The 60,948-nt window shown below is 32.6% G+C and overlaps 10 protein-coding genes across 13 annotated transcripts in view; 5 read left to right on the top strand and 5 right to left on the bottom strand.

The window, feature by feature from the left end:
* Nucleotides 1–2,230: 2,230 nt before the first annotated feature.
* LOC107026649 lies at nucleotides 2,231–9,086 on the bottom strand. Its single transcript, XM_015227696.2, has 11 exons — nucleotides 8,980–9,086; nucleotides 7,940–8,015; nucleotides 7,547–7,654; nucleotides 7,046–7,162; nucleotides 6,240–6,596; nucleotides 4,991–5,313; nucleotides 3,980–4,079; nucleotides 3,831–3,890; nucleotides 3,621–3,707; nucleotides 3,095–3,235; nucleotides 2,231–2,793 (listed from the first exon to the last, which is right to left on the bottom strand). The coding sequence occupies exons 1-11, from the start codon at nucleotides 9,084–9,086 to the stop codon at nucleotides 2,464–2,466; spliced, it is 1,806 nt and encodes a 601-aa protein (XP_015083182.1). The 3' UTR covers nucleotides 2,231–2,463.
* Nucleotides 9,087–13,489: 4,403 nt separating this feature from the next.
* LOC107026924 (GEM-like protein 5) lies at nucleotides 13,490–15,196 on the top strand. The gene is made up of 3 exons (XM_015228055.2): nucleotides 13,490–13,972; nucleotides 14,044–14,318; nucleotides 14,819–15,196. The coding sequence occupies exons 1-3, from the start codon at nucleotides 13,630–13,632 to the stop codon at nucleotides 15,035–15,037; spliced, it is 837 nt and encodes a 278-aa protein (XP_015083541.1). The 5' UTR covers nucleotides 13,490–13,629; the 3' UTR covers nucleotides 15,038–15,196.
* Nucleotides 15,197–21,876: 6,680 nt separating this feature from the next.
* LOC107026980 (VAN3-binding protein) lies at nucleotides 21,877–25,818 on the top strand. 2 transcript variants are annotated; one of them, XM_015228131.2, is made up of 7 exons: nucleotides 21,877–22,205; nucleotides 22,773–23,064; nucleotides 23,737–24,118; nucleotides 24,624–24,803; nucleotides 24,923–24,972; nucleotides 25,061–25,118; nucleotides 25,349–25,818. In XM_015228131.2, exons 2-7 carry the CDS (start codon nucleotides 22,798–22,800, stop codon nucleotides 25,582–25,584), a joined length of 1,173 nt encoding a protein of 390 aa, XP_015083617.1. In that variant the 5' UTR covers nucleotides 21,877–22,205; nucleotides 22,773–22,797; the 3' UTR covers nucleotides 25,585–25,818. The 2 variants fall into 2 exon arrangements, with proteins under 2 accessions (XP_015083617.1, XP_015083618.1); XM_015228132.2 differs by lacking the exon at nucleotides 21,877–22,205 and having other exon boundaries at nucleotides 22,444–23,064.
* Nucleotides 25,819–26,232: 414 nt separating this feature from the next.
* LOC107026897 (formyltetrahydrofolate deformylase 2, mitochondrial-like) lies at nucleotides 26,233–30,406 on the bottom strand. The gene is made up of 8 exons (XM_015228008.2): nucleotides 30,110–30,406; nucleotides 29,894–30,006; nucleotides 28,953–29,103; nucleotides 28,809–28,882; nucleotides 28,569–28,728; nucleotides 28,128–28,226; nucleotides 27,949–28,035; nucleotides 26,233–26,964 (listed from the first exon to the last, which is right to left on the bottom strand). The coding sequence occupies exons 1-8, from the start codon at nucleotides 30,389–30,391 to the stop codon at nucleotides 26,812–26,814; spliced, it is 1,119 nt and encodes a 372-aa protein (XP_015083494.1). The 5' UTR covers nucleotides 30,392–30,406; the 3' UTR covers nucleotides 26,233–26,811.
* Nucleotides 30,407–33,613: 3,207 nt separating this feature from the next.
* On the bottom strand, nucleotides 33,614–35,087 carry LOC107027941. 2 transcript variants are annotated; one of them, XM_015228995.2, is made up of 3 exons: nucleotides 34,981–35,087; nucleotides 34,696–34,845; nucleotides 33,614–34,036 (listed from the first exon to the last, which is right to left on the bottom strand). In XM_015228995.2, exons 1-2 carry the CDS (start codon nucleotides 34,984–34,986, stop codon nucleotides 34,696–34,698), a joined length of 156 nt encoding a protein of 51 aa, XP_015084481.1. In that variant the 5' UTR covers nucleotides 34,987–35,087; the 3' UTR covers nucleotides 33,614–34,036. The 2 variants fall into 2 exon arrangements, with proteins under 2 accessions (XP_015084481.1, XP_015084482.1); XM_015228996.2 differs by having other exon boundaries at nucleotides 34,700–34,845.
* Nucleotides 35,088–36,078: 991 nt separating this feature from the next.
* LOC107028984 (FHA domain-containing protein At4g14490-like) lies at nucleotides 36,079–39,926 on the top strand. Of its 2 annotated transcripts, none has more exons than XM_027919209.1 (2): nucleotides 36,079–37,760; nucleotides 39,203–39,926. In XM_027919209.1, exon 1 carries the CDS (start codon nucleotides 36,230–36,232, stop codon nucleotides 37,742–37,744), a length of 1,515 nt encoding a protein of 504 aa, XP_027775010.1. In that variant the 5' UTR covers nucleotides 36,079–36,229; the 3' UTR covers nucleotides 37,745–37,760; nucleotides 39,203–39,926. The 2 variants fall into 2 exon arrangements, with proteins under 2 accessions (XP_027775010.1, XP_015085737.1); XM_015230251.2 differs by having other exon boundaries at nucleotides 36,080–37,773; nucleotides 39,203–39,898.
* A 233-nt stretch (nucleotides 39,927–40,159) lies between these two features.
* LOC107028985 (inositol 2-dehydrogenase/D-chiro-inositol 3-dehydrogenase) lies at nucleotides 40,160–43,051 on the bottom strand. The gene is made up of 7 exons (XM_015230252.2): nucleotides 42,812–43,051; nucleotides 41,823–41,993; nucleotides 41,353–41,517; nucleotides 41,113–41,277; nucleotides 40,874–41,008; nucleotides 40,690–40,787; nucleotides 40,160–40,602 (listed from the first exon to the last, which is right to left on the bottom strand). Exons 1-7 carry the CDS (start codon nucleotides 42,986–42,988, stop codon nucleotides 40,386–40,388), a joined length of 1,128 nt encoding a protein of 375 aa, XP_015085738.1. The 5' UTR covers nucleotides 42,989–43,051; the 3' UTR covers nucleotides 40,160–40,385.
* A 3,908-nt stretch (nucleotides 43,052–46,959) lies between these two features.
* Nucleotides 46,960–50,967, top strand: LOC107027298 (probable glycosyltransferase At5g03795). Its single transcript, XM_015228475.2, has 6 exons — nucleotides 46,960–47,072; nucleotides 47,874–48,466; nucleotides 48,554–48,684; nucleotides 48,785–49,133; nucleotides 49,669–50,442; nucleotides 50,532–50,967. The coding sequence occupies exons 2-5, from the start codon at nucleotides 48,044–48,046 to the stop codon at nucleotides 50,356–50,358; spliced, it is 1,593 nt and encodes a 530-aa protein (XP_015083961.1). The 5' UTR covers nucleotides 46,960–47,072; nucleotides 47,874–48,043; the 3' UTR covers nucleotides 50,359–50,442; nucleotides 50,532–50,967.
* Nucleotides 50,968–51,327: 360 nt separating this feature from the next.
* Nucleotides 51,328–56,472, bottom strand: LOC107026942. The gene is made up of 5 exons (XM_015228083.2): nucleotides 56,036–56,472; nucleotides 54,166–55,373; nucleotides 53,253–53,399; nucleotides 52,504–52,620; nucleotides 51,328–52,418 (listed from the first exon to the last, which is right to left on the bottom strand). Exons 1-5 carry the CDS (start codon nucleotides 56,328–56,330, stop codon nucleotides 51,816–51,818), a joined length of 2,370 nt encoding a protein of 789 aa, XP_015083569.1. The 5' UTR covers nucleotides 56,331–56,472; the 3' UTR covers nucleotides 51,328–51,815.
* Nucleotides 56,473–59,248: 2,776 nt separating this feature from the next.
* Nucleotides 59,249–60,948, top strand: part of LOC107028933 (U4/U6 small nuclear ribonucleoprotein Prp31 homolog) — a 4,242-nt gene continuing 2,542 nt past the window's right edge. Inside the window, exons 1-4 of the mRNA XM_015230182.2 lie at nucleotides 59,249–59,405; nucleotides 59,494–59,559; nucleotides 60,142–60,273; nucleotides 60,687–60,948. The exon at nucleotides 60,687–60,948 is cut by the window's right edge and continues 631 nt beyond it. Of these exons, the coding sequence (XP_015085668.1) occupies nucleotides 59,403–59,405; nucleotides 59,494–59,559; nucleotides 60,142–60,273; nucleotides 60,687–60,948 (463 nt within the window). The 5' untranslated portion in view covers nucleotides 59,249–59,402. The remainder of the gene's footprint in view (nucleotides 59,406–59,493; nucleotides 59,560–60,141; nucleotides 60,274–60,686) is intronic.

Raw genomic sequence — 60,948 nt, 5'->3', positions numbered from 1 at the left:
TATGAATAAGTAAAAAGTCAAACACATAACTAATTGTTTATTTAGTTATGAAATGATTAAAATGGACAATGTATTAATTTAAAAATCAGTTACTTATTTGGTAGATCATTTAGTGTATAGGTTGTAGAGATAAATTCAATGATGAAATATAAGATCATCGATTCTTTTAAGTATAAAATTTATGTTCAGATTCTAGAATGGAAATTGAACAAAGTTATTGGTGTCACAATAGCATAAGATTAAATATAACTTCTCTTGATAATGAAATGGATCACTCGAGACATTTATTATTCAGTGCAACTGAAGTGGCTCTAGAAGTTGATTTTCGAATGATTATACAAGTTTTTGTTAGACTAATATTGATTGATTCGATGGTAGGCCGTAGTTATGCATGTGTTTGCTATGTGTCTGGTCATTCGCTACGATATATTTTTACATATATATGTGCATACTATTCATTGATAATATAACAAGAATTCAACAACTATATAGCTAATTTAATCTCAAAAACGGAGTTCAAAAAGACTCAGTAATATGTATGGTCGGTCTTGATGAAAAAAAAATTATTTAATTTATTATTTTTTATAGGATTTGTCAAGACAAGCACGAACAAGTAAGTATAAATAAACAATATTTAAATTTATGATTTTAAGCTTGCTATGTCGAATACTTTTGAAATTAAAAAATTACTAAATCTTTTTAAAAACTCATTTTTTGTACTAATCATGAAAGAACATAAATAAACAAATAAAAACGCAGGAAGTAAAAAAGAACACGACATATATATATATATATTTTACTTTTTCTATATTAGGTGATGGACCATTGATGCTAGACTAAAAATTAATTTGCACTTTCAATGAACAATGACGATTAAAGTGTATTTTTAATAAATAGTTTCGATACGAAATTCATATATGTTAATTAAACATAAAAATAAAAATCAAATTATTTTAAATATATTTTTTAATCCAGACTAATAAAACAAAATTGAAGAAGGAAAATGTATCTAACACATAAATATCACTTTCTTTCATTTTTTTTTTATTTTTGGCAAAAAGAAGTATTAATAATCTTACCAAGATTAAAATTCTTTTAGGTCCATACAATTAATGCTTAACAACTAACATAAGAGCACACAAACTCTAGACTCTAGAGATATCGATAGTTTGTTGAACTCCATAAATTGCGTGAGAATATGATATTTCAAAAGACTAGTAATACAATTTATCTTGGATTAGGTAGTTTATTAATGCTATAAAATGGTGAATCGTCCCCCATTCTTCCGTGGACTGCGCAGATCCCACAAGCAAATCGATTTATATTAATATACGAAATGAATCATAGATAAAAAAAAAATTAAGAGTGTATTTAGTTAGCTAATTAAAACTAGTGAATAGGCAACAAATGTTGAAAAACACTTTAAAAGTGTTCGAAATTGATTTTATGATTTTAGCTTAAAAGACCTTTTGTTGCATACCAACACACACGAGAACAAGTCAAAAAGTATTTATAAACTAGTTTGATCAATGTATATTCATCCACTATTAACGCTTCGGTGACTTCACCCAACAAGGGAGTGAGTCACTCCAAGTAGAAAACGATAGTGAATTCCGAACATGTCTATATGCTCAACCAAACTAGCCTCAAAAAGTGATCAAAAATCAAAGCCCTTCCTTTCAGTTCAAGCCAGTGAAGCCGCCGCTGTTGGTATGCCCTGAGTTTTTTATCATAATGTTTTCTATTGACTAATCATTTTTCTTGTAGGAAAAAAGTTTAGAGCTGTATAAATAGAGGCATGTTCCTTCTAATTTAATCAGCATTCACAATGTAGTTTTAAGGGCTTTGAGAGTTTTGGTTAGGTAGAGAATTTGTGGGTCACAAGCTTGATAAGTTATCACTTGTGTGAACCTCCTCCCATGTATTCTGAGTGAATTAGCTGAGATTGTTCCTCTCAGTATTTTTTACTCTCATATTTATAGTGGATTGCTCATCTCATTTGTGGATGTAGGTCGATTAACCGAACCACGTTAAACCATTGTGTCTTTTGGTGTATTTCTCGTTTGTCTTCTTACTCTGGTCTTTCAATGTTTGCTTTGCTAGTTTCCGTATTACACATGCTTATTTACGATCCTAACAGCCTCTATATTTCATCGTGATCACATACTAGCACACATCATAATCAAAAGGCCGTAAAGTACATAACACCTATGCATCAGTACAGGTTAGAAACTAGACAGAACAATGCAGTAGCAGTAGCATAAGGTGTATCAGTTCACCTAATATTTACACATAACTTTGTACTTCACAAAATAAAAGTTGGACACCTAAGTAAATTGAAGTCAATATACATTCACTTAATAACAGATCAACTCAGAATTCTACAAATTGAAGGAATGAACAACCATTTCCTTGAAAATTAGTTAAGCCAATCTAGCTCACCCTTTACATCATTCAGGACTACTATGCCCACCATGGCTTCTCTGTAAAATCTTTCGAAATTACATATTGGAATCTTGAAGAGTAAGGTAGCCAGTCGATTATCTGAGACGTCTTTTTATTAGTTCTTCTGTCAATACATTTCTGTATGGAATCACGAAGCTTCTTTTCAACGTTTTCCATGACCCAACCAAGAAGATCATCGGATGGAATACTAGCTTCCTTCGCGTATTTTTCAAGCACCTTAGGCAAAGATACTCTTTTCGACTTCTTTACTATGATATTAGCCTGTAGAAACTCTTTCTTTGCTGCTTCTAGCTCCTCTTGAATGTTCGAGGCAGTGTACACTTTCAGCTAGAAAAGAAGAAAGAAAGAAAGAAACCGAAGAAACTGTTAGATGTTTGGCTTTCTAACTAGCTGGCCACTTTCGGAGATATGATCCAAGAACAGTACTCGATAATTAGGATGTTCGTAGATGTTAGGCAATACAATTAGTGATCTGTTTCACTTCAAATCTTCCAATAAGTCCTCAAAATGAAATATTGTTGCTTTATTTACCAATCTAAGGGGAAAATGTAACTACTTACTAAGAGATCGAAAGAAGCCCCCGTGCATCTATACAAGAAAAATGCAATGAGGAAACATAACAACTCACCATGGGATCGGACACAGCGCCAGTACAAAGAGCAAAGCAAACAAGGGGCTGGAACTGTTGGAGGGAAAATTTTGAACTGATGAGTTGCCTTTCTTCTCCTGATCTTTTCCATAATGCAGTTGACAGAATGGTCTCCAACCACTGTAGTTGGAAGAAAAATATATTTTATCAACTGAAAGATCAAAATCTTGATAAGAATGAGAAATCACCAACTTTTGTTGACGAAATTATTGATGAATTTACTACACTTTATAGCTAGTACATATATTTGATTAAGTACTTGAGCTTTTTCTCTCTTTGACGAAGCGCATATTGGAAAATATTAATATACCAGACGACTGTAACATTGAGAAGCAACTTAAGAGATGGTCAGAGCAAGAATGTAGCACAGAGAATTATTTTTTGCACAATTAGTTATATATGATGAGCAAAAAGATGGAGGATCCAAAGTCATTTATAATTATGTTAACCCTGATATTTCCTTAACTGCAAAAGTTTAGTTACTCTAGATCAGAAAAGTGAATACCCGTCCTATCCGTGGTGTACGCAAGCCAAAAATTGACTGTTCGATGGCATTTGCACTTATGACCTGTCCACCAACATTGTAAGCAGCCTGCACTATACAGAGAAGCAAATGGTGATTCAAATACTCAAAAATACATGCATGAACAAAAATAACTAAATCTGGTATAAACAAAAGAATAGAATCAAAATGATACGAAGTAACTTAGACTACCTTGTGTAACAGCGCCAACCTTCTAAGAGAGTTTTGTGGTATACCATATGCCAAATATGCCTAAATAAGATGAGAAGAATGAGATGTAAAGAAAACATAATAAACAAATTGAAACGAACAAAACGATACAAAGTAAGAGCCATCTTTACATGCATAACTAAGGAATTGTACAAGTTGATCCAAAATGCCATTTTGTTATTGGTTTCCATCTGACTGAGATTCACTCTTTCCAGTTGCTCCACCAAAACTCTGAAATTTCAAAACCAAACTACACGTTAGACCGGAGATTCCAACACAACTAGTTTTGTGCTTTATAGGTATCTTTGTTAAAGAGAGACAAATTTGCATATGTAGCATACATTGCAACAGAAAAAGAAGAAAAATGATATCAAAAGCTTGAGACTGTTAGCAGACTATGAATCTTCCATCTATATTATTTCTATTGAGTTCGAGTTGATGCTCCAAAGTCTTTCGAAGTTTGTATCTTGCATCCACAAATATTAGAGAAGTTGTACTAGCACTGGAAAAGAACCTAACCTCTGGTCAGGATATAGCAGTTCAGTTTAGTACTTTTAAATATGGACATATCCACAAGACCACAACATTCATGCCTTAAAAGCTTATCCAGTAGGGTCAAGACTCCTTAATATCTAAAAGAGATGGTGGTTGACAAAATGATCCAGAGTAAACATAATGCTATTGGCTGGTAAAGAAAAATGCAGAATTTTTGAGCTTTTCCAAGTATTCGCTGATAACCGTGTCAGGTTAAATGATATTAGCCAGCATTTAAGAATTCCTATGATCCAGTGATTAGCTTTCCTGAGAGTGCTTATTCTGTTTCTACATAGATTCATCTACAAATGCAATGGTTGCTAGTGAACTGATTTGTAGTTATTTACACTTCTATTATTAAAAGAAACGAGCGCTACATATATGCAATGCGTGCCAATATTAACCGAACTTTCCCTTTTCCAGGCTATAATTTTGGAGCATAACATAATTCTGACTCGGTGGTGGCTTCAGGACAAACAAAATCATTAAAGTGGGAGAAACAACCATCATGTAATTCAAGGAAGACTACATACAGAAGTGGAAGTGGACTTAAGACTAACTAAACTTATGCAGCTTAAGCTGCTTTTTATGCTATCAAAGAAATGCACCTGTAGTTACTGATGGCGTAAGATGCACGAGAGACGTTATTCTTGTCTGTCGCAATCCAAGATATTTCAATTGTTGATTTGCAAAACCAATCTCTTTCCTCTTTAATATCATGCTGTGGAATTATGACATTAGTAGATGACCTTGATGACAAAGGTGACCGCTTTTGTTCAGTACTTGTCGATTCTGTAATCCGGAGCCAACAGTATATTGCAGCCATGCACCTTACCATTTCCTCAGACAATTTACTGGGACACTGGTAGAGATGATCTTTAAGAGTTCGTGCCAGAGGAGATTTCTCCGTTGATGTTACCTGCCCTTGCTCCTGCAACAATTCATAGAAAATAACATGAGTTGATACACTGCATCATTACCAACCGCACTTTATAGCCTTGAATGTTGCTATGGAAGAAAATAGTTATTTTGAAACTAGCATGTTTCAAACTTCACCAAACCGTTGTGACCTCATTCCACGCATGTAAAACCCAAAGCATTCAAAGAGCCAAAGGGAGTTGATGTCAAATTTGGTGAACATATAAATGTACCACTAGCAGACAGGAAGAATAAGCTGATATGAACTATTTTTCACAAACTACTATTCTATTAAAGTCAAAATGTTGCTTATTGAGCAACAACAGAAGAGAAAAGTATTGCATAGTAAGCAGCACACACAATTAAAGTTATAAGGGAAGTTGTGAATACACACCACAATTGCAGACAATGCCTAATACTTTGAACAAAAGAAAGACACAATTACATTAAGTCAATGGTAGCAAAATATCAGAAGCAAAGAAACAAAAGTTAAAAGTGGTTAGCCCTTTAAACTTTCAGTTTCTTAGTAGAAAAAAACAAGATTTCTCGGATTCATTTTTTTCACCATTTGGGTCCTTGTCTATGTTGCTCGGACTCTTCAAAAATGTCAACGGTGCGTCTCGGTTTCTCCCAAAGTAGTGTATATTTGGAGAATCCAACACTGGTGCGACATCAGAGTCCGTGCAACTTGGGTTCTCACTGGACTAGGGCTTCAGTGGAACTTTTCATACTCTTGGGATTCAAGAGTTTTGGAATGTAAGGAGATAGTAAAAAGAGACAATAAAAAGGTTAACCATCATTTAATTCTTAAATCTCTAAGAGAATCATGTCTTTGGAGTCTTTCGGAAGAAGATGCTATTATTTGGAATAACACACTCTTATTAGAAAGGATTATAAAAGGAATAATCCAATACGCAGAGAAAGAATTAGAAAGCTTACTTTAGTATGCTCTGAACTACTTTTCTGAATGTGTACATTAGCTTTGCTGTTATAAAATGAAGCATGTGTTGATTTCGACTGCAACAAGTTTCTTTTTCCCAAGTCATTTATGGCAGCAAGAGCTTGGAATGTCCGCAAAGGGAATTTTTTGGATGAGCAAAAGGCACTTGATATTATACTTGGATGTTTTCTTGACTCAGCTTTATTATGTGCTGGAGAAGTCATGACCGAACTTTGCTCAGAAGAAGGCCGGCTAATGCATTCTTCAAAAACACTCCTGTACAAAGAAAGGACCTGCTGCTCGCGGTTTGCAACTTCTTCTTCAAGTAATTCAATTTCAGCTATCAACTCTTTTGTCTGAAATGAGAAGACAACCAATATTAACCTTAACTAAGTTCAGCAGAGTCAAGGTTGGGTGTTGAAAATGAGCGGAGGACGAGCAATATTCTATGTTGTCAACCTTATAGACAATTTGAGACCGATAGAGTGAAACCTCATCAGTTTCAATTGCATCAATATTCTTTTAATAGGTAACATACTCCAATCAGTTGTGTTATCAGGCGCGATTGATTTTCTTATTCAGAAAAAAAAACCCATAAGAAATAACCATTGTAAATTCTCAAGTTAAAGAAAGAATCAGAGGTTTAGACAAAGTATATATACGAAGCATATTCAAGAATTTTATGGGAAAACACAACAGATTTCAGGAGTAAAAACCATGAACTCGTGCTCCATTTCTTATATTTTTCCAAACAACTCAGAGGTCTAAAGAGATAGAGTACAAATAGTTAGTTGTCAAAGGGTACCTGAGCAGCAAAATGCCTATGTCCAGGAGACAACGTGCTAGAAGCTCTTCCCATTGCCCTCTCAAGTACCATACGCATTGATTTTTCTTGCTGCAAACGCATTTGTAACTGTTCGATCTGTGCATATTGGTTAAGTAAAAGAGTATTTGTCAACTGGATAAATAATATTTTTGAGTAGTTACTTCTGACTTCCAACTTCTGAGATACAAATTAGCTCTCAATTAAGGTGTAGTAGGAGAAACACGATTATATTGAAGTACTCGTGAATCTGTATACTATGGAATATTGGCTTCATTCCTATTTATATATGTCTATATAAATTTTCCGATATGGAAAACAAAGTTCATTTTTTTACCTGAATTCAAGATTGGTGTTATATTAAGATCCTGCTTACATTGCTGACTTAGCAAAGCATTCAAAGATGGATTCGGAAAACATTTTTTTTTTAATGGAATTAACTGCATATCGTAATGTATTATAGACATTGAGTGACTCACTTACATCTTTTTCCAAGGAGGCTCTGTGTTCTGGAACTTCCTCTTTGCTAATAGTTTTGGAGAATTCATTTAACGGACTTGCTTTACAACTCCTTGTTGAAGGTGGCAACACCTGCATATTCATATATCAGCTCATGTCATTTACTTATCTAACCAAACTTCGTCATTTCTCAATATATGCGAATGCTACATTCAGAACAGCCAGCCTTGTGAAGATGTAAATCCAAATCAAAAGATCATCAAATTTCGGAGTAGATTTATCAGATGATCACTCAACTAATAGTTATATCTTGAAAACTCCTTATGAAATTTGAAATCAATAAGAAGGATGACTTTCTGAGATAATAACTATAAGTTGAGTTCAGTATACGAAGTAAGAAAAATATAAAGCTCTTACAGGCGGTTCATTCAATTCCTTTTTTATGGATTGCCTGTCTCCGCCTTTTGATAGAGCAGCGATTTTTTCGGAAGCACTGAGACAAAAGCATAACCAACTTAGAAGGCTATACCACACAACTCAATTATAGCTCATGAACATTAAAAGTAGCAATTAAACTACACAAGATTCCCTAGGAATGCTTACAAGGCCAAGTCAACATATCAAATGTGTTCACGCTCAAGTTAAAGTTCTAATCACGGAGAAAATCAATAAGTTGAGGAATCGGGGAATTCTGCTCTAATCTGGAATCCAAGAACTGAAGAAATTCAGAAGATCTTACGAATTGCAAGTCTTTGAACTCGTAAAAAGCATATTCCAAGAGAACAATACAGTTGTTGAATATATCATTGTAGATTTGGTCTTTTACATGTTGTAATCACAAAGATTTAGTCTTTTAGACAAGACATCATTGTTTTTTCTCAAGTAGCAATGTTCCACCAAATTTCATATCTCATTAGCTATTGCTATATCTAAACGAGTGTCAGAGACATGATTTTCATCAAAGACGATTCAACATCTACTATACATACATAAAAACAAAATTTCAATTTGTATATACAATGTAACTTACAAGCTAAGGGAGTTCAAGTGAACCCCTTCCACATAGCTCTGCTAGTGACTAAGCGAAGATTTTCACTAAAAAGGTTCAAGATATGAAAAAGTAAACACACCAACGGAAAGTCAAATTCACTATAGAAACATAAAAGTAACTTTAAACATGTATAAATAGTGCAATTTTCAACCCCTTTGCCCTACCTAACTCCGCTCCTGAGCTCTACCCATGATCTAAACCATAGTTAACCATCTAATAAGCTAACTAATACACAAAACCAGACAAAACACACATGAGAATAAACAAAAAGGGCATTCAACACACCAAAAATATTTACATCTCCAAATTCGATATACATAAATTATACATTACTTAAACACAACTACAAATACATATTATACATCCGCCGTCTATTCTAAAGTAAAAAAAACCCCAAAAATCAAACCTTTTACATCTCCTATGCTGAGAATAACCATATGCACATTTCCAAGAACTTCCATTTTGTTTCTTCCCAACTCTTCTCTGATTTTCATCTTTTACTAAACCATTCATTGTTTCTTTAATCACTAAGAAGAAAAAAAAGACTATGATATCTCACATTATATTATTGAATGCACTACAAACTCATAACATGTAGAAAAAAAACATATTATACAAAATCAAGAAAAAATTTAAAATAAAAATTCTCTTAGCATGGTCTATGATGAATGGACTACAAGAAGAATAAATGAAGGAATGAGAGCAGGGTCAAATATCAATGATTTATTTGATGGGGTTTTTCAAAGAAATTAATTGGACCATATTAAATTAACAATCTTGAATAAATTGAAACACACACATATAGAAAAAAAAGACATACTATATAGTAGTAGTAATTACCAGAAAAAGATGGGACCAACGTTAGCTGCAAAGAATTGAATTGCTTAACTTTAGTGTAGTTGAAAACATTGAATGATATTGTATTTAATTTCACCTGTCACTCTTTTGCATTTATGTTGTTGATTTTGGTCAGAACTTTTTGTTGAAAAAAAAAGGAATTGGTCAGAATTTTAACGGAAAAAACAGGGGTGGTAAAAAAATATGGCAAAAAGGTCAAAAAAACATGGCTTGGCCGATCCTCGAAAGTCCTCGTGTTGCATCCTTCTGGTTTAGAATAGTTTCATTTATTTGATGATTTATTTTTTTATTAAACTGTATTCAGAGGTAGCTTGACAGTGTTAAAAAAAAGACATGTGTTTTAGATCCCAAATTTAAAGGGCCTCATTTTTATAATAATAGGTTATAATTTATTATTTTTAATAAATATTGAATACGAAAAAGTAAACATTTCATGAAAAATGAAGGTATTATTAGAAGAAATTTGACATATCTTATGAAAAATAATTTAAAATAAGAATTGTTATATTATGAAGTGAAAATTAAAAAAAATAAATTATATAAAAGTTATTAACAATTTAAATTTAAGATTCCGTTTAATTTTAATTTTAAGCTACTAATACACTTGAGCCGCTTCTGACCGAACGGGTGATGGAAATGCTTAGGATGGACTTGACAAGCTGCGATAATGTGTTATTTCCACTTATTAAATAAAAAATATCTTCAACTTTTATTTTCGGTCTGTAAATCCCATTTGTGGATAAGTAAATAATATGGAATTGATGAATCATTTACTAAAACAAGTGACTTCATCTAATTAGTTCATGTAAATTTTTCCATATAAATTGTCTTAAAAATAATATATATAAAATCCTATCAAAATTTATATAATTTATTCTAAAAAGGGAAAAAGGATAAATATATCTTCGAACTATCGTAAATGGTATACGAATACGCTTTGTCATATTTTAGGGACATTGATGCCTCTACCGTCAAAAAATTAGAACATATATACCCTTTATACTAACGGACATACACGTGTCATAATCTTATCCATCGACCCGATATCAGATCAATGGATAAGATTGTGTCACTTGTCCCTATTTAGTCTTCCGTTAGACTGAAGGGCATATATACTGTAGTTTTTGTACGGCAGGAGCACCAATGTCCCTAAAGTATGGCGAAGGATATCTACATACCATTTATGATAGTTCGGGATATATATATCCTTTTTCCCTATAAAAAAAATAAAATATGATAAGTATAAAGTACTCCATTTAGTTGTTCACTTTAGAAAAGACACACATATTAAGATAACAATAATTAACATTTAAAGTTACAATTCTACCCTTATTAAATATGATTCAAAAAGGATGTTTTAAAACTTAAAATTTTTTAAGAAGTTTAAATAAGGGGTATAATAGAATCTTTTTTTGTCATTTCATAATTTGTCAAAATAAACAAGTAAATAGAAATATCTAAAAGAAGAAATATGAACAAGTAAATAGGGACAAAGGAAATATCTTGGAACTACGAAGATAGTAGCTTTCAAAATGTTGGGCTACATATAGCATGTATGCACCCAAAAATATATGGGTCGCACCACCAAGCATATAGATGTTTGGCAATATTTATTAGCGGCGGAGTCATATATATTTGAAAATTTGTATTATGTATTGAGTAAATTTACATTTTCTTATATCACATATTAATATTTTTGAATTTTTATGTAATTTTACTTTTGAATATTTTGATATTTCTTGGTCCCAGTTAGAATTTTGCCACTGAATAGCAGAGATAAATTTCACGAGGAGATTATCGGGTTCATGTGAACTCATGCTTCTCTCATGACACCGTAAATAGTAGTGATATATTTTTTACAAAATATTTAAATATAGATATGTGAATTCATAATTAAAAGATCATATTGGGTGATCATGATAATAAAGTTAGAAATTTGAATTTTTTTATTTATCTAATTTTATTTTCCTTTCGAAAATTGATTAACACATCTCTAAATAATTTGGATAGATAAAAATAATTTAAACATATAATTTTTAAATTTTAATAATAAAAATCTAAATTTTAAATTAATTAATTTTAAATTTTAAATCTACTTTTTCGTAATAATTCAGTATTACTGGATGTGCAATAAGACATTTTTTTACTAATTTAATCAAACTATGCATCGAGATCTATCATTTAAAACAACCAGTTTAAAAATTTGGAGTTTGTACCACATTTTGGTCAATTGCTTTGTTGACTTTGCTTCTTGCTTTCACACTTGATATTGGGTATTTACTTTGAAGTTTCCGATAATAATATAATTTAACTCCATGTTTACATTTATTTATTTATTGTTTTTATTTACTTATTTGTGTTAATAAATCAAAAGAAAATATTTTTTTGCTATTAAATTCTCATTGATACTTGTTTAAGTTTAATTTATTTTTTTAATCATAATTAATAAAAATAAAATTATAATAACTTAATTTATTTTTTTTAAATCATAATTAATAAAAATAAAATTATAATTTTATTATAATAATTATTATTATGTTGTAATTTTTAAATTGAACAATTAAACAGTAACCGATGGATTAGAAGATAGTGTGATTGACTTTTTCTTTCTTTTCCTTTTGGTTTTTTAACCTCCATCCCTCAAAACCTCATTTCCCAATGATTATAGTTTTGCTCACCTTACCTTGTAAGATTTGTAAGAAGTTTTTTAAGGAGTAAATTTGTAAAATTATCTTTTTATTTATGATTTTTAAATATCATGTAAAATGATATGGAGTAATTTTTACTGTGTGCATACGTGATCATCTCATTAAAAATAATTGTTTCATATTATTTTCTTCGTTTTATATTAGTCGATCATTTTTCATTTTATATGATGCTTAAGAAATCATTAATACGAAGTTAAGTTTACTAATTCACCACTTAAAAATTTTTTTGGAAATTTTAAATATCAATGTGATCAATTTCAAAAGAATTAAAATAACAAGGGTAATATAGGAAAAATTTAATTAATGTTTTTTTTATTTAATTAGGCGATCAACTAATACGGAATAATTATTTTTAGTATACTGATTAACTAATATGAGATGAAGAAATTCGTATTGTATTTTCAGATAGAAAGCAACAAAAATATTATCTTTTTTTTTTAAAAACAACTAAAAATTATGATTATTTTAAAAAAAAGGACTCTTTCATAAAAAATTATTTGTTCATACAAAAAAAAATATAACTATTATGAAAAATCTTCTTTCAAGTTTTCTATATACAAAATTGTTCTTAAAAGTGGCGTATTAAATTACTTACATGTTTCAAGCTTTATCCTATCCTAATAAAAAATACTTTATCATTTCATTGCTTCAAAAATTTGATTTCTCTATTATTTCTTTTCTAACACAATTACCAATAAAAAGCTAACATTAAATAAAAAGTACAAATTTATTAGAGAAATAATCTCTCTCAAAACGAAATATTCTTGACGAGTACATCATATTATAAATCAAATATATATATAGATAAAATAAATAAATATGACATGATCGAGTACAAATTACAGTGTCCATTTCTCACTAAAAAATCATTTAGTTCGAAGTCTTTTGGTACGAAGAATAAAATAAAAAAAATATTTTTTATGAGTAATTATTTTATGCTTCAACGTGCTTTTCAGTTTTATCTTAATTTATATTTATACGCTTCAAGATATACAAATAGATATTAAAATTTATATTAAATTAAACAAATAAAATATATGAATTTTATGTGATAATGTAGGATATCATATAAGATGCAGATGTATGTATCTATTTTTTAAATTTATACAAACTTAAAAATTTACTTGTGTTTAATCAAAAAATTAAGAATATAAATATAAATTAATATTAAATTAAAAAACATATTTATAAATTATATCATTATTATATCTCACTTCTTTTTTTTATACGAATTCTATTATTTGGGTAGAACATAGAATTTCCTGGATATTTCTGACTTTCTTCTGGAAACTACAAAACAATTCAACTATATTTTTGACCAAAATTTTCTACGTATAATCTTATTAACGAAGCAAAAGAAATTGAAAACGCGTACACGTTCTACATAATCATCATCTATAAATTATTATAATTCCAATAACTATATCTCTAAGACAAAATTCACTCAAAATTCAACTACTCAAAGCAATTTACAATCAATTTCTCGAATCATGACAGGCACAGGAGACGAAAATCAACCCAAATTTCAACAATCAGAGTCTCAAATACCTTGTGTTTCTTCATCATCTTCAGATCCACAAGCACCAGAAATGGATCCCAAAAAATGGGGTACCCATATTATGGGTCCGCCTGCAGTTCCAACTTGTCATCCAGACAATCAGAAAGCTGCTTCATGGAGAGCTGAGGATCAAAGAGAAGAGTTTCAGCCACAGCCTTATGTTGTTTATTCCCCAATTGATAAGCCTAGCAATAACCCACTTGATTCGGTTGTTAATGTGTTCAATTCATGGAGTAACAGAGCTGAGAACATCGCGCGCAACATTTGGTATAATCGTAAGTCACTCAACTAATAGTTAGTATAATCCGCGAGCAATCAAAATCATTACTAATGATTTCTGTTGCAGTGAAAGCTGGACCATCAGTTACAGAAGCGGCATGGGGAAAACTTAATTTGACAGCCAAGGCGTTGACAGAGGGTGGATTTGAGCCTCTTTACAAGCAGATATTTGGAGCAGATCCTAATGAACAGCTGAAAAAGACGTTTGCTTGTTATCTTTCTACTGCGACTGGGCCTGTTGCTGGTACACTCTATCTCTCAACTACTAAAGTCGCTTTTTGCAGCGATCGGCCATTATCATTCAAAGCTCCATCTGGTCAGGAGGCCTGGAGCTACTACAAGGTATAACACAATCCAAACAATTACACTCATCGTTTTAATTTCTTTGTCTGATTTTGATTTGACACGAAAAAATTAAGAGCAATATGCTAGCTATAAGGGCTTAATTATATTTCGCTTCAATAAAGTGCAAATTGGTTTCGATTGATAATTGAATATTTCTCATTGCGTCTTGTGGATATTCAATGTTAGAAGTGACACAGAGATTTTGGAGGTGTCATATTAGAGTCTTTAGCTGATATAATATATGGTACAGACGAGTTGAGATGTTTAGATGTGCCTATAGACGAGCAGGTGTGTATTTCAGGGTTCATCCACACCCCTCCACTAAAAGATATTAGTACTAGCTGCTATACATATATAAAATTATGTTTAGATAGTATGTTTACTTCTTTAGATTTTGAACTTTTATTAAAATTTTTAGCTTTGCCGCTGTAGATGAGTTGCGATGTTTAGATGCGCCTATTAGAAGTTAGAGTATTTATTTATCACTTTGTGTACAGGTAGCAGTACCGTTGGGAAATATTGGGACTATAAACCCAATAGTGATGAAAGAGTCTCCACCAGAGAGGTACATTCAGATTGTTACCATCGATGGTCATGATTTCTGGTTCATGGGGTTTGTGAATTTTGATAAAGCAAAACATCATCTTCTTGAAACTTTGTCAATTTTTAGAGCCCAACCCCCTCATCTCAATCTGCAACAACCAGCTGCTTACTAGAAGCATTGCCTGTACTCTGTTTTTTTTGTCTTTCCTGTTTGTTCCTATATATATTTGTATTTCTTTTATTGTATCATATTCGGGAGTGTGGTTTGTTTTGATGTAAATAAAAACTCTTTGCGTTTTAATTTATTTGTCTGGTTTTGACTTGATATAGAATCTACGATTGGGAAGATTTTGAGACTTCAAGGTAAAAAATAAAGAAATCGCCCAGTAACAACTTTACTAAATGTGATGGTTTGCTTTATTTGCATGCTTTACTCCTATAAGTCTATGAGATCTTAGAATCAATGATGTAAGTTGGGATGATTAATGCAGGGGGAAGTTGTTCATTTTGTTTAGGGAGTTGTACCGAGTCTTATTAATAAGAAGATTATAATTATTAAATAAATAAATTGAAATAGAGGAGTAATAAATAATTTCTTTTTAATGTACAAGTGTATATTTCTGTCAAAAATTTTAGTTTGAGTCTTGAAAATGAAAAATCTTTCGATAGGAAGATTATATCTCTTTATTGTGTCTTGCATACGCGAGAATTGGAGAGTAGGGAATAGCGATTATTACTATTTTTTTAAATGAAAGGAAATTTTAGAGAATATGATAAAATAAATTGTGTGCTTAAATTATTATTTTTTTCAAATATATTTGGCTGCTCGCCCATTTAGTAATGGGTCAATGAATCCAGCTTAGATCATCTGGGCCTGCTGTGGTTATTGGAGAGTTCTCACAGAACTGGATCTATTGGGTTGGGCCTCTAATTGGTGGTGGATTAATTGGGCTTATTTATGGTAAAATATGTTTATTGGATCCTCTCATGATCCACTTTGTCTCTCTGAACTCTGAAGATTATGCTTAAGAGGCATTTTTAAAATAAAAATAAAATAAAATGTGGATGTTCAATTTTTTTTCTCAATATTTTCTCCCTTTGTTTCATTTTACTAAATTTGAAACATCAATTTTGTGGAAAATTAGCAATTCACTCTAATAACCTAAAAATTACTTCATTCAATTTATTTGTTTTACTTTTCTTTTTTGTCTGTTCAAAGATGAATATCTTTTTTCTTTTTGATAATTCTTTAAGTTTAACTGTCCACGTGACATATCTAAGAGTATACGTTTAAAAGTGATTTTTTCTTATTTTTCTTTTTGTGTCAAATTCAAATCGAATAAACAAATTGAAATAAAGAAAATAATAACAAAAAAACCCCAGAAAGAAAATTTACATAACAAAATAATATGAAAGACAATTTATTTAGGGCTAGAGTAGTAGATAAACAAATTATCTAATTTGTGATGTTCTAAATTGTTTGGTACCATTTCTATTTATATTATAGGCATAATACATAAATATGGTTTTTAACTTGGCTTCGAATCACATTTATGTCCTTCAATTTTGGCTGTGCACAAGTAGACATTTAAACTTGTATAAAATTGAACAAATAGACACACATGTCCTACATGTCATCCTACATATCATTTATTGTCCTACGTGGTGTCCTACGCGTATTGTACCATGTAGAATTAATATGTTTATTTATTTAAAAGTTGGATAATTAGTTTGTGAATTATGAAAGTTGAAAGTCAAAGTTAAATTTGAAGCCAAGTTCGAATCCATTATATGTATTAAGCCTATATTATAAATACAACTTTTATGAATTTTAAACTCATTGAAGTATTCACACTTAATATAGTATGATGTTTAGCAGGGTTATAAAGGTTCAAGGTTTATTTAAACTTTTTTCGTTGTAAAATTATATTATTTATATATAATGAATTTTTTTTTATGTATATCATAAATACTGAACCTCCTTCAACTTATTCGCGTGTTCTACTTTTTCATATTTAATTTTAAGCTTCGTTGATTAAAATTTTAACTTACACTACTAGTATGTCCTATACTTGCGATGTTATGTAGAAAAGTTACTTGTGTATTCGTCTTTAGTTAAAGAATTTAATCTTTTTTTTTCAATTTAAAAGCAACTTTATCACATTGTTGGAAAAGTTAAAGCTCAAACAATTCAAGCTAGATTTATATTATATAAATTCATAGTCTAATTCCCCCCCTTTTAAATTTCATAAATTTGTATGTTTAATGATTCGTAATTACGTATGATATGCACAAAGTATCTGATTTGACAATTAATTATATATGATTACGCATGTTAAATGTATATATCTTTAAGCCACTTTGTGTCATTCATTTTAGTGTGACGATTCTTTTCAATGGCTCCACAGAATTGGAAGTTTTTTCACCTTAAAATACTTTCAAAATTATAAATAAAAAAATTTCAATCAAATCATACCTAAATGCATTTCATTTGGCTTTGATTAGCAATCAGTCTAGGGGTGATGGAGGTTATTTACTGAAATCCTTTTTAAAAAAATTATATTGTATATATAATTTTTTTTAATGTACATTCGATTTTTATTTATCGAACATCCTTAGTGAAAGTTCAAGAAAAACCAATTCTTCATATTTTATATTTTATTTATCAATTTTCCGAGACTATAATTGAGGGTGTGTTTCGTACACAGAGGAAAATATTTTTCAAGTTCTTTTTTTTTTTTTAATTTTATGTTTGGTTGGTTAACGTTTCTCTAAGAAAATTAGTTCCTTAAAAGTTAAAAGAGGAAAGGATTAAAATTTTCCAATAGACCACTATATTTTGGAGAAAAAAATGGTATGGCCGTTACCTTAAGCGATCATAAGTACTTTCAAAAGTTAACAGTTCAAATATTTAATAACGTGAAAGTCACATGGGACTAGCTCCTCCACGTCAACATTGCCAACTAGGATTCCCACTGTATTATGAATCATAATTTTGACTCGATTCATTATCCAAACCCTAACCGAACCCGTTCTTGCCAAGTGCTAATCCTTTGCTCATGATTCATTATCGGCTAAAATTAAAAGACAAATATATATTTTTTCACATAAGTGTTTTCAGTATTCAATTGAACAAGTTATATAAGTGACATTCGATATATACTATCCCCTCACAATTCCATATCATATAGATAACACACATACTAATCAAATATCAAAATATAAATTAGAAAATCACTTATACTCAAAAAATATATTTTAACACACCCTAGAATAACATTATAATAAATCATAAAAAGCCATATCTCCTTAGGGCCATATATAAAGAAAAAGAGGGTAAAAAAAATAATATTGACGCGTGAGTAAAAAGCAAATGAAATTATGAAAAGGTATCTTTTTTCATAAGAGTGTGCAAAAAGCAAAATCTTAAAACTCTTTTTACTAAAATCACATTGGCTTTTAAAAACATTGCATTTTACCTTTCCACTTTGTAATAGATAAGCTTTTCCAAAATGAATGTAAAGATTAATATTCCCTTCAAAAATTGATTGGACTACTTATATATTATATTCCCCACTAACAATAAAGCCTTTTGTTTGAAAATTTTACACTTGCTTTTTCACAAGTCAATGACAATGAGGGGGGCAAATATAAATCCTTGTTGAATTATCCTACCAATAATTCAATTAATTAGAAGAAATATCATAGTTTTCCTTAATTTCTTCAGGATCAAAATAAAGGTTTTTCTCATCGCATATCAGTGTAATATTTATGTTATAAAATATGATTTTCAGTCATTTCCTCAAACTAAATCACTGAAAAAATGTACGGTGAGAAACAGATTCTCGTTATTTTTTTCACCAGTTCAATCTGTGTTTGATGTTTTTCAGGCTTCTTTTGAAATTGTTTGTCTTTCTTTACCACCAAGCTGAAATTTGAGTTATATATGAATATCAAATTATTGTTACATTATATATATACCTTTTCATTTACGAAAAAAATTATCATGTACATAAAATATCTTTAACAATTATGTGGTATATGCAATGGAGAATATCAAGCGATTATCTAGTAAACAGAGTCATATTTAAAATTTGAAGTTTATCAATTCATGTAAAATAAAAATTACTGAATTAACATACGATAGATTCACTTCTATTAGTATATATATGTAAAATAGTAATTATAATAACTAACCTACCATCACCTGTTAAGCTACACTAATAATATAACAAATTATTATACTTGTCATTTTATATATACTTTATATTGAGTATTGAGTGTGTATACATATATATATGCCTAGCTAATTAATGCTACTTAAAATTGGAGACCTACCACCACATGTTAAAACAACACGAACAATATAACAAACTATTATACTTGTCATTTCATATATGCTTTATATTGAGTATTGAGTGTATATACAATATGCCTAGCTAATTAGTGTTACTTAAAATTGGATCAATTATGATGTGAGCTGGTTTAGTGGCTCAATTCTACTTTAATTTCCCCATTAACCATTGGTTAGGCATGAGTCTAAAAGTAATATTCTCAAGTGTTTTGACATATATCATGATTTCATATGTCAATGGAAATAATAATGAGAGTAAAATGGAAGCATAGTGTGGCTATTAATTTTCCTAAAGTTGTAAAACAATGATTATATATTCACTCTTGTCTATAGGCACGTGAAATGATAATAAAAAAAAAGCACCTAAATATGGGAGCAAAATCATTGTGCTCGCATGGGATTCCAAGTAAAAATTCATTATATTCACTATACTAGTGCTATTTATGTAGAGGTTAAATTTCATACGTATATCGAAATTAATAATTAATTATCGAGTTGTATTTATCTATTGTAACAAAACGTAACATTATGGTCTCGCAAGTTAGATTTGGGAACGATGGTATCTTTATACTTTTACCGTGTAAAGGTATAAATAGGTTGTTTAACTTTCAGTTGTAGTACTAAATTATGTCAAGAAATAAGTGTGTAAAGCAACTATAGTAGCGATAAAGTCGTGCTGAAAAAAATGAAGAAGAGAACAGTAGCGATAATAAACAGTAATACGATAATTGAAGCAAAGAAAACAACAAATATATTAGAATCGAAGAATACATTAGTAGTTAAACAGTAATAATATTAATACTGAAACGTGAACTAGATAATACTTGATATGTTATACTCCTTCCATTTCACAAAGAATGACCTAGTTTGAATTGACACGGAGTTTAAAGATATAAAGAAGATTTTTGAATCTTATGGTCCTAGTTAGGTCAAATGTACAAAATTGTCATTGGATTTTGATGCCTTAAACATACCACATGCAAAACTGAAATTAAAATGTTATTAAAAGAAGAATGAGATAATTTTTTCTAAAATAAACTAAAAAGAAAAGAAGATCATTCTTTTAAACGATGAAAGCTTAATAGATAACTTGTTTTATTTCTAACATCATAAAATGCCATCTGAGTTCCACTTTATAAGTCAGCTTTTTGAGTTATATAATTTTATATGTAAGATAATAACATGTCAAAGTCTGATCACTTGCACTTGAAGATTTTTTGCTGTTCATTATCCTACAAACCCTATCTTTTTAGTTACCACCACTTTGCTATATGATTAGTCTTTTTAAACAATTATACAGATTATTATTAAAGAGTCAAAAATTTGACAAAAAATATATAGATTTCGTTCTCAAATTATTTTAAGAATGTACATAAATGTACGATTTTCTCATAAAAAATATGAATGCACCACCCTTTTTCGTTCATGTCTCAACAAAAGAGCGGAGATAAGATTAAATACAAAAAGAACTTTAAAAAAAAAGTTAAAATGTCTGTCACAAAAATTAAACTCGAATTAACATAACTTAAAACAAATAAAAGTGTTGGTCCCTACATAGCAATTTATCTTCCCAAATCCAAGGTTTACAAATGCAATTTATTATAACACGGTTTTACAAAACATTGTAATATATAATATATTGTATACTCCCAAAGTTGACAACCACCGAAAGTTATAATAGATTTGATCCCCACTATCCTTTGTTGGTAGAAAAAGAATTTTATCTTTTATATTTTTATATTATAAATAAGAAAAAAAAATATACATTATCTTATCAACTAACGTATAACTACAGGTAACACCCCCATAATTAAGGAAGTGAAATTAGTAAGCTAAAAAATCATATGTAATAAAGGGATCTAATAAAAAATTGAGGCCGGAGCTATGATATATGTAAACTCAATAACTTTTATTCAGATATGTATTAAAAAATTCACTAGTAATTATCTCTACATATTTGATTGTGAATTTAATTATTATTAAAATTTGAGTTTATCGTAAGAATTCATAAAGTTTAAATTCTGACTTCACCTATGATTCCTATTTTGGCTTATATTAGGCGTTGTATATGTATGGGGAAAACCACTTAATAAGTAAAAATAATAGATTTCAAACTCGAATGTCCAAATCCATAAAATCCAAATTTCGAATAAGGGAAAAGGACAAACAAATATATCCCCAAACTATTGTAAATGAATGCAGATACCCTCCATTATATTTTTGGGACATTGGTGTACCCACCATCCAAAAAATAAAGCATATATATATATATATATATATATATATATCCTTTGCTCTAAGGGACACGTGACACAATCTTATCCATTGATCCGATATTTAATAAATGTCGGATTGGTGGATAAGATTATTATTATAAAAGGTATATATGCTCTAGTTTTTGGACGACAGACGCACTAATGTCCTGAAAATATGACAGAGGTATTTACATACCATTTACGATTGCTAAAACATATATATTTATACTTTATGTCTCTCAATATTTTAAATCCTATAATAGATTAAATGCATCAATTGTATCGAAATTTGTTACATTGTCCAGGTATATAAGTTATAAATAGTAGTTGGAATACATTATTATTTATGCACACTGTATAGCTCGTGTGCTTGTGTATAAATTAATCCAACTTTTTGTAACAACTGTTTTAACGTTAGGAAACAAACGTCCGTTCAATCTGGACAATGTTTTCTTTGATTTAGTCAATTTAATCTTATTTTATTATATAGTTTTTAATTAACGAATATTGTGTTGGAATACGTAAATAACACAATTTTTTTATTGTTTATTTTTTTTTATGTCCTCATGAGACCAAGTGTGCCTATGTTAGTTATCATGTACCTCTGTTGTTTGCTTTGTTGTCTCTCCTATATATAAACTCAATCTACTACTAAAGCTGAGACCAAAGTTTTTTATGTTCTTTTTTCTTCTAATATTAGTGAGTGTATACAATCCTCACATTTGTTAAAAGGTAAGTCATTTTCTTCCCTTTCTTCGCTTCGCGAAAATTAGAGGCGGATTCAATATAAGTTATTTGTCAAGAAAATATAATGGTTGGTTGGTTGTTTACGGCCTAGCTGGACCAAATGTCTTTTGCAAGTGTTACTTTTACGTTCTTTCATTATTTTTTTTATTTTTTACAGAGGAAAGAATCAAGTTTTCTGTGGTGATATCAAAATATATATATATATATTTGTATGTATTTAGTGATCGATCCGTTGGATTCTTCCTTCCCTATTTACTAACACTAGTACATACTTATTAATCTTGAAAATCAAAAATTTCATCAAAACAACACTCTCCAATTTTGATGATAGTATCATTAATTTTTTTTTACATGGGAAAAAAAAAATATTTTTCACCAAAAATGACTTCTGTCGTATTAAACACACTCATAAAAGTCAACACGGTCAAAATAGTGTTTTTTCACTCACGTGTACGGAGTGATTTGATCTGAAAGTAATGTGTTCGGTTGAATCTGCTATACTTCACTTAGTAGCCTTACACTCTTTTTTTTTTTTGGTTAATTAATTAACAGGAAAAGTTATCTAAACAGAGTTGTTATGGAGGAAAACTATCTTTTGGGATGGAAGAAGAGTAATGATTCAGATAATTGGCTTATGAGTGTTGAAGAAGATGAAGAAATGGATGTAGAGTTGCCTTCTGTTCATCAACCACAAACACCAATGGAACCAATGGATTTTTTGTCAAGATCATGGAGTCTATCTGCTTCTGAATTATCAAAAGCTCTTGCTAAAAATCAGAAACACTATAGTTTTGAAAGGAAATTTAGTGTGATTAATGAATCACTTTCTCCACCTCCACAACTAGTAAGTCTTTAGCTTATGTTTTTTTTTTCCTTCCAAGATATGGTATTATTGTGTTGAAATAACAAAAAAATAAAGTTCTTTGTTTACAAGTTTTTGAATTTCTTGAGTCTTGAGCTTGGTGATGACATTAGAATTGTTGGAGGCTTTTTAAATTTTTGAAGTCAAGAATAAAAAGGGGCAGTCTGGTGTACGAAGCATCCTGTTTTTTGGCTTGGGAAGGGCCAACCCTCGAGATGTGTAGTCTACCCTGACACAAATATTAGTGGTTGCTTCCATGACTCAAATCGGTGACCTATAAGTCATATGAAGACAACTTTAGCGTTGCTCCAAAGCTTCCTTTCTTTTGAATTCAACAATATTATGCTCTCGTTTGATCATTGATTTTGAAGTTGAAACTTAAAAATTTGAGTTTTTGAAATATGAATTTGTGTTTGGATATGCATCTTACTTGAAAGAAATTTGAAGTTTTGTGAGTGAAGTCTCAGAAAATCCAAAACTTGCTCAGACCTGTTTTTGGGAACTTGAAAGTATTTGAAGCTCAGATTATCATTTTTCTCTTAATTTTTTGTAATAAAATATGGTTAAGTTTCTATCCACAACATTCCAATTTAAAGGAGTTGAAAAAAAATTCAACCTGTCAATTCTTTTTCTGAGTGATGGATTTTCTTGCAGCCAGAAACCAAGATGTTGAATTCACAAAACGGGCGAAAGGCCGGAGGGATTGGAAGGTGGTTCCATCATAAGGATTCTAACAATAGCTCAGTGAAGAAGAAAGAAAAGGCACGCCTAGAAAACGCGCATATGCACACTGTCCTATCCATAGCAGGACTAGCTGCAGCATTGGCTGCTGCTGCAGCAGCAGAGAACTCAAACGGTTCGAGTTCAAAGATGAGCATGGCTTTAGCATCAGCTACTGAACTCTTGGCCTCCCATTGCCTTGAAATGGCTGAATCAGCCGGGGCGGATCATGATCGTGTAGCCTCAGTTGTTAGATCAGCTGTAGACATACATAGTGCTAGTGATCTTGTCACACTAACAGCTGCAGCTGCTACAGGTACTTATTTAGTCACTTACTGTCAAATAACGTCGTTGTATGAATATCTTTTGGCTGCTATAGCAAAATGTTGTTAAAGAGAACGGATATAATATAACATAACATGAAAATCGGTTCCAAAGAACACTTGGGTGTTATTGCGAAATGTTATTATAGAGAGATCTGACTGTACTATGTTAAAGATTTATATATCAGTAGAAACTATAGAAAACTTCTAGTGCTACAGATACTAATAAGGCGTTTGGCATAGGATTTGGGAGTCTGGTTTCAAGTTTTGACTTCAAATCAGTGATTTGAAATCATGTCCAAACGGCCCTAAGTTTTTATAATATTGAAATGAGACGGGCTTAATGAGTGACATGAACAATAAGGATTCATATAGTCGGCCCCAACTTGTTTGGAACTGAAACGTAGTTGATATTGTGACAATATGCTCTTGCAAATGTGTTTGAGATACTTATCATACCTGATTATTAACAGTACCTATTTTGCTTTGAATGAAAAGCTTTGAGAGGAGAAGCAGCTCTTAAGTCAAGATTACCAAAAGAAGCAAAGAGGAATGCATCAATAAGTCCATGTGACAGAAGCATGGTGGAAGCTCAAAGTTTTGCTGCTGTTTTCCCTAATGACATGGATGAACATGATTCTCCGTTTGCGGGTGAATTGCTGCATCTCACAAGAAAAGGTGAATACAGATTTATATGCAAGAACTATTTTTAGTATACCTTTTGTTATTATACAATATGTTCAACTATTTTCTTCTGTTGCTGATTCTACTTGCTGTTGTTTATTCTGGATTCTTAGGTATGCAACGATGGAAACGCGTTTCTGTTTATATAAACAAAAAATCTCAGGTCTGTCAATAGCCCTTTCAAGATATTGAGATGCCATAAAATTCAGAAACAAAAGTGGAAGTACTAACTACTGTGGATCAATTTACAGGTTGTGATCAAGTTGAAGAGTAAACATGTTGGTGGAGCTTTCTCTAAGAATAACAAATGTAAGCTCTCTATAACAACGTCATTCGTTCAGATTTTTTTTTGGACTGCTATAGCGAGATGCTATTTTAGAGAATATATAAATAAGAAAGTCGGTTGCCAAGAAGACTCGTGTGTTATAGTGAAATGAACAAGATGATTGTTATAGAGAAGTCTGACTGTATGTATTTATGCTCCAATTTCAAGAAAACTCGTGTTGCATCTCCTTCTAACGCCATTCATTGTGCAACAGGTGTAGTATATGAAGTATGTGATGAAAGTGAACCATGGCTATTCAACAAAGAGATTGAAAGCCTAGATTTGTACCTTAGAGTAAAGACAGCTCAGGGTCTTCTAGAGTTCAAGTGCAAGAGCAAAAGCCATAAACAAAAATGGATTGATGGAATTCAGAAGCTTCTAGATAAAACCAGTTTATATGAAGACACTGAAGGATCAATGACAATGTTGAGAATCAACAAAAGCTTTTAGACTAACTTAGTTTTTCACTTTTTCTGTTATTTTAATGTATAAAAATGTTTGAGGTAGTTCTTGGTTTGTCTGTCTTATGATACTTCAGATGTAAGTTGTACTTACTAATTGGAGTTAGTATCTAATATATTGGCAGTGAGACAGGTCTTGTTTGTAAGAATTTTGTAAATTCACCTAAAAACTCATTATTCCAAACTTAATAGAATTTTGCAAGAAAGAACTCATTCTCCTGGACTTTTTCTTGTTTATATTCAATTTCCCACTTCATCTAGTTGAATAATAATATTATGGTTCGAGAGAAAGTAGCAGTTGCTACTCGAATACTACAGTGGAAGTGTGTTGAATCAAGAACATACAGTAAAAGACGCTTTATTCTGTCTCCACTTATGAAAGGGCAAGTTGACACAATAGGCATTGTGATGCGAAGAGCTTTACTTGGAGAAACTAAAGGAACATGTATCACACGTATAAAATCTAAAGAGCTCTACATGAATATTATACCATAAAGGGAAATCAAGAATCTAGCTTTTCCTCACATTATATTAATGGAGCAAACTCTATCAATTTGTTATCATAATTATATAAAAAGGAGCAAAGAGACAATGAATGAGGGATGAAATGGCTTAAAACATGAGAAGGACAACCATCTGAGGTGTAATTTACATCAAACTTAAAAACAAGGTGAAAATTTGACCCTAAAAGGAATTTGAATTTCATCACCATAGGGTCATACAATAACATAATTCAAATGGCATGCACTAAAACATAGTTCGAGCCCTGAAAATGGAAAAATCCCTAATAGCACGGAAATTTGAATTAATCGAGACAGTGGGCATCAGATACCACCAGATGATTAGTACCCAAAAACATAATTCAAATGACAAAATGTTTAAAAGTTCTATAACCATTGAAAGCAGCTTTGAGGCACTTTTGATATCAAAGAACAGAATTTGGAACTTGTACAAATATCTGTTGCATGTGATAAGGTGGAAACAGATATCAAGACAGTGTCTTAAATCTTCGAATTTTAAAACATGAATTCAGATGAAACCTCTTTATTTCTCTTTCCCTCTTCCAGATGCAACACCTTCTCTGTCTTTACTTCTCGGAATGGCCTGTGTGGAAGTTTTACTTGGATAACTGAGTGATAACGATGATATCGATGATCACCCGAATGATGGACAGAATGGAAAGAGATTGATGCAGCTATCACAGCTTCCTTTTCAATCAGGACCTAAAAACAACAGTCTTGTTCGCCTCATATGGAAAAATACGCAGTTCACAATATGATTTGATTGCTTTTGCAAGACACCTTTTCTCAACATCCTCAGACTTTTGTATAAATGTCCGCAAATTATCTCTATGAGAAACCCTTTCAACCTGAAAGATCAAAAGCTTGCAACAATAAAATCCGGGAGTGCAAATTCTCGATGATAATCAGAACCTACTAGAAAAATAGCCAGTCTCCCAAAGATACTTCAAGGATAGTTATTGTACATTTGAAGAATAAATTAGAAGCTTGAAACAATAAATACAAGGTGAGATGGTAAAACTTGCATGAAGAAGGAAACAATCAAGTACATGTAAGAAAATATAAAATAACACGGAGAAACAAAAACCGGAGGAAAAAAGCCATGCATGAACAAGAGAGGAAAAGCAAAGGATTAAAATAACAAGAATAGAATCAATCAACAGCAATGACATGTTGTTTGGGCCTGAGGCCTAGTTCTTGTTGGTGTTGACAGGACTAACAGTTGCCTTCAGATCACAATTTAACCAAGTAAAACCACTAAGTTATGCATAATATCGTTGCACGAGATAGGAAATCATTTCTTTGTGTAAATTAAATACCATATATTTTACAATGCATACTTGTGTCTTGGTGCCCCTATCAAAACAGCTTTTGACATAGGGCTTCTAAACCTTGTCAGTGCAATTGTATTGGAAATTAAAGAATTCATAAATGTCCACATTTAACTTGGGAATGTGAACTGAGGTGCAATTCTTTGGTAAATGATAGCTTATAATATTTGGTGGAAAGTATAGAAAGGTGAAAGCAAGGGAAAGCTGGTCCAGTAAAACAAGCCTACTGGAAAACCATTTCTTATGTCAAACTAAATATTTGTACATACAACCTCACAAACTACAAGAATATGTCAATTCTTTTGCAGAATACTTCTATCAGAGAATGTTGGAAGGAAGCAGAGTACCTTTAGCTTCACAAGTAAAAGTACTGAAAAGGTAATAAAGATTAAAATCATCACCACTTTTAAGGAATATTACCAAGCAGTTCAATTTATAAAACAAACACAAGACGCTTTAAAAATGACATAAATACCATGATTCAAACATGAAAACTATTACCAGTTGCTCAATGATTGGTCCCGAATCTAGTTCTTCACTAACGAAGTGAGTTGTCGCCCCAATCAACTTAACGCCAGCATCAAAAGCCTACCAACAGATAAATACATCTTATCAAGCTATAATTTCGTAGAAAGAAACAGGAAAATGGCCACTTGAAGAAATGGAGACAGGAAAGGAACCTGCTTAGATGGATTACTACCCTTGAACGATGGCAACAAGCCATGGTGAATATTAATGATATCTTTCTTATAGCTTTTTAAGAAGTCCCCAGATAATACCTGCATAAAATCACTGCAGATTTGTATTATACAGACGCAACTTAAGGGTCCAAGTACTAGGTCTAGTGGTGCATGTAATAAAAAAATCAGATAACAAAAAATATTTAGACCATAAAAAAAGCAATCTAGAACATGCTGCATGATAAACAGTTGTTTCTCTGTAAGAGAGGTGCATGTCATGGCAAATCAGACAAAGGACTACTTAAAATCAATTTGTTTGGACAATAGAAAAATGATCCAGAACATATTTTATGACAAAGAACTTTCCTATTTGACCAGATCAACATTTATTTCAATGTAAGAGAAAACAAGATTAACAGTTATGTCTCGTGCGTTGATTACCTGCATGTATCTGGCAAGAACCAAAAAGTCAGTATCCCCAACTATATCCAAGATTTCTTTTTCTCTTTTATTCTCCTTAGTCATTGGCAAATAATAGTATGGAATCCCATGCCTCTCAAGAAACCGGATCACATGAGTGTTTGGACCTCGTTCATGGTTGCTGATGGAAAAGCATATGAAACCATAAAAAATCCTTACAATGACATTGAATCACTACAATGAAGAAATTTCATACTTTACCTTATTACAGAAGTTATGTGAATAGGAAACCGCCCATCCTGCCAACCATGCAGCAAGTCCACAAGACAGTGCTCCTGCACCAAAATTGTTTAATTCAACTTGATTACAGTTTAAACAGGCTCTGAGAAGTTTTAAAATCAATACCTGCTTTGAAGCTAGAATTGAAATCTTATATTTGGGATCAATATCAGGCACCCGAACGACAGACTTCATCGCGTTGAACTTTTTAGCTAGATTAGAGAAGTCTGCATCCATTTGCTCTCTTGGCCATTTAGCAGGGTCAAAGAGAAACTCGCTGTAATTTGCATCAATAATTAGTTTCTCTAATTGTTGTACTTACTGGAAGACAAAAAAAGGAAAACAAAGGTGGAGACAACTGATTAATTACATCAGAACAGAAAATATATGTTCATAATATTGTTGGAAAACGAGCAATTGCCTCGTAAATCAAAGGAGTAAAACAATTATCAATGCAATTTATATGCTCCTTCCCCATTTTGCTTCCTTGTCAATTAGTACCAAATTTTTATGGTTGGAGGAGGAGGAGAATTTTTAACACTGGGCAATATCTTCCTTGTCTTAAAGGCACGATATATTATTTTTCAACTTACCAAAAGAAGGAATGACTTAAAAAAGCACATCAACCATTCCATCTGGTACTTGCTACTGCCTACCAGCACGGGTACCAGATAAATCTCCCCACAACAGCTTAGGCAGATGCGAACGAATCACCTAACATTATTTGTCTCTACTGAGATGATCTCCAAGGATTTCAACCACTTCATTAACCAATAGACCACATCGTAGATGCAGGGGCAGTAGGTTTCAACTCTTTGGCACTTCAGTTTTTTTATGCTCTAAAGGAAACTTAGTTTCTCTTATGAAATAAATGTCAATCACTAAAACAGATTCTATGAACAAATTACGAGATATCAGTCGATTAATTATGCATCAACTCCTAACAAATTGAGCTCAGCTACACGAATCTCCTATATCCTTCCATTCTACTCGAATTCATTTCATCCAAATGTACACGCAACCTGGCCCTTAGACCACAATTATGAAATGCAGAGAAAAACTATAACCTTCTGGAGTAAAAGACATGATTGTCGTCTGGAACAAAAATATCAGCACTGAGAATATTTCCTTCCCTTGATGCTATGCAATCCGATAGTTTTGCAAGGATTCCAACCACATCCTATTCATAAAAAAATTGAAGTCGCATTTCATTTTCCATAAACGAAATTAAAAACTCATAACTCGATCTCAAAGATTCATTCAAATGTACAAAATTGACTTACTGGGCAATGAAATTGATGAATGCCATGAATCAAGGAGCTTGGGGTGGGTTGAGCAATGGACCCATAATGATTTTGTGTAATTTTGAAGGACCTATTCGCAAATTGAGAAACTTGAGAACGTGAGCTTGGGGAAATTACTCTACGGAGGAAGTTCATCTTCCTCTCCCCCAACTGCTTTCGGTGTTTTACCTCCTTTTTGTTTTTGGTTTTCCAACCAAATCTCTCTGCCTTCAAAACTAAAACATATATATTCTGCAACTTATCACTTTTCTCTTTTGGCATAAAAGCGTGGTGAGTTTAAAAATAAACACTCGTGAATTTTTTATCAAATTATTCTTAAATTTTGGTGTGAATTTATTAATTTAATTTTCAAATTATTAACAGTTTTAAATTGTCAATAATTTTGAGATGAACTAATAATGTGTGTCAAGTTCAAACTTGTCTTAATTTTTAACCCACGCTTATTGCAATAGATGATATATACATTGGTTTCTGAATTATAAAATGTGATTTTCTAAATTACAAATTAAATATTATTTAATTTTATACATTAGGAGTAATTTACTTCCTAACTCGTATAACTTATGCAAAAAACAAGTTATGAACAAATTGTCTTTTTATATAAAGAGAGTGGAGATCCTCCTTTGCCATTTGCAACTAGTAGGATAAGTTAGTCCTCCAACCACAAAGTCCAAATAACTTTAGTGCCTTCGTTAATGGAAGATCACTTTTCTGTAATCAAATGTGTTTATTTGTTGGGAGAGTCTAGAAAATGCCAAATAAAATGATCAGTTTTCACATAACCAAAACTTCTTGGATTTTGCATACTTGTATATGGTGGATACCAAGTTCAAGTTTGCAGCAGCCCTGCTAGCAACTTTTTACTTATCTAGTTGCTCCATCAGGGAGTTCAGATTCACGTAAAGGCTAAAGAAGGCGCTTAACCTTACGTTCATGTAATTATATACTCATAATAAGCAAGGGATGAGCAACAGACATGTTGTATCCATCAGTACTCTCTTTTTCAAGCTTACCTTTCTGGTAAAAAAGAGCAGCAAATGCATATCAACAAGTAAAGGCATGACACAAGCACTGAAGCACATCGACATTATAGCAGTAAGCTTCAACAGATTAAGTCATGATAAACTAGATTGGTTTCAACTTTCGTAGTCACTTCATTGAAGATTGAACACATCACAAGGAACTCGTTTCTTTCAAGGAATACACAACATCGTCCCCTCGAATTGAAAAATCTTGAGTTCTTTTGATACCATCGGGTGGAGAAACTGATTCAACCACCACCACGTGCTTCATTGTCTTTGCAATCTGAAGTGGTTGCCTATGTCCCTCATGTTGGTGGGTTCATGTGAGGACCTGATAAATGTTGATTTCACAAGGGAAGTTCTACACTGAAAATCCCTCCAAGAAAGCTTAAAAGTTACTAACTACAACCAATCAGCAGGCAGAAGTGTCCCTGAACAAACATAATCGAATACTAGGGAAGATTCTTTACCATTTAAAGCAAAAAGCATGTAGAGGTGCTGCATTTCTTGTATCTCTCAAGAAATAGTAATTTGATTACCAAAGAGCAAATTTAAGCAACCAACATAATGAACTAGTTACGAAGGTTATGAACTTCTTTCTTACGGACACTACAGTTTTACCAGTTCAAAATACAACATTTTGTTCACCAAGCACAATTTCCCAGCAACTATATTCATAACAATAACTCAAATGTTTTGGTAAATCATAAATTTTTGGGAAACTGAATCCAATTACAATATCATCACAATCACACGGGGAAATGAGGATCTATAAGCACAGCTAACAATCCGTCTAGAAATCAAAATATATACAATTGCATGAGGAACGAGGAAAAGATCAGCAATAGCAGTAAATTAGCTACGAGACAAATGTTGTAAGTCCTATTTGTTAGAAATCAACAGAATCACAAGAGGACACACACCACTTATCAATAAAGCTCAGTGAATAAGCAATCAAGCATATGCCATAAACCTCATTTAGTCAATAGTGCATTGCCCAGGACACAGATCACAGTGCCTAATGAAGTCTACTGTTAAAAAAAAAGGATCAAGATACTACAGATGCCAAGTTATGAAAAAGAGACGACATGGAAAAATTAACTGCAATTTGTCAGTACCATGTCGAGTCTAATCAAGATACTCTTGCTTATCTAGTTAGTAGTTACTCCATTAGTGAGTTCAAATTCATGTGTGGGCTATAAGAAGCACTAAATGTAAATATGTAATACACAAGACATGAACAATAGACATGTCCTATCCACCACTTGTTTTTTCAAGCCAAATATGTTTACCTTCTTGACAAATATGAACAAATTATTACCTATCAACATGTTACAACATGACACCAGCACAGAAGAACATCTATACTATAGCAATTAGCTTCATCAGATTAAGCCTGGAGAAAGTAATTGGTTTCATGCCTACAATCTTCAGTTCTTTTGATACCATAGGGCGGAGAAACTGACTTACCCACCATCATGTGCTTAGTTGTAATCGCAGGATCAGAGGTGGTTGGCTAAGTCACAATGTTGGCGGGCTCATATAGGGGCAGAATAAAAAGTGATTTTTCTAGAGAAGATGTTCAATACCTACAAAAAATCCTGAGGAATTGCAAGTAAAACCAATCAGAAGGAGAGGTGCCCCTGGAACATAATCACTTGGGAATAAACTGTAGAAGGCTGCATCTAGCCATCTCTTGTATTGAAGATAGCAATTTAAGCAACAATGTAATGAACTCGTTTGTTTGCTTTTCTATAAAGGAAAGTAATGAACTAGTTTATCAGAATTATGAACTTCTATCCTAAGGAAACTACAGTTCAATAGAAGTTTTCAGCTCATTTACGAAACTACAACATTTCATTAACAGTTTCACTAAGTACAATGTCAACCATACTTCTTCCTAGCAATTGTATCCAAAAGACTTGGTAATCTATTGCGACTACTCAAGGTTGGTGGTAAAAGAAAAAGTTCTGTGGAGCAAACCCAATTGCAGTAACGTGGAAGGTAAGGAAGGATAGGAACCTGTCAACACAGCTAATAACCCTTCTTGAAGCTAAAAAACATCACAATAACACGATGAACGAAAATATTAGCAAAGCTAAGTAAATTGGCTGTGAGACATAGCTGTAAATCCAATTCATAGAAATCATCAGAATCACGAGAGTCACGATCCACTTATCAGTAAAGCGAAGTGAATCTGAAATCGACTCTACGCCATAAGTCCCATTAATTAACGCATTTCCCAAGATGCAGATCACGCTGCCAAATGAAGTCCTCTGCTAAAACAATCAAGAAAACACAGATGCTAAATATTGAAAAAGAGACGAGACATGAAAAAATTAACTGTAATTTGTCAGTACCACATTAATTCTAATTAATCCACATCCCACAACATGGGCATGTCTGCATCATCTTGATCATACAGCCACATCAAGAAAAATAATAATTCTCATGAAATATATCAGTGCAAGCCTATACCGTACTATTTGATCAACAAATATACTTCTACATAAAAGCACAACAAGAGTCAACGGATTGCTGACAACATAGCTTGCATTCTAGGCAAAGAAATTCAAGAAAAAAAAAATCAATCATATATGAAATAATAATAATAATACAGCGGTAGTGGGTTTTCTTTCTATTCGACTTGTGATTACCAAGCTAAACTATATCCTTGAGAGGAGAGCATGGTCTAATCTCTGGGAAAGAAAAATCCTAAAGTTTAGTAAAAATTAACAATATAGTTCAAGAACTCTCAATCCAAATAAGAAAGTTAATGCATTTACGACAATTGTTGAGTTGCCACCTCTGCTCTTCTCCTTGTTTCTCTTTAACAAAAGTTCATTCTGAGTATGCCTCCATAATCTATATAAGAACCTTATTCCTGAAAATAAAAACCATAATTTCATCTAAGCAAAACCCAATTGAAACACCATATAATCCAAACAAACACCATTAAAGAACAAATATTTCCCTCACATTGATTAAACCAATCGTTTCAATCAATCAATTAACTCTACGTCCATTGCAAGCTAATCAGCTAGATCATATAAATTCTCTAAATTCAGGTCCATCTAACTTTCAGATTATAGACTTTTTGTCTTTTTTTTTTCTTTTTTTTTAATGAATGTGGTGTCTGGGCCAGCTTTAGCTAGCCTTGACTAATCCTGCCACCTCCCACCGGCAACACCAACACTAGAACAGATGGGAAGAATTGCCTTGAGCTTTTGACTCTAAGCTGAGATCTCATGATTCTCAACCACTTCATTGACCACTAGATCCCACCTTGGGTACTTCTCTAAAACATAGAGAATTTAAGTGCACACACCGTATAATGTTATTCATCTATATACAAGTTCCATTTATGTGCTTAATTAAAACACTTAAAACAATGAGAATTAGAAACTTAGATTAAAAACAACAACTACGCCTCAGTCCCAAACAAGTCAGAATAAATCCTCATTTCTCCACCAATTAAGCTCAACTCGTGATGATTATCGGAAATCAATAAATCACTTAAAAGAAAAAGAGAAAGGCAGATACCTACGTCTGTTTAGAATAAGAAGAAGAGGAAGGAACACGTTTGTTCCTAAACATCATATAAGCAAGAGGCAATACAACGCCGATCATCATTACAGCTGCTCCCATCATGTACCTCATTGGGCTCGGCGCTGCCACTTCTATCACTGTCATCTGCACAAAATTCAATCACACAAACAATCAATCATCAACACGATTCAAAATGATTGCTTCAAATTGTTCCATACATTTACCTAATCGGATCAAAACACAGAACTGAGAAAGCAGAATCGGAAAAAATGGACTTACCGGCATTGTTGATTGGGGTTTATGCAGCAAAAAACGATCAGATCGAACTTCTGTAGAGGTTCTAGACTACTACTAAAGATTTGATCTAGAGAAAAATTTGCCCTTTTATCTCTTTTTGCGTTAATTACACTTCTTGCCCCTATATTTTGTCATAATGAGAGTTTTGACCCCATATGATTTTCAGGTATCAAGTTGGTCTCCTAACTTTAAAGTTTTTAAGATCCATCCAGATTTTAAATGATAGATTTTTAAATTGTATTTTTCCCATAGACATCGATATTATTTGGTTATAAATTTAAAAATAAGGTATTAAAAGTTGACGTTGAGAACACAATATTTGGAGATTTGAGAGTGATATTTGAATACGAAAGAAAGTTTAATTTTTTATTTTATTTTGATTCTATTCAACATTGAAGTTTAATTAATTTGAATTTGTGTCGCGTAGGGTTTCATTGTGGGAAATCACTCTATATCAATGATTTTTCATACATAGAGATTAGAGTTTGAGCCCCAAATCTAAATATGGAACAAATAACTCTCTCTACTACACCTAAGGTTGTCCGAAATGAATTGAAATCAATAATTTGAACACGAAAAAAGTTTTTGCATTATTGATAATGGTTATTTATTTAGCCGTTCAGTAAATAAATCCACTTTATTAATATTGAGTTATCAATTTTCCATGGTTTGAGGTCTTTTTGATGGATTAGCAACTCGATTGTAAATTAAAAAATTATATTTAATCATTTGTTATATAAAATCAAGATTTTATTTCATAATATCATTTCTAACTGTCTCAAACTAGTGATTATTATACAATGCGTTAGTGTATATTTTTGAGCAAGATGTGATCTTCAACATGTGCTTTTTAATAGTTCTTTTGTGTGTGAAATCTTAATAACTAATGATAGTTAAATTGATAATGTAATAACTAATAAATCAACAAATCAATATCCTAATAACTCTATAATAATTTAGTATGTAATGATAACTGAATCGATCGATACACGACGTAACTGCACTACATTGATTGACGACGAAAGTTCCAAATTTTTATTACATTAAACTTTAAAGACTACTTTTGTTAGGGCTAAACTTCTCTTTTTCACCCCCAATTCATTTTCTTTACATTTTCACCCCAATATTTTGTTTCCCTCTAAAGCAGAATTTGAAATCCTTCAGTTCTGCAACAAACCATCAAGCTCTCTTCTTCCCTTCCTCGCACCTCCAATTCGCCCGTAGCACAGAAATGGAAGAAGGAGAAGGACCACTGCTACACCTAATTATGGAGAAAGGTCCTCTTTCGGGTAGTAATTTGGTGTATAAACCCGGTTCAAAGATCCAGATTGGTCGGGGTGTACGTGGCAACTCACTTCCTATCAAAGACGAAGGCATCTCTTCTAAACACCTCCGTATTCAGTTTGAATCTGGGTTATGGGTTATCAATGACCTCGGATCTTCTAACGGTACGTTTCTCAATACTATTGCAATTGACCCATCTCGACCCACTAAACTTACCGACGGCGATATTATAAAAATTGGTGAAGAAACGTCCATTAAGGTCAAAATTGAAGTAATGGAAGTTGATCAGGTGGAAGAAATCGAGGTTAAGGGTAAAAATACCCGACGGAACGCGAGGCGTGGTAAGGGATTGGGGGTGATTGATGAAAATCGCGAATTAGGGCTTGGAAATGGGGGAGTAGGAAATGTGGGTGTGGGTTCCAAAAGAGCGACGAGGAGTTGCAAGAATGTGAAAAATGAAGCTGGAAATGTAGATGAAGTGGAAAACTTTACTGCAATTGGAGCTGAGAAAGAGGGGAAAGGGAATCCGAGGAGGACTCGGGGTTCTAGTAGAGTGGAGAGCGTGAGAACTGGGGTTGATAGTGTGAAGGAAGCTGAGAATAGTGATTTAGTTGATATTGAAAGAGAGACTAAACAGGGTCGGAGGAGGCCTAGGGGTTCTAAGAAAGCTGACAGTGTTAAAGACGGGGATGATGCTGGGGAGGAAACTGAAAGTCTTGCTGAAGTTGAAGCAGAGCGACAGAGGAAACCTAGTCCGAGGAGGACTAGGGGTTCTAGGAAAGTGGGGAATGATGCTCAGGAAACTGACAGTCTTGCTATAACTGGTGCAGATAGAGAGAAGAAACCGAGTCCTAGGAGGACTAGGGGTTCTAAGAAAGCACAGAATGTTAAATGGACTGATAGTGTGGAGGAAGCTACGAATTCTGTAGCCATTGATGTAGATAAAGAGAAGAAAGTGTGTTCAAGGAGGACTAGGAGTTCAAGGAAGGAGGAAGATGTGGAAACTCTCCATAAAAAAGAAAATGTAAACATGGAATTGAAGCAACTTGGGAAGGGGAAGGGAAGCACTGCAAGTATAGTGCACTTGGAGGAAGATGAGGTAATGGAGAAGTTGGAAAGAGACCAAAAAGATTGTGAAGAAGCTGTTGAGAGCAGTGCCAATGTGGGAGTAGAAAGAAATATGCCCGAGGTGGTTGAAACAGAACTTCAAAGGGATGGTTGTGAGGGGTTAGTTAGTAATGTTGGTGCAAACATGAGTGAAGTCCAAATGGAGGAGGAGGTGGATTTAGAGAAAATGACACTTGGAGAGTGGTTGGATTATTTGGAGATTTATTTGCCAAAACAAATAATTGATGCCACTGAGGAGATGATTTTAGGTATGAAACAGAAAGCAGAGAAATATCAGGAGTTCATGTTGCAGCAGAAGAATGCAAAGGATTGTGATGGAACACCGAAGGGTTAGACTGACTCAGTATGAGGTTAAATTCTTAGGTAGTTTTCTTTTGCATTGCTTTTTGTATCAGGGTAATTCACTTTTTAGACATACTTGAGCTTGTTATTTGAATAAATGCTACTTCTTGAGTTAGTAACTGCATATTAGTTGTAACATTCAGACTAGATGGTGTAAGTGGAAGTCTGGAACATGTTTTACTACCATACAATAAGCTTAAGTATATTATATGGTCAAGAGTTTAGCAGAATTTCTAGATAAGAGCTGTAGAAGGATCATCGAGATTGTTGTTTGCTGCATCTATGAATGCCTGTCATTTAGTTTATGTACCAGCCATTTATCATATAGTTTGTTCTCTGAATTTGTATGCTTTTTTTGCTTTGTCAAGAAAAAATGGCTTGTTGACTCAAACAACTGATAAAGGGGGCATCCTCTGAAGATGAAATTCCCTGTTCAGACAAAATGATCTGAGATGTATAGACTTTACTAAGCATCTGCTGACATATTGAGTTGAGGTTTGAATTTGTTATTGCTAATTGTCTGGCTGTTGCTCCTTGTGGAAGTAGCATCTACCATTGTCTACTGTTCTGCGTTTGGTGAAAGAAAAAAATTGGCAGTACCATTCTTCAGGATAATGGAACATTTGAAATTCGTATTTGCTCTAGATTAGGCTGTTCCCTATAAATATGATAAAATTAAATCATTTGCCTCAATGTCTCGGTGGTTGTCGGTTGTTGCATTAGCACCTGCAGTAACTGCATAAGTATTAGTTTTAACTTTCAGAACTAGATTGCGGAATAGGTTTTACTTCTATACTGTAAGCCTAAGTAAAATATTATGTGGTCAAGAATTATAGCGGAGAATTTCTAATGATGGGCTGTAGAACAGAATAATACACCAAGATTGGCAAGATCTGCGCAAGTTGGCTGTGGGACACCACCATTATTTAAAAAAATGAAAAAAAGAAAAGATACATCAGGACTTCTGTTTGCTACATCTTTGAATGCATGAAAGATGCCGTGACAGATTATTTTACATGGAGGGTTGCCCCATTAGCTCTTATTGTGGGTTGTATGGAAAGAAAGAAATAGGAGAGCTTTTGAGGGAATCGAAAATGAGTTTGCACATTTAAGAAATAACCTTTTTTCTTTGATTGCTTTTTGGTAAATTCCTTAATGTATAGATTGGATATCTTTTGTAGAGAATAAGAATCATGATTTGATGTAGATTCTCTACTTTCTGGTTTACCTCTTGTATACAACTATGGGAGATTTCATTCCCATTGTTAATAATATCATTTACCGAATAAAAAATGGATTATCTTAATAGCTAGCTACCACTGGTTAATATCTCTGTTTCTCCTTTCTCTACTTCTGTTACATGCATTCCAGAGTAGTATTACATGTTGTGCAAGTTCTATTTTCTAGTACCCATATCATTTAACTCTAGTATTTTCTTTACTATTTCCAGAAAAAGAGGTCGTGTTGACACAAACAACTGAGATTGGTGGCATCCTCTGAGGATATAAAATACCCTTTTAGACAGTATCTGAGATTCAGACTACAGTAGGCATCTGTTAACATATTCAGTTGGGGTTGGAACTTCTTTTTGCTTATATCTGGCTGTTGATCTTTGGGGAAGTAGCATCCACCGTTCGTACAGTTCTGTGGTTGATTAAAGAAAAAGTGCCACTACTAATTCTACAGGATAATATTAGCTCTAAATAAGGATGTTCCACATAATAATGATAAAGTGAAATCGCTTTCCTCAATGTCGGATATCATGCAGAAGAGGATCTCCTTAGGACTAAAACTTTTCGTTGGACGGAGCCTGAGATTCAACAACGTAAAGGTTAGAAGCTGATTTTACAGAAGATATTCAATACCAATAGAGACATTGGCAGCCGTGTGGAGCAAGCTCGTTATGCCTAAAGAATGAAGTTTGTCCTACAAAGTGAAGGGAGTAGAATGGTATAATTGTGCATGCTCTGGCAGATGAAAGTGCTTCTGATACTAAAATTAGTTAGTCTGACCTTGATTTTAGTCTTCGTTGCATATTTCTCAACTTCGACATTGAGTTCCAGTTTGTACATAACTATTTATGCTTGTGTGCATTCAGTTGGGCATTACTACTCGTTCTACAAAGATTTGTCTTCAGTGTTGCTGATGCAGTTTCGAATTTTATCAGCTTTCTTAAATATAATTTCTACTGCTTTCATCACTTGTTGTGGTGGAGTGGTAATTACTTCTTCATCCTTAACCAAGAGGTCTCGGGTTTGAGTTCTCTTGGGTACGTAGTTGCCTTTGTTAGTGAGCGCTTTACCCTAGGACTTCCCAACGCGAATCTAGATTTAGTCGGTTCCAATGTAGGTATCGGACACCGGCTGGGAAAACAAAAACAAAAAAAACAAAATAAGCAAAACGAAGATAGAACTATCACAAGCCCTCCCATCACTTGCTTCATTAACTTATCAATTGGCTACCAGATTGATCAAATGCATCAGAGTGCATTTAAAAGTCTTTCTACTTTGTGAAATGATTTCTTCAATAATAGTATGATGAATACTAGACAAGTCAAGAACAGATCAAGATCTGGACACCCTTGTTATTTGTGTTGCTACTACTACATGTTCTCTAGTTATAAAAACTGAAAATCAAGACTTGGTGGGTTGAAGAAGCTGTTCATGCATGACTTCCTCAATCGTAACAGATCGTCCTTTCTGAATCGAAAGCTGTGCAGCAACTCCAATGGCTACTGAAACCAATCCCTCATGTAAACCAACAGCAGGAGCTTGTTCTCCTCTTGCTCTTACTGCTGACAAAAACTGAAGGTGCTCCAAGTAGCTTGAACCATGATGTAGCCCATCATATCTGTCAAATAACAAAAATGATCAAAGACATCAATAGATCATCGCGATATTACAGACTTAGTAGCTCAAGATCAGGCAAATGAATTACTTTATCCGCTTATCTTCAGCTAGTAATGTCTGTACACCGTTTCTTCCTTCAGCTCGTGTGCCCCAACGCACAATGCTCTCAGGCACAAGTGCTTCACCCTGTTAAAAGTGTGATAAAGAACGTCACAGGAGAGCAAAAACTACTGTGTTCACGTGAGTTAGTAACTTATAAGAGGGAGATTTACCTTTCCAGTATCACCTACTACAGATATTTCTTGCTCATTTTTACTTCCTTCAGCAAACATACATAGATCAAGCATGCCACGACAACCATTGTCGAATTCCACAATTACATAAGCATTGTCAATTATATCAGGCACCTGAATATCGAAAAAAACAGCAATTAAAACCATGATACACAAGCCTAGTCTGCGGAAATTAATTTATATCCAATTCAGCTTCTGCAGCTACAGAAGTAAATTACCCGTCCATCATACACTTCATCTTTGTGATTCAAATCCATCGCTCCAGAAGCCATAACACGAACAGGATTAGCTCCAATGAAAAGCCTCATGAGATCAAAGAAATGACAGCATTTCTCCACCAGAGTACCTCCAGTATTGCAGTTGAAACGATTCCAATTATCGACCTATATAAGAAACATAATTCATTAGCATTTGTAACTACCATGGAAACAAAAAGTTGCTTGACTCTGTGAAATTACCTTAACAAGAAATGGAAATCGATGTTCTCGAATTGACACCATCTTCACTTGTCCTAAAGCTCCTTCTTTTACTATGTCTATCAGTTTAGCAACAGGAGGCATGTATCTGTACTCTAGACCAACTTGTACCAGCATATCGGATCTCATTTTTGCAGCAGTTATGACCTGATTTTGAGTTCAAGCGATAATAATTGAGTTCTAAATTTAACATGCGTACATATATAATGAATTTCTTAACACAAATATAGTGTTTGAAAGGTCAAAACACATATTTGAGCTTCTACCTCCGCCCTGAGCAGAGACAGAGCCAGGTAGGACCAAGGGGTTCATTTGAATACCCTTCAGCTGAAAATTACAATGTTTATACATGGTTAAAATTAGTTTTTATGCGTACATAATATATCCTGGCTTGTGTGTTTACTTTTTCATATTTTTAACTTGTTAGTGAAAATCATGACTCCGCTACTGACCTTTTTGCAGTCTGAAACATTTGTGCACAAAGGCTTCTCCACCAAAACATGATGGGGTCTTGGGTGATTGATGATATCCATGAGAATTTCATAGTGAGTCATGTTTGGAGTTGAAACTACAACCACATCACATAGCCCACTTTCTAACAACTGTTTGTGCCCTGCATAAACCTTTAAAACAAGGATTTTTTCATAAATGTTGACATAAAATAGTAACAAATTTTTATAATTTCATAACAGTTCAGATGTTTTAAGAATCGAATATCAAAATTACGATATCAAAAATTTTAAAATACCGTACAAATTACAGTGAAGATCATTAAAACACCATAACAGCTAATTTTATAATTCCAAAACTTCCAGGAGTTATTTGATACGACGAATAAATTATCCCAGAATTAGTATTAATTTATCCCGTGGGATAAAATAAAATAATATTTAATTTGATAGAACAAGGTAAGATATCTGATAGTAATTAAATTTTTAGATTAGATTTATACTATATTATACCGTCAAACAAATATAATATTATAAATTTAATCTCAAAGTTAATTCTAAAATACTCCATTTTTATCTTGCACACTAATTACCAAACTACCCTTGGTAACAAATTCAAAAACCAGAGCATTCACTGTATCTAGACATGTTATGCTTTTAGTGTAACAACAGTGAACTTGGCAAAAATCATGGGAAATAGAGTTCAAATCCGCAAACCCTTATCCCGCTCCTATGCAATAGTCACAAATCACATAGGAGTAAAACGCAAATGACTTCTTCTCATTTGCCTAATGGATGGATTTAGAAATTTTTAGTTTATAGGTTTTGGACCACAATTTCTTTTTTTAATTTATTCGATTATGCATAGATTATTTATACATATTAAATGCAATGGTTCCGGCTCTGTAACATGAGAAATCACGCATACGATAGTAAAAGCTAACTCGAACATCAAGAAAACATAAATGTGACAAATGATTTTGATTCAATACCTGAAGAGGCCAATCAAATGAATCAGCTAATTTTTGTGCATATTTTTGGGAAGGAAGATGTGGATCAGCAATGGCAACAACAGAAACTCCTTCAGATTTAAGATGATAAAGATTGATTAAATGTTCTCTTCCCATCATACCAACACCAATTATTCCATATTTCACTATTGCCACCATGGCTCAAAATTCACTTTTTTTTTTTGAGAAAAGAATAATAAAATAAACTAAACAGCAATGTCTCCACAAATCTATAAGAGGGGCTCTATTTATATAGTATATTTGATTTCAATATAGCTAATATAAGATATTCTCCATTTGGCATTATGTGATTAGTATATTTTCTTGATAAAAAGGTAAAAAATATAATAAATGAAATAATGATTGTGCAGAAGGTTTTAGAAGCTAGCAAGAAAAATAAAGAGGAGCTATGGAATGTGAAAATATTATTATTTGAGCGGCTGCGCGACTAAGTATATGTAGGACCCGTGAGATTTCGAGTCAGAATTTGAAGTTTATATTATAAAATTTATGTTAATTTATTAAAATTAATAAAAATTATATTAATTTTTAATATAGAAATCAAGTTAAAAAAATTATTTAAAAAGTATTTGCTTTATCTAAAGTTGTATTTAATAATATAGTTTCAACGTGGATGATAAAGACATTTATCATCTTTGTGTCTCGTCGTAGTTGATCATTTTCGTTTTTACAAACATATTAAGAAATCATAAATAAGAAGATACTTTTACTAATTCAACTCTTAGAAATATTTTTGAAAATTTTACAAACAGATATCAACACTTTCTACACAGATAGTATTGAAAAATTTTAATTAATATTTTTTTAATTTTATAAGGTGAACAATAAATTAAATAAAACGATCAACTAATATGAAACGAAGAAAATATATATACTTAATACAAATCAATTTAATCTTTATATGTATAAATTTTTTTTATTTATACTCGATGTTTATAACGATGATGCATGCACTATTGTGCCCGATAAGTACTCCATAAGTAACTCCCATTATATTTAATAAATTTTAATTTCTAATCAAAAACTTGTTCACTTAAAAAATAAATTTTAAAAAAACTTGTTCACATATTATTATTTTTTTTGAAAAAAAAATTATGCATGATGGGATCCTACTATGATTGAAGTCAATATATTAATATCCCAAAGGAAATCTTATCCTATTTTATTTTATATAATAATATAATTATTTGATATGGGTCGTTTTGGATAATAAGTGCATGGACTAATATATATGTATGCAGTCGTGGATATGTGTCACCTTCGATAAAGACGTTCTATAAAAAAATTAATAAGTACCCCTACCTAACTTACAAATCAAGTAAAAAACGATTCGTTTTTCACATATGAATTTAATAATTTTTATTATATATTTAAATTAGTTTTATTAAATATTTATAAGTATTTAATTATGAATCTAGTTATTGTATATTAACGATTCATTTCCATTTCTATTTCTATTTTGTGTTGATTTTTAATTTTCATAGCTCAAGGATAATAATTTTTTGTGGGATATATGTTTATATTTTTGAATTATAATATACCATAAGTTATGCTATGTGCCATTGACTAATCAATTCATTTAAAGACAAATCACACAATTAAATATTATATTTATTAACTCAGATTATTATAAAGATTCATAAACTTCGAATTTAAAATCAGCCTCCATCACAACGTTTTTTGTTTCTTTCCAATAAACTAAATTGACTATCAAATATTATGATAAGATTGACAAATAGATATTTTAGGTCGTAAAACTCAAAGTTGAATTACCTTTAGTAAGGAAAACACATAATTCACATTTTCATATTACAAAATAACATTAAACGCTAAATGAAAACTTAAGCAATTAATCATGAATCTGTCAAACAAATTAAACAAAACCATATATAGAAAAATACCTCCTCCATATTTCATTCTTACATCTCTACGAGCATAATTAGATTACCCTAATCATAAAAATTTCATAAACATGGAAAGATCTCATAATTTATTATTTATCTTGTTCTTGCAAGTTGCAATTTTTTTTCAAAGTTCAAAAAATGTTACGTATTAAATACTTTTTAGAATATCCTATTCTTGATGGAATCTCTGTACTTTTTTTGTTTCTTTTATTGGAATATAAAAAGATATTATTTAAATGTACTACTTGCTCTGCTTTTTTTAATATAATATCATAATATCCTTTTAATAGAAGTTGATTCATAATATTTGTCATTTAAGAAAATCAGTATATAAATTTAAATATGTTTTCTATTTTATCCTTGTGAGTTAATAGCGTTGATAATATATACATTTGACTAATATAAAAAAACTAAGTGAATCATTCATGTTCATTGGTTAAATGAATTCATAGTCACAAATTGAAAAGTTGACTTCAAAAAATTTAAGTAAAAATAGAAGAGTAAACTTAATTAATTTCTTAATACAATTGAAATAAAAAATAATGACATATAAATATCTTAATACAATTGAAATAAAAAATAACGACATATAAATAGAAACAGAGTACAACTTGTCTAAGTACTTAGCCTCTTTTACGTCTAAATTCAATAGTGACACACAAAAACGACCAAATACAATATACATTTTTTTTCTATTTTTTTCTTATTCATTGGGCTCTTACTTCACGGATTTCCTGGAAACTGATTTTTTGTACTTTTGTTTGAAAAAATAGGAAGGAAAAGAGAAAAAAAAAGAAAATAAATAGAGTAAAAATGCACTACGTCAGTCCGTTTCAATTTATGGGACCCTAATATCAAAAATAAATGCTAATTTTATTCGTTCATTTTAATAAATTTAAAGAGTTTTATCATTATCTCTATTTACTTTATATCAAAAGTACATATTTCATTTTAACATCTATTTTAACGGGAGTTTTTCTTTCTTTTTACATACTAACTTTAATATTAAATAGATAGTAAAAATTGTTGTTTCAAAGCATTACTAAGAAGTGAGTCAGATCAATAAGAGCAAGTAATATAAACATAAAAGTATTTCATCGTGTTTTTAGACTCGATCTATAAATGTATAATATGTATTTTAATCGTACATTTGGCGTAGATTAATATTTACTGAAAATGAGTACATTCTTAGTGATAGGAGAAAAATTATTCCTCGTTAAACCGAAAGCAAAAGAAAAAAAGATATGTTCCTTTCTATTTTTTTATATATGTAATAAGCTAGCAAACCATGTTTGGTTAACTTCTTTTTTTCCTAAAAAAGAGGTTAAATTTGGATGCCTAAAAAGGAAAAAACATATCAATTTTCTTTGTCTGTTTTCTTCCAATGAAAAGAAATATGTGGTGTGGCTTAATTCAAAAGATTTCTGTAGAAACTAAGACTAGAGAAAAGTTGAAAGCATTGATTCGTCTAGTTTGATTTGACATAAAATTTTAAAAAAATAAAGATTAATTTTAATTATGTAATTTTAAATTAAAGTTACGTCAAATATATAAAATTGTCCTTTAATCTTATGGTCTTAAACATATTATGTGAAAAATTATTACCAAAAAATGAGAAAAATTATTCTTCTTGAAACAGACTAAAAAGAAAAGAAAATCATTCTTTTTTAAATAAATAAAAAAAGAGATCATTCTTTTTTAGACAATATTATATTTATCATAAGGTATAGAATTTGAATTCCACACGTCAGTATAGAAATAAAGAAAATAAAAGTATTTCTTAAAATGAAAAGGGAAAAATGAAATAAATTAAAAACATGAAGGTAAAAGAAAAGAAGTAAAAAGAAATGGATTAATTTCAAGGAAATAGTTTATAACGGTAAAATAAATTTGTGGTCTATTAGTTATGCACTTTTTCTTACTTTGAATATTTCAAAACTCAAATAACTATAATTTATATTTCGATAAATATTTGACGATGGTTTAGAAAAAAATAAACTTACCGATTTAATTATTTAAATATAAAACTTTAAAAAATAAAATATTTTGAGATTCCTTAAGAGGATTATTTTTTTTATGTCAAATCAAACACCGACACGTAAAAGTAGATTAAACGGGAGCAGTTGAAAGGAAATGAAGTATCGAAGAATTGACCAATAAATATGAAAACAGTTAGCGCCAATTTCGTTATTTTAATTCTCTTCTCAACTTTCCAAATCTCCATTTTTTCTTCTTTAATTTCTTCTTTCTTCTCTTAAATTTCTCCAGACTCTCCGACGTCGTATTGCTGACCTCCATTTGATCTTTGTACATTAAAGGTATCAAGTACACATGAAATTTGTTTTTATTATAATGTGCAACGACTTTATTTTTATGAATTCGTATCATATCGTTAATTTAGTTTGTGATCATTTCTTATAAAATATTCATACCAAATCTTTAAAATTGATGTCAATATTCAATAACAATTTGGTTGTTTCATTGTCAAAATGTAAATATTTGTCAAATTTTGTGAGGTGGAGTGTGGTTTTTTCAGTGCTAGTAGTTTGCATGCTCGTTCAGGAAGCTAATTTTAATTAAATATGTTAAATATTAAATTTAGAAAATCCGAGCATTACCGTCATTATTAAAATTCAAAATTCATAAAGTTTGAAATCCTAGTTTCTCTTCTGGTGTTTTTGATTTTGAGAGGTTTTTCCACACGAGAAATTTCGTTGGTGAGTTACCTGGTATCTATGCTGGTATCTATGTTGGTGAGAGGTAATAATATATCACGTGGAATAGTCGAGGTGAGAACAAGCTAACCTGAATACAACATTTTCTTTTGTGTCCATGGTTGGATACATAGTATTGCCTTTTTTTATGTAGGATCATAAATCTATATGTTGCTTTGCACTGCTTCCTTTGGTAGTTAGCAATGTTTTCTTCTTCTTTATACTTGGATTTGTTACTCTTGAGTTGATGGCCTTTCGTAAAACAACTTTACCTTCACGAGGTAGTAATAAGGTCTGTGTACACTCTACCCTCCCCAGAGGATTTCATTGGGTATGTTGTGGTTGTATCATAACACTACATGTTAGAATAAACTTAATGGTTTCTTTATCCTCTTGTTTTGTTAGATCTTCAAATTTTGAGCTGAAAGAACATGTTGGAGGTATGTGGTGGCTGTTTTAGGCTGCCAAATGAATTGAAATCCGATGTTCGTCGTCAATGTACATATCATTTCATTACCAAAGTTGGATTTTTGTAGTATAGGGAGGACTAAGGAGTACTATATTTGCCAAAAGATATGAGGAAATTCTTGCGGCGAATAGTTGTTGTTCTGTTTTTCAGAGTGAATTGGAAGAAACTCTTTGTTATAGGCACTATTTTAACAGTGTTTAGAGTTGTCTTTCAAATTTATAGCCTCCCTAATCCTTTAACTGAATGGATTACCTCTCCACCTTTGGATGTTGCATCGTACCAACGCCTAATAAATCATGGAAACAAATCGAGGGAACTTGAACTTTCAGTAACATCTGATAACCAGTTGAAAATGAGTAAGCATTTGGCCCCGGTTGTTTTACTCAACTCTACAGCCAGATCAAACCGATTGATGAGAGTTATGGAAAGACGAGCAAGACTCTTGAGGCGTAGGAGACGCAAGAGGCAGGGACGGATATTAGAAAAGATTGTGTATCCGCCTCCACCTGTTGTGCCTGATCACTTGCAAGTAAGTTTGATATTGTGCTTGTAAGCAATTATAAGTGATCGTATTTGTTTCTGGCATCTTGTTCTTCTCTAATGTAGTTATATACAGAGATTTATCGCGTCGTTGACACCAAATGAGGCACTTGCATATGCTAGAAGCGAGATTGAGAAAGCTCCTTTAGTCACCGATGATCCAGGCTTATATGCTCCTCTTTTTAGGAATATTTCCAACTTTAAGAGGTACAATCTCCCTCCGTTTCAAATTGAGTGACCTGTTTTGACTTGACACGGAGTTTAAGAAAGTAAAGAAAGACTTCACAATTTTTGGTTGACATTCCAGGAGCTATGAGATGATGGAACTTCTACTCAAAGTTTACATTTACAAAGAAGGAGACAGGCCTATTTTCCACGAACCTCATCTTCTGGGAATTTATTCGTCTGAGGGATGGTTCATGAAATTGATGGAGGAAAATCCTTATTTTGTCACTACGGACCCTGAGAAGGCTCACCTATTCTATCTGCCATATAGTTCACGACAGTTGCAGATGGCAGTTTATGTGCCTGGCTCTCATAATCTTAGGCCGTTGTCAGAATTCCTGCGGGACTACGTGAACATGCTAGCTGCAAAGTATCCCTTCTGGAATCGTACACACGGAACAGATCACTTTCTAGTTGCTTGCCATGATTGGGTATGCATCCACGTCTGTTATTCATGTAGTTTCTTGCTTTTGATATCTGTTATCATCTGTTGTTTATTGTGTTTCGTTTATCAGACTATTTTTTTGTTGTTATTCTTCCTTTTCTGAATGTTCTGTACTCTTTTCCTTGTTAGTTGTCACGTTTTCTTCACTGTAGATTTTCCCTTTTCCGAATTAACTACTTCGATTTGCTACGCTTGAGTCGAGTATCCTTCAGAAATAACCTCAACTCCACGAGGTATGGGTAAGGTCTGTGTATACTCTACCCGATCCCAGTTGTGGGATTTCACTAGGTGGTCAGACTTCTGTATCTGGTATATAGCATGTTATATAACATTATTTCATGGAAGTAGAGCGGGTGCTTCTATATTAATATTCCATGAGATTTTTAATAACCCAAAGTATAAGCTTTTAGATGAGATCATCACGCGTTTCAATATGGTATCAGAGTCAGACTCATCCCAGTTCACATGGTTTACCCGGTGTTGGACCCCATCTTACATCTTCGACATGAATTTTCTTACAGGGGCCTTACATTTTAAAGGATCACGAGGAGTTAATTCGAAACACTATAAAAGCTCTCTGCAATGCAGATATATCTGAAGGAATATTTAAAGCTGGAAAGGATGTTTCCCTTCCAGAGACCGCCATAAGAAATATCGGTAAGCCTCTAGTGAATGTTGGTGGAAAAAGAGTGTCACAACGCCCTATCCTCGCCTTTTTTGCTGGAAATATGCACGGGCCAGTCCGTCCTAAACTCCTCAAGTACTGGAGTGACCGAGATGAAGACATGAAAATTTACGGGCCTCTACCTACCGGTGTCTCAAGAATAATGTCTTATCCTGAACACATGAAATCAAGCAAGTTCTGTCTTTGTCCAATGGGTTTTGAAGTGAACAGTCCAAGGATTGTCGAGGCAATATACTACGAGTGTGTACCTGTGATCATTGCTGATAATCTTGCCCTCCCATTTGACGAAGTGCTCGATTGGAGTGCTTTCTCATTGATAGTTTCTGAGGAAGATATTCCTAAGCTGAAGGAGATTCTGTTAAGTATACCTTTAAGACGTTATCAGGTGATGCAAAATAACGTCAAGAGGGTGCAGAAACATTTTCATTGGAACGCGATGCCATTTAGATTTGATATCTTCCATATGATATTGCATTCCATTTGGTCTAGAAGACTCAACCAGTTTCAAGAATCACAGATATCATAACCCCTCTCGAGTTCATCGTGCTTTCAACTTGCCCCCCTACCTGATTGAACAGCAACATGAACCATTTGCTTCAGATGATATGAGGTACTGATCATAGCTTTTACCACTTCACTAGAAAAGAATACAAATGAATGTACAGTTGTTGATGAACCACATTTCTTTTCTGATGACAGAGGTTTCATCGGTTGGTTTTTCCACTCCGTTCGTGTATGCAACGACTGACAGCTGACAGATCCTGAATCCTGCAATGCACACTAAGCAGCAGGGGAAAAGATTACTGTCTCAAGCCCTCAGCATTTCATACGTTTTTCGCTATCTTCATGAGTTTTTTCCACTGCAAGTTGAATTCTCGAGCAGTATAAACCAGAAGATGCTCACAGAAACGAGTTAACGTGTACATAGAAAAGGAATTTACATTGCTGAATATGTTTCCAGACATGAAGGTGACAGTTCAAGATGTGCAGTTGATTTTGTCTGGGATAGTAACAATGTAGAATATTTACCAAGTAGGTTCATTTTGAAACCTCCTCGATGGGAAGTTACAGTGAATATTCAAAGTTAAAATTGTTTTTTATGTATATATAATAGATGTTGAATTCCTCTTAACTTTTTCGTATGTTTACTTATTTTTATTGTAAACTTCGTGAAATCACTGACTGCATCACTGTTATCAGGCAGAGAATCCCCCATCTACTTTTCTGATGTGTATGTATGGTGTATAATACCTGGTTCTTTTAAAAGGAAGCCAAATTATCTTCAACAACAAAGAGCAGCTGTTTAACTCAATAGACATGTTTTAAAGAACACAAAAACAAATATTTTGCCCCACATGGGCAGTATAATTTAGTACATCTATACAAATTTACGTTCAATTAACTTACCCCTGTGAGCTAACTTTTGAGTTTACGAAAATACGTCGTACCAAGAAGACATTATAATCAGAAAACAAGGAACACAAAGAGGTGAAACTTTCCAACAGACAATTTCCAAGCTCTTTAGGAATCTAATAAAACGATCTGCGATAGTTCTTTCACTTTACCGCGGTTAACAGTAAAACAAAAGGAGCAGAAATAATCCCATCGTCAACGAAAAGGTTTTGTGATTCTTAGTTGTGACTAGAGGAGACACAGCTCACAGCTCGTGACGGTTCTGGTGCACTGTACTTTATAAGGCACTAGAAAGCTTATAGCTTCAGCTAGGAGCAAGAACAATATCTGTAACAAGTGGAAGGACTGAAGGCCTACAAACAAACAAGTTGCTATATAAACTCTATAAGTCCATTTACAAACAAAACAAAAGGAAACCTTGCAAGCAAGCAGGCTTTTTCTTTGTTTCCTTTCTTTTTACTCTCTCTCTCTCACTCACTCTCCGAGTATTTCTGTTCTTTCTTGGTTCAGTCCTAGACCTATCTTTGTGTTCTTCATTCTGTTATGTTTGCTTGATCTCCCATGTAAACATTACCCAACTCCGAGAAAAGCTCTCCTGAGTAGACTAAAAGCAGCAATGACAAGCAACACCACTACCACCTTCTTTGATGCTAAGATCCTGAGATTCACCCTGATGCCATGCTCTCTCATGAACCGCACACCAGCTCCACGTAACATAAGAAGCCAGGAAATGAAAGAGCACAACACAACTTTGATCATTTCCATGGGTCCACAGACACTCCTTGCATCACTGGACACATCAACATATGACCAAACAGGACTCTCTTGGCTGCTCTCGACTTGGTTCAACCCAAGACTCTCGTTCAACCAGCCTGATAGCTTAACAAGCACCTTTGCCAGCCACCCAATTTCATCATCTGAGATGGGCCGCTTCATCCAATCACCCTTGTATTTGATATCGATCATTGCTCTATTTGTAAAACTCCTGGGTTTAAAGATTTCATCCCGCAGGTACTCACATTGTACAGTCTCTGGAGTATTCATGGACTTCATAATAGGGCCACCAAACAACTGGCACAGCTCCGATTTCATTCTATCCAAACGCTGGAGGTTTGGAGAAAGATTTTCTCCGCCAATTGATTGCAGTTCAGATTCTGCTCGCAATACAAACAGCTGAAAGACAGTTTGGCCTAAGTCAGTAACACAGAGATACAAGTGCAAACTACTCAGAACATCTGGAGTGCTAAATTTTGATCACCTGAAGCAACTTTTGTCCACCATCTTCACCATCACTGAAGAGTCGTAAATCTTTGTTCCAGTTCTCGTGCAAAAAGGAACCATCAGCATCAGTCTCAGATAGGCCATCCTCCCAGTCCTGACACAATGGAAAATGAATATAAGAATTGGAAGAAGCATACCAAGTGAAGGTATTCACACCCCTAACATAAGTTCATGACTATTGGAGCTAGCATGTATATGCATGCAGTAAGGCTCTACTAGAAAGAGCTACACATATGTTGTTAATACTTTCTTGAAAATCTGATGAAGCCCTAGCATAAGCAAAGCTCATTAGACACTTTGACATTTCATAATTTAGTAAGACCATTCCAAAGATACATGACCTAATTTTGGAAGATGATTATAGGTTTCATAATGGCAAACACAATACACATAAATTACTCCTCTCTTTATGAAAGCAGAAATCAAATTTCAAGACCTAACCTCATCTCTCCAAATGGCTCATAGATGTTGGTTGAAATGTGCAAGTGAAGATTGGGCACATAAGATAAAATAATATAAAGTTATTCACATCTTTTTTCTATTTCCATTCATTACTTTAAGGGAATTACACATCATCTACATGAATCATACTGTAACCACTATTACTATTGCAGAGGTCAGCATTTCTTCACTTACTTTTGATGCTTGCTGATAAGATATTTCTATCGGCAAAATGAGAGTACATTTCATTTAAGGAAGCACTGGTAAGACAAGCTATTAGAGTACCTGTAATTGCTCACGAATAGCAGGAACATATCTATGCAAAGCATTGAGCATTGATTTAGATGATCCAGCTGGTTTCGAATGGAATACAATATCCACATTTTTTATGAGGTCCATCAGTTCTGCAGATGATGTTAGTATTGTTATCACCTGCACAATTAAAGCATAGTTTAGAAAGGGACAAGGAGAACGATAGTGAAATAAAATCATGTGGAAAGCCTAACTAATCTAAAAGTCAATAAGGATAAAGACATGGAATGCTTTTAAGAACGCTAAAGAGTAACAACAAATGCTCTAAGGGGCAGGGCAGCACAGTGCACTCAACTAACAACATATGCTCTGAGACACAAAATTAGAGGAGTTGGTCCAAAATATTTTGATCAACAGCCCCTGGTGAGATGCTCCAGTCTGTTCACAATTTCTTTCTAATATTAGCAAAATTGAGATGACGGCCAAACTCAAGGCTACTGTGCCATTAGATCTTACAATCCCATGTTCAATTGTACCATGATTCATGGTTTTGGCAAGGCAACTAAGACCATTGTCTTCTGTCCTCTATTACCATGCGAGTTATTACATCAGACTCTTCAAAGTAGCACAAAAACACTTCCAAAGAACAAAGAAAAGTAATTAGTATTACCAACAATTGCCAATATGAAAATCCATAGTATTTGTTGAAACTGAAACCACAAGACTGGTGTTCTCTGGAGCAGTTCTCATTTAGCTAGTGAAAGCTAAAGTAGTCATATAAAGGTAATTGATGACCAGACGTGCCATACAAAGACCATGCACAAAACTGGCAGTACATGTCATGCATTCAGCCACTCATTATTGCAACAAACACCCAACTAATATGCACCAGAAGCTTCTCTAAAATAGTAACCAACAAAAGGAAAGATTTGAAAATGGAACAGACCTTTGAAACCATCTTGACTATCACTTCTGGATCTGTGTGAAGAAACTTGTGGGCAAAACCAATAAAATGCATGACCAAAGCGCTGTAGTATAAGTAGTTAGCTAATACAAAAACTTGCCAAGAAGAGGTATAACCTTGTGGCATTGATGGGGTAACCTCCTTTAATGTACCTCTATTAGACTTCCCCAGATCCGCATCAAGTTCTGCAAATTCTTCCATAGATATAGACCAGGGCTCCAGGTAACTAACCCACAAGGTGAACACCTGAGATGCATTCTTAATAGAACTTTCCATTGGACAATACAGGAATGTCCTCAATATAAATCTGTACAATGGCCTCTGAATCCACGAGTTCCAAGAATTACCAGAATTCATGACGGGAACAGCATTTCTTGACTGAGAAGCACCGAATGTCCCCCCAACTTTCCACTTAGGACTTTCAGTGTAGTCAACCTGGTCAATTTTATCACTTGATGCAATCGAACTTAGATTCAGATATTTGACACACACATTTACTACTTCACCTAATCCTGAAGTTGGAGGAATCTCACCCAGTACTGACCGGAAAGGGAATGTCACGCCAAATGATTTGCACAAGTTTACAGGCAATGGTGAGAAATCATTATCAACTAACCAAAAATATATGAGAGTGTTAACCATGAACTCTGCTTTTTCAACAATTGGAGTCTCATAGGAAAAAGAGTAGTGAAGCAGTGAGCTCCTATATGGTTGATGTGCCTTCATATCAGCTACAGGCACATATGCACGGAGATATGCATACAAGAGACGCATATACAAATCGCCCTCATTCTTCTGCTCCATCCCACGTTTGGTACTTGATAAACCTGGAATCGAATAAGCCCAATTCTCCAATCTAAACCTTCTGCTTCTTCTAACACTTACAGTTTGAGGGCCCTCACTGTTACCTCGACAAACAGGGTAATAGACAAACCAGAACATGTAATATTCAAACACATTCAACTGAACCTGAAATGAAGAACCCTTAACTGAGTCCTCCTTCAACCTATTCTTGAACAACGGGCATAAGTCAGACAAAACCAAAGAATCCCTTTCATTTTGAAGCATATAACGAACCCATTCGGGTAACCTTTCTACAGGAAATACATATTTAACCAGAGACAGCCCATCCGCAGCCACAATAGAAGATAGCAACACACCAGTGGGCGATAATAAGCTGAAAATTCTACCTGTAAACAATAACATTTGTTACCAAAAAAACAAAGACAGTTCATCGCAAAACATAAAAAGTAGTTCTAAAAATTTTTTAAAAAACTTTCTGGAAACAAAGGAGGATTATAGGTTCACATAAAACTCACATAATAAGCTGAGCATCTACCTGTAAACCAGAACATTTGGGATAACATAAAATAAAATGACTAAAGCATCGCAATACGCAAAAAATGAAAAATTCCAAAAGATGTAGAGGTTTCTGAATGAGCTTTCTAGATGAATAATTCACGATATTCACCAAATAATGGGAGGAAAGATCAATTTATAAGCTGAAATTCTACCTGCAAACTATAGCAATTTGCAGATAAAACATAAAACAAAAATGTCACACAACAATCCTAGAATATGTGGCGGCTTATAAATTCGCTTTCAGAAATGTGTAGTCTAGATAGTCATCAAGTAATGGCATTAAAAAAACAACTAATTAGCTAAGAACGCTAACTGCTATTCATGACAATGTGATGATAAATGTATAAACAGTTACTAGACCATCCTAAAAGCTTACACACATTAGATTATAAGAAATTATACTTATTTGTAAGGAGTAATCTAACAAAACGGAAGTAAATACAAAGCAATCAGCTCCGAAATGGAAACGCGCAGAGTTTCAGAAGCAAACCTGCGAGCTGAGTATCATTGGATAAAGTGGCGATATCTATCCATCCAGAAGGAGACATAGACTTGACAGCAGCTGAAGCAGAAGACGATTCATCGAACCCGAAAATTTTACATATTAGGGTTGGGAAAGTGATGGAGAAGAACCATCGGGTCTGGTCAGCTGTATGCTTGTGTAGAAACGACTCAACGGCATCGCACGCAGCGAGGATCTGCAGCGGCGACGAGGCGGCGAGTATGGTGGCGGCGATATCGGAGGATTTCGACTGAGTATCCGTTGCGTAGCCACGAGAAATCATTTTCGCATGACAATGTAAAGGAGCTTTGAGTGAAGAGAGATTTGAGGGTTTAGGGGTTTTTAAACGATGGGGATGGGGAGTGCAAATGGCGCCTTTTATATGGGACAAGACAAGAGGAGAAGAAGAGGATTTGTGGGTAATTATTCTGGAAACCCGTGGGGCGTTTCGATGATAAATTTTAAATACTCTATTTAAAAATTTAATAAGAATTTTATTATTTGGTTATCTATATAAATAATTATTTATATATAATTTTAGATAAATATTATAAAAGTTGAGAGTCGACGGTCGAATAGGGGGCGTGGGCACTGGACGGTGTGAAAAGGGACTTCGAGTATGAACCAAATTGTTGAGGTGAGAGTTATGTTATGTTTTTTAATTGAATATATTAGAAATAATGTTTACGTGTAAATATATTTAAATTTTTAAAAATTTAAAAATAAAAAAATGAGTTGAAAATATGTTATACATCGTTTTTGAAATTTCAAAATATAAATTGATTTTTTTATGATGGAATATTAATTTTAAAATAATGTGAAAAAGTATTAAGTATTTTCTAAAAAGTAAATAGTAGTATTACTTTTATACCCAAATGGTACTTTATGCGTGGCGTTTCATTTTTATTTTTTATTTTTGAAATTTTCAAAAACTGATTCCTAATACTGCACTAAAATTTTAATTGATTTAAATCCTATATTATAAAACTTATTTGGAAATGACGTTTTCAAAACGTCGTTTTGATTTTGGTACCTGCTTCATTGTGATTTTCCTTCTTTTAGGACCCACTGGCACCGTACGTAGGTTTGAAAAGACCGACTTTGAATGTTGAATGGACTATTGTGTGTTTGGACTTATATTTAATATTAAATATTTTCCAAAGGGGATAAGAAATTTGAACTTTGAGATGTATGTACATGTTTGGATGATATTTGGTTAAGCTGAAAAAAATATATATTTTGAAGTTAAATAGTAAATAATATTTGATTTTTTTATTTTGTTTGGATATAAAGTTTGATTGAAAAAATATTTGTGAAAGTTTATGATTTTAGAAGCAAAAATTATTATCTAACTTGAAATATAATTAAAATAATATGTAAATATTTTTATTGAGTGTCTTAATTAATGTAGTTTATAGCCAAACAGAAACGAAGAGGAGACAAGACATTACATGCTTTTGTAAAGCTTCGTCAAATAATTTTTATTTTTTTTACAAATATCTATATCTTTGTCTATGCGCGTTATTTGAATAAAATTTTGATTAATTTGAAATTTATGTGTTACAAGATTTATTTTTTAAAATGATGTTTTGTTTTCGAAATAAATTTTTTATTTTCAAAAAAATTGAAATCTTTAATTAAAAAAGAAAGAAATATTAAGTATCTTAGATGGTATACCTATACTTTACTATTCTCTTGCATTCCCTGTGTAAATTGATACTCTTATTTGGTTATTATAATATGTAATTCTAATAATTTAATTATAACTTGATTTAGAGAAAAGTTAGATAATAAAAATCTTTTACGCATAATTTTATTCTGTATTCTATAAAAGATCATTTTCATAATTTAGAAGTCTTAACTTTATAGTCATATAATACTAACTTTATCCAGTTAAAAGACTCTCTTTAAATAATACAAATTGTAACAAGCATTGGTTGCGTGCCTTCACAGCACTTCGTTTGTGTGAGATGTGTATTGGAGAAAACAATTATGATTTTCTTTCCAAGCTTATTTTTATTTAGTAGTCAAAGTTGTAGGTGAACAAAGTATGTTATGATCAAATTTTTTTCTTTAGATAAATGTAAAAAATATTACTTATTTAATATGAATTTTTTTAGTGTTTGATTGGATAAGATTTTCAAAAATTAGTCTATAATAATATTTTTAAATTATAATTTACAGTTTAATTATGTATCAAATAACATCTTGAATGAAAGTAAATTTTCATAGTTATAATTACTTATATCTTTGTGTTGAGAAAAGGATTAATCAAATCCTTTCATAACAAATCATTATTAGCTTTGACTCTTCATTGCCATTAATCAAGCCTAATTTCAAAATGTCGGGTGTTGAAGTCTCAATTTTAAAAGGATGTGGTCAATGAATAATGAAAGCTACTCCATCTTAACTAGAGTCTCAAGTACGAGCACTAACTAACACTATGTTTGGATTAATGTTATCCATTGTATTGTTATTACACCTACAATGTTTGTTTTGATTATTACTTAAGATGTATTGTACTATATTATTAAATTTTGTTGTTACATAACAATGAAAACTCTTATTTTATGGAACAACCAATTTGGTGTGTTCTCATTGTTTCTTAATTTCTTTTTTCAATTATATATTTACATAATATTTTAAAATATGATTTTACCCTTTATCGTAATTATTTAAATCTAGTCAAACCTCCTACCCTAGAATAATTAAGAATATTTTAGTAAATTTATAAATTACAATACAGTACGATACAATTAAGCTAAACAATTAAAATGTTATTAAACAACAACAAACAATACAGTTTAGTCAAACATTCTATCTATCATATAATACAGTATAATTGAATACAATACAATACAATACAATACATTATGAAACAATGGGGGACAATGATTCAAACAAAGTGTAAGAAAAAATTATTAGTAGAAAGCGCTACCCCCTAATGGATCGCCATCTGACATGAATATGAAATAGTCAGCCTCCAATTTAGATACCCGACATCAGATGAGAAAAATTTCATATAGGACAAACAAACATAAATAAATTCTAAATGGTTAAAATTTGAATAATTTTAATTTTTTTGATTACATCTTAAATAGCGTTTCTTCAAGCATGGGCTTGGTCTAGCACATTCATCTGGGCTTCAATAAGCGGACCCAGCCCATTAACTAGAGTCGGTTCTTTCAGAATCCGAATTTCTTATTTCTCTGTTGTTGTAATTTTTTGTTCACTTTTCTTCTGCTTATATTTTAACAAAATTCCGTTTTTCTATATCCTTCCTGTTAATTTCTTCGCAGATTACTGTTTGCAGCCAAATCATCAACTGGTCTGCTGGAGTTTTGGCGCAGGAATAATGGTAATTAGCCAATTTTCTTAATTTTCGTGTTTTGTATATTTGGATTGATTATTGATTTAGGGTTTTAATAGATTTTACCTGGTCTCAGGCAACTCTTGCTGATTCTTTCCTGGCAGATCTGGACGAGTTGTCCGATAATGAAGCTGATGTTATTGTGAGTATATTGTTTTCACTCTTTTTTTTCTGCTCATTACACTCTGTTTGTATGGTCGTTATGGATTGTTTCATAATGTATAGTATTGTATTATGTTTATATCGTACTGGATTGTTTCAATAAATACAACAGGTTGATAGATTGTGTCTTCTCTTTATTTACATAATATCTTACATCAACGAATAAACCTGCGCAAGTAGAGCAAAGGATAAAATAGGATTATTAAATAATGAGTTAAGTCCAGATGAGAAGAAAATAGTAAGGTAATGGTGTGATCAAACAAAATCGATCCTTACACCAAAAATGTTACTTTCCGTTGTTACCTAAAGATGGATTTAAACGACACGATACAATAATCAAAACAAACATTGCATTTAAACTAACAATACAATACAACGGGTAGCAACCATCCAACAAGGTGTTAGAAATCTCCGTTTCTTTGTTTTCTATTTTTCTCTGTAACTTTTCTATGTTTAGGGTTGGGAGAAGATTGTGGGTGGAAGATGTTGTCCATTCGGTTATCAAATTCCTTTCCTATCTTCATTTAGTTTGGACTGACTTTTCTCCGCTTTATTTAACCAGGATGAGGAGAATCTTGATGTTGATCAGATGGAGGAAGATGGAGACTTGGCAGACATTGAAGCACTTAATTATGATGATCTAGACAATGTCTCCAAGCTGCAAAAATCACGTCGCTATGTTGACATAATGCAGGTTTATACCCACCTTATCTTTAATTTCATTACATCATGTCCCTGGTTATACTTATACACAACGTGGACTGCCCACAAGTACTTTTTACCCTTCTTCTCTGTTTGAATTCAAAGGTCTTGTATGGTTTTTATCTCTGAAGTCTAGATTGGTGTTTCTTTGATTCCTGTCACCTTTTCTCTTTCATCATGCTTCACTTCTTCTTATATCATGTTAACATGGACAGGTAAGTGAAATAATCCCTGTAGCTTCCCTTTTCACACATGGGTTTAAATAAGAGTTAAATATCGTATGTGTTAGTTTGAAATTTAGAGGATTTTATTTTCTGTTATCCTCTAATTCTAGTCTTCAAACTATCCGCTTTTCCTACGGTGCTAGGAGTAATTTCAAATGGTGATATGCTATTAATGTTGCAGAAAGTTGAAGATGCACTTGAGAAGGAGTCTGATGTCACGAATAAAGGTGTTGTTCTTGAAGATGAACCAGAGTATCAGTTGATTGTAGACTGTAATGCTTTATCAGTTGACATTGAGAATGAAATCGTTATAATCCACAACTTCATACGTGACAAGTATCGATTGAAATTTCCTGAGTTAGAGTCACTTGTTCATCACCCGATTGATTATGCCCGGGTTGTTAAAAAAATTGGAAATGAAATAGATCTGACTCTTGTTGACT

The sequence above is a fragment of the Solanum pennellii genome, chromosome 8 (genome assembly GCF_001406875.1).
Source record: "Solanum pennellii chromosome 8, SPENNV200".
NCBI lineage: Eukaryota > Viridiplantae > Streptophyta > Magnoliopsida > Solanales > Solanaceae > Solanum > Solanum pennellii.
The sequence above is the reverse complement of the archived record's forward strand: the minus strand, read 5'-3'. Positions and strand labels throughout refer to the sequence as shown.

Excerpts from the sequence above, each read along its gene's own strand:
- LOC107026649 (XM_015227696.2), bottom strand. The coding sequence starts at position 9,086 with ATGAATGGTTTAGTAAAAGATGAAAATCAGAGAAGAGTTGGGAAGAAA. Across the intron at positions 4,080-4,990 it reads TACGCCATCAGTAACTACAG|AGTTTTGGTGGAGCAACTGG; the intron begins GTGCATTTCTTT and ends TTGAAATTTCAG. Across the intron at positions 3,708-3,830 it reads GGTTGGCGCTGTTACACAAG|GCTGCTTACAATGTTGGTGG; the intron begins GTAGTCTAAGTT and ends TGTATAGTGCAG.
- LOC107026924 (XM_015228055.2), top strand. The coding sequence starts at position 13,630 with ATGACAGGCACAGGAGACGAAAATCAACCCAAATTTCAACAATCAGAG. Across the intron at positions 13,973-14,043 it reads GCGCAACATTTGGTATAATC|TGAAAGCTGGACCATCAGTT; the intron begins GTAAGTCACTCA and ends TTTCTGTTGCAG. Across the intron at positions 14,319-14,818 it reads AGGCCTGGAGCTACTACAAG|GTAGCAGTACCGTTGGGAAA; the intron begins GTATAACACAAT and ends CTTTGTGTACAG.
- LOC107026980 (XM_015228131.2), top strand. The coding sequence starts at position 22,798 with ATGGAGGAAAACTATCTTTTGGGATGGAAGAAGAGTAATGATTCAGAT. Across the intron at positions 24,119-24,623 it reads AACAGCTGCAGCTGCTACAG|CTTTGAGAGGAGAAGCAGCT; the intron begins GTACTTATTTAG and ends TTGAATGAAAAG. Across the intron at positions 24,804-24,922 it reads GCTGCATCTCACAAGAAAAG|GTATGCAACGATGGAAACGC; the intron begins GTGAATACAGAT and ends CTGGATTCTTAG.
- LOC107026897 (XM_015228008.2), bottom strand. The coding sequence starts at position 30,391 with ATGCCAAAAGAGAAAAGTGATAAGTTGCAGAATATATATGTTTTAGTT. Across the intron at positions 30,007-30,109 it reads TTCATCAATTTCATTGCCCA|GATGTGGTTGGAATCCTTGC; the intron begins GTAAGTCAATTT and ends TTTTATGAATAG. Across the intron at positions 28,036-28,127 it reads GTAGTAATCCATCTAAGCAG|GCTTTTGATGCTGGCGTTAA; the intron begins GTTCCTTTCCTG and ends ATCTGTTGGTAG.
- LOC107028984 (XM_027919209.1), top strand. The coding sequence starts at position 36,230 with ATGGAAGAAGGAGAAGGACCACTGCTACACCTAATTATGGAGAAAGGT.
- LOC107028985 (XM_015230252.2), bottom strand. The coding sequence starts at position 42,988 with ATGGTGGCAATAGTGAAATATGGAATAATTGGTGTTGGTATGATGGGA. Across the intron at positions 41,518-41,822 it reads ATGTTTCAGACTGCAAAAAG|GTCATAACTGCTGCAAAAAT; the intron begins GTCAGTAGCGGA and ends ACTCAAAATCAG. Across the intron at positions 41,009-41,112 it reads ATGAAGTGTATGATGGACGG|GTGCCTGATATAATTGACAA; the intron begins GTAATTTACTTC and ends TTCGATATTCAG.
- LOC107027298 (XM_015228475.2), top strand. The coding sequence starts at position 48,044 with ATGAGGAAATTCTTGCGGCGAATAGTTGTTGTTCTGTTTTTCAGAGTG. Across the intron at positions 48,467-48,553 it reads TTGTGCCTGATCACTTGCAA|AGATTTATCGCGTCGTTGAC; the intron begins GTAAGTTTGATA and ends AGTTATATACAG. Across the intron at positions 49,134-49,668 it reads TAGTTGCTTGCCATGATTGG|GGGCCTTACATTTTAAAGGA; the intron begins GTATGCATCCAC and ends ATTTTCTTACAG.
- LOC107026942 (XM_015228083.2), bottom strand. The coding sequence starts at position 56,330 with ATGATTTCTCGTGGCTACGCAACGGATACTCAGTCGAAATCCTCCGAT. Across the intron at positions 55,374-56,035 it reads CAATGATACTCAGCTCGCAG|GTAGAATTTTCAGCTTATTA; the intron begins GTTTGCTTCTGA and ends TATTGTTTACAG. Across the intron at positions 53,400-54,165 it reads TAGTCAAGATGGTTTCAAAG|GTGATAACAATACTAACATC; the intron begins GTCTGTTCCATT and ends TTAATTGTGCAG.